This window comes from Lontra canadensis, unplaced genomic scaffold (assembly GCF_010015895.1).
Source record: "Lontra canadensis isolate GAN:19392208 unplaced genomic scaffold, GSC_riverotter_1.0 scaffold23, whole genome shotgun sequence".
Taxonomy (NCBI): Eukaryota; Metazoa; Chordata; class Mammalia; order Carnivora; family Mustelidae; genus Lontra; species Lontra canadensis.
The window spans coordinates 15,417,285-15,489,373 of record NW_022631017.1 but is presented as its reverse complement, the minus strand read 5'-3'; the positions used below and the strand labels follow the sequence as shown (position 1 = coordinate 15,489,373).

Here is a 72,089-nt window from a genome sequence, read left to right as displayed (position 1 = left end):
CAAGCTTTCATAATTTAAGAATATAAAATCTTTGATGGCAGTGATACTCATTTATTTTGTACACCCAGGACAGGCCTAGGTAAAGCTGGTGCAACACAGTGCCATTTGATAAGTTGAATGAGGGCAATAAGCTTTTAGCTTTGCTCCGTTATTCAAACATAAATAAAAGGTGCTTAACACTTAGGTGATATTTTAAGAAAAAAGTAAAAGAATACATACCTGAATTATCCTAAGAGAGAGAGAGAATTAATAAAACAGAAATAAAATTGCTTGCCACTGAAATGGTACAAACTGAATTTTTTCAGAAGGAATAATTAACTTAAAGAAAGCTTACAGACATTTTAAAAGAACATGCCACAAAACTGCTTGTCATAGGATTATAAAAATAATAACATTTTATAGACAAATGAACCTATAAGAAACTTTAGATATTGCTAGTCCTATTTCAAGCACCTGGAAGACTTTTGAACCGGCACATAAATTGAGCACTGCTGAGAGGTCAAATTACACTTGGGGGAAGATGGAAGGAGTGATGAATAATAATAATGATTGTACTTTACATTTATATAGCAATATATACCATTTCATCTACTTTTATATCCATAGCTTGAGAGCAGAACGCAAAGATTTCATAGTATCAAAATTATGATCTAGCTTACATCTATCTACACTTTACAGCTTATATGCTTTCCATACTTAAGTACCTCCTTTTCCTGGAAATGCCAGACATTTTCAATACTCAAATTATTGCATTACTCAAAAATCAGATCTATTGTTATAGAAAGTATCATCTTTATAACAAAATATCATTTCTCAATATAAGCAGTGATCTTCAGATTGAAGTAGAAATATTTTTAATGATTTTTGTAATGATGGAAAACCAAAACAAGTACCATTCAAAATCTCATATCAAATATATTCCCTAATGTAGTTGAGAAGTCTGTATGATAAATATATTATTTTAAGTTGTTTTTTTTTTCTGAAACTAGAAATACAATAGCAACTACTCTAATGTCTCTTTGTTTCTTTTTGCCCACTGTCAATATTCAAGCAGTGTCTGCATGGTCACTACTCTGGATGCTGTGGTAAAAATTCCAGAAAGGAAATGTTTGGGAGTTGGAAAGAATGATAATTAAACAGTACTCTTCAATTTTAAGAATTTATGATTCCAGTAATTTTATACTGCTACTAGGTATAAAATCATTCCATATTTTTCACCATGGATAATATTCATGATTACAAATAAAATACCTACTATTTTGTTTTCATAAGACTCTCATTCTGTTTAACGTGAAGCACTTGGATATAAGTTAACTAGACAAATTCTAAGGCTTCATGCAATTACTTTCAGTATTATCATTACTAATAACTACATTAAGTCTCTTTAATGCATATTTATTTAAAATATTTTCCTCACCAATTTCCAGGATAGTCAATGATCTGAAACAATGCCATTTAAGACAATTTTGATAGAAACAGAAAGAAATCAGAGAGTAAAAGGAGCATCTTCTATGACAGAAGATCAATGGCTATTACAAATGTTATTTAATTGGATGCCATGCTTCTTGGAAAATAGGTGACTAGGGCAATGTATCAAGTTGCATAATTCCCCCTGCCCCCTCTTTTTTTTTAGTCAAACTGGATCATGAAAACTTATTCAGTGGGGTGGGGATAATGAAGACAGAAGGGCCTTCCACGTTGCTGAAGACTAGATTGGTTGAGGATAATGATAGTTGCCAAATGAGTCTTCATATATCTACCAAAACAACACACAACTACCAGTACCATTTATTTCTTTTTTCTTTTTTTTTTTAGTTATTATATTCAGTTAGCCAAATACAGAACATCCTTAGTTTTTAATGTAGTGTTCAACAATTCATTAGTTGCATATGATACCCAGAGCACCAGCACCATTTAAAAGACACACAGGGGGGTGGGAGGTTGGGGGAACCAGGTGGTGGTTATTAGAGAGGGCACGGATTGCATGGAGCACTGGGTGTGGTACAAAAACAATGAATACTGTTATGCTGAAAATAAATTTAAAAAATGATTAAATAAAAAATAAAAATAAATAAAAAATTAAAAAATAAAAGACACACACACAAAAAAATCCTACAAAAAAAACAAATAAAAAACCCATATTCTTAGCATGACTAAAGGCCAAATTACACCAAAACTACAAATCAAATGTAACTGTTAAACATTAAAACCCTGTAAGATCCCTTTCATGATCTTGCCACATGATCTTTGCATTTAGTATATCAGACACTCTCCTTCCTGCCAAGACACACCAAAGAAATTTCGGTGTCACTGGTGGGAAGATCCTGCTACAGTAAAAATCCATTCAGGGAAGTGTTTTGTCCCCAGACCTGAGACTCTCTTCTCATAATGGAAGACACCAAGGTAGGCAGGTGGCATAGGCACTGGCAGCCTCTTCATTACTCTGGATCTGAGTCTCCATTTTCCCACCAAGAGACACTCTGTGGCTCTGCCTGGAAAACCCCTCCTGTCCTCTCAGGCAATGCTAGCAGAGACCAATGGAGTCACAATAGCACCATATAAATAAATAATATCAAAATAATATTGCAAATGTCTGAAAATTAAACTGGACCTAGAATTGCAATCTACAAAAGTAGTCCAGGACCAAAACCTGCTAAACCTAATCAAAACTGCTAAACCAAACTGCTAAACCTAACCAGGGTGACATTTCACCAAAGTAAAACATGAACTTAGGACCCAGAGCCTCTTAACATAAGATAAAATGTTCAAGATACAATTAAAAATCACTTATCATACCACAATCAAGAAAACCACAATTTTAACAAGAAAAGACTATCATGACACCAACACCAAGATGAATCAGATGTTGGAATTATCTGAAAAGGATTTTAAAGCTGCTGCCATACAATGTTTTGGCAATCAATTACAAATTCTCTTTAAATAAATAAAATATTAAAAATAACCTCAGCAAAGAAGTTATTTTTAAAAAAACCAAATGGGAATTATAGAACAGAGAAATATAATAAATGAAATTTATAAAAGACTTGCTGAATGCATTTAATAGTGGAGTGAAGATGACCGGACAGAATTAGTGAACTTGAGAACAGATCAGAAGAATATAACCAATCTGAACAACAAAGAGAAAATCAACTGGGGAAAAAAAAAAAAAAAAAAAAAACAGAACTTGGGGACTTGTAGAACAATAACAAAAATTCAGCATTCCTATTATTAAAGGAGAGAAAAAGAATGGGCTGAAAGAATATAGGTGAAAAAAATCCCCAAATTTGGAATATACCAAGTTTTCATATACTTATTGGCTACTTGTAAACCTTCTTTGGAAAAAAAAAAATCTATTTCAGATCCTTTGCTCATTTTTAATCGGTTATTCATTGATTTTTTTGCTAGTGAGTTGTATGTGTTCTTTGCATATTTTAGATATAAACCCCTTGTCAGATATGATTTTTGTAGATGTTTTCTCCCAATCACAATATACAGATTCAGCATGCTACCTTTCAAAATTACAATAGCATTTTTCACTGAAATAGAAAAAACAATTGTACAACTTACAAGGAACCACAAAAGACCCTGAATAGACAAAGCCAGTCAAAAAAGAACAAAGCTCAAGACAACATACTTCCTGATTTCAAATTATATTACAAATCTATAATAATCAAATCAGTATGGCATTGGTATAACAATGGACCTATAGACCAATAGAACAGAATAGAGAACCCAGAAATAAATCCAAACATAAACAGTCAATTAATTTTTTAAAAATTTTAAAAGATTTTATTTATTTGAAAGAGAGAGAGAGAGAGAGAACATGTGCATGCACATGAGAGGGGGGAGGGGCAGAGGGAAAGGGACAAGCAGACTCTCCACAGAGCAGGGAGTCCCATTCAGGGCTTCATACCAGGATCCTGAGGTCATGACCTGGAACCACTTTGCTTTTAATTTTTTCACTCTTAGTTTAGTACTAGTATGGTTTCTAACACTGCTCCTATTCTTTCACATCTGAGACCTATTGTTCTAGGTCATCCAGACCCTGAACAAGACAACTGTTTTCTTTGCAGCTGCTTTCCTCTAGATGCTGCTTTTCCACTCCTTTCTAAGTCTCTGTGAGAAAGACTGGGAATGTTAAGGTGGTAGATATTCTTGTCTCTTGTTGCTCTGTTTTCCCATAGAAAGAAAGCCCCATTTTTGGAGAGGAGTAAGCTGGACTGGTTTTTGGTAGTCTGCAAGTGATACTGTTCCTGCCAGGCCCGGAAGCCTATAGGATCCCCCATCCATCAAACTATATTTTTCCTGTACTCTCCCTGGGAAATCTTGGTATGATATGCAAAACTGGATTTTTCTAAAGTCATCCTTAAAAAAAAAGAGCAAATTCCTGCTCTATGGAAATGAGGCCGGATCCTTTCCAAACTAAGATTCTGGTAACATATCCATGTCTACAACATATCTCTTTTTAACATTAGTGCAAAACAAAACTATATAAAATTTTTGCCCCAAAAGACTTGAAGTAAAGGAATTGGTTGCTTAAACAAAGTGAAACACATTTCTTGGCTTATAAGACTGAAAGGATTCGTTTTTTAAATTGCCCTTCACTTTATACAAAGTAGGTACATTTAATGAGTTCATCAATATGAAGTTCACTTAACAGTTCACTGATATTAAAACAACTTGGTAATAGATCCTAAAATTAAGTTAATAGAGTACCAGTGTATGTTGGTAAAATGGGAATCCATTCATTTATGCCAGAAACACTTATGAAAATGTGTTTGAAAGATATTTCAGAGTTTGGGTGAAGGTAATTAGCATCTAAGCACCACTTAAGAAAATACTTTCTTACAAGAGGCTACTTATATATGACAGCTCAAGAAATTTATAATAAGGAAAGATGCAGATTGTGTCTGTCGTTTAGCTCATCAAGTCTAAAAGCAATGGCCTTCCCTTCCTTTAAAAAAAAAAGAGATAGTTTATTACCACTTAGAAAACACATTATTTTTTAAATTCCTCTGATGAAGTCTATTTTTTTGAGTATTTAAATAGAACATGCAAGTATAATAATTTATCTTGTAAAAAATAAACTGTGTAATATATAAAACCCTGGGGCGTGTGTGGGAGGGTTATTTCTTGCTTGTCATGTACTTATGTCTTTATGTGTTCATTGTATTGTTCTAAGTTATATAGATGTGTGTGTGTGTGTGTGTGTGTGTGTGAGTGTGTGTAAAGCCTTTATATGACCATGTTACTGTTTCTGACTAAAGGAAATGTGATTCTTGAGATGAAGAATTTTGTATCCCATCATACATAGCACAGCACCACACATAAGATACCTTTAATAAGACTTAGAGGGTAGATTTTGTTTTCTCAGCGAGGCCAGTTGAAGATAATACTTTACCTGTGCTCGGAATTCTGTGGAATAGAAAGTTCTTCCCGCAGGCATAGCTCAAAAAACACTATTACCCTAAAGCAATGCCTCATAATGTAAACTACTTTGGATACTTACCTTCCAGTCTCTTACTCTATTGTGCTAGCTCTGTGGCCTTAAAGGACACGTAACTCTTGAGTTGCCTACTCTGCCCTCAAGCCCTAGGCAACCATTAGTCTACTTTCTATATACAAATCTGCCATTCTGGACATTTCACATAAATAAAATCATGATATATGTGAGTTTTGTGACTCACTTCTTTAATTTAAGATGTTTTTGATGTTCACCCATATATCTACATCTATATCTATCTATAGCTATATCTATATCTAATCTAAATCTCTATCTATATCTACATCTATATCTAATCTCAGTATTTCATTTCTTTATATTGACAAATAATATTCCATTGTATGAATGCACCACATTTTGTTATTGGTGTATCAGTTAATGGACGTTTGACTTGTTTTTACTTTTTGGCTATTATGAATAATATTGATAAGTATATTCAGGTGCAAGTTTATTTGTGGACAGATAATTCATTTCTCTTTGACAAATATCAAAAAGTAGAATTGCTGACTCACTTGACCGTTATTTATTAAAATTTTGAAGGATTGCCAAACTGTTTTCCAAAGTATTTGCACCATTATACATCCCAACCAGCAATGTATGAGGGTTGCAGTTTCTACACATCTCTACTAACTCATTATTTCCTACCCTTTTTATTATAGTCATCCTAATGTTTTTACTATGGTCTTCCTGTTATTATTAATTATTTACTACTACTACTACTACTACTACTACTACTACTACTACTATTATGGATGTGGAATAATTTTGATTTTCCTTTCTTTAATGACTAAAGACTGTTGGCATCCTCTCATATGATTATTTCCAATTTAAATTTCTTTTTTGGAAAATCAAGTATTTGACTATACTGTTGACCTTGTTTTGATTTTTTTTATCTTTCTATTATTGGTTCTAAGAGCTCTTTATATATTCTAAATACAAGTTCTTTATCATATGTGATTAGCAAATACTGTTAGCAGTCTGTGAATTGTCTTTTCATCTTCCTGACTGTATCATTTGCATCACCAAAAATTTGAATATTAATAAAAACAATGTACTTTTCTTTACTCCAGTTTTCTTCTAAGAGTTTTGTAGCTTTAGCTCTTATATTACATCTATGATACATTTTGAGTGAATCTTCATATATCATGAGAAGACATACAACTTCATTTACACTTAAGTGTCCATTGTTTCAGCATCATTATTTGAAGAGATTTTTCTCTCTCTATGAAATGGGCTTGGTACCTTTGTACCATAAAAGTGAGAATTTATTTCTGAACTCTCAATTATATTTCATTGATCTATAATTTTATACTTATGTCAGTATCACATTGTCATGAGTACTGTAGCTTTGTAGTGAGTTTTAAAATTGGGAATGTTGACTCCTTCTACTTCTGAAAAATTGGTTTGGTTAATTTGTATCTCCATATTAATTTTAGGATCAGTTCTTCAATTTCTGGGGACAAAAAGACCATCTGTGACTTTGATAGGGGTTTCATTGAATCTGTAGGTCAATTTAATGAGTATTAACAGTATCATCTTCCATCCAAAAACATGGGATGACTTTTCATTTACTTAGGTCTTATAAATTTCTTTCAATAATATTTTTAGTTTTGTAGAGTATGAATTTTGCACTTCTTTTGTTAAATTTATTATTAATCTTTTTTCTTTTTACCACCATTCTAAATAGACTTATTTTCTTAATTTTATTTTTGGATTGTGCATTTGGATTGTGTGTATGGAAATGCAACTGACATTTGTATAACAATCTTATATTCTGCAAGGATACTCACTAATACTCATTTACTGAACTCATTAATTTACTTCTAATAGTTTTTTGTGAATCTCTTAAGATTTTCTAAATGTGGAGAGCATGTAAGCTTTAATAATTACAGTTTTACATAGTTTTTTCCAGTATGGATGTCTTTTGTTTCTTAATTTCCTCTTCCTATTTAAAAAATAATTGTGTTATACATAGCGATCATATTTAACAGTCTTTTTCTTCAGGTACTTTATTACATATGTACTCTCTTCTAGCTCTATTACTTCTCATGAAAAGTCAGCTGTGAATCCTTTTGAGGACTCCGTGTGTAATAATTATTTTTCTCTTGCCATTTTCAGGATTTATTTTTTGTCTTTGTATTTCAAAAGTTTGACTATGATGTATCTAAGTTGGATCTCCTTGATTGATCCTACTTGGTTTATGCTAACTTTCTGGAATATGTACATTAATGCTTGTTGTTGTTGGTTTTTTTTAATTTAGATTTTTTTATTTACTCATTTGACAGACAGGGATCACAAGTAGGCAGAGAGGCAGGCAGAGAGAGAGGAAGGGAAGCAGGCTCCCTGCTGAGCAGAGAGCCCAATGTGGGGCTCAATCCCAGGACGCTGGAATCATGACCCAAGCCGAAGGCAGAGGCTTTAACCCACTGAGCCACCCAGGCGCCCCAATGCTTTTTTTTTTAAATTAAATCCTGGCAGTTTTTGTTTTTTATCAAATTTTGATAATTTTCACCTGTTACTTCTCCAAAAATTCCTTCCTTTTTCTCTCTGTGAACACCATTATGCATATGTGGGTATGGTTGATGGTAACCTACAGATAAATGAAGCTCTGTTCATTTTTCTTTTTTCTCTTTCCTTTCTGGAAAGAGAAAATGATCCTTCTGGATCATTTCAATTTATCTATCATTGAGTTCACTACTTTTTTTTCCTACAATCTCAAATCTGCTACTGAGCATCTCAAGTGAATATTTCATTTCAGTTATTGTAATTTGCAAGCATAGAATTTCCATTTGGTTATCTTGAGAATAATTTCTGTCACTTTATTGATATTCCTTAAATGGTGAGACACATTATAATGTGTGTAGGCCTTATACAATCACTTGAGCACCTAAATACAAAAAGGACTAACTTTCCCTGAACAAGAGAGAATTCTGCCATTCTGCCAGTAGACAACTTTTGGACTTGAATTGCAACATTGATTTTAAAGATTTTGAACTTGTCAACCTCCATAATTGTGTGAGCCAATTTCATGAAGATTTATCTCATTACACATATACATATCCTGTTTGTTCTGTATCTTTGGAGAACCCTGACAATACAAAGGTAAATAGGGATTTCAGATTTTCAGGAATTTCAATACCTAATGAAAGTTACAGTTTTTTTCCTATGTTCTTCTCTAGCAAGGTAAGCAATGCCAATACCTTGCACACCTAGAGTTCCATAGGTCTGCCTCATTCAAGAGAGATAATATATATGAGATACCAGGATGCCGAACTGTTCCTAGTAATATACTGGGAAAGAAGATGACATTTTGATCCCTTAATATCCATACATCACGCAGATGATAGCTCAAAGCATTCTAACTTCAGAAACCCAGATTTACTCCCATGATTGTAGGCTAAGTCATTGAGAACCTCCCCAGTGTATCCACACCCCCTTTTAGCCCATGCCAAAGCTTGCTATCTGCACATGAATTGTGAAGGATACACACAAACTGAATTATTGGCAACATAAGAATTTTTGAGAGGATTACAAAAGGTGATTGGACCTACTGACTGTGATCTTTGTATATTTTCCACTATAAAACAGGGACTAAAACTTATACACAACTTAAAGACTTACCCAAAGAAACTGATGTAGAAAAGCTTGAAAAATTCAGAGAATACAGTTTTTATTATCTCTGCAAATATAAAGATGATAAAGCCTGGGAGGAAAATATAATAATTTACTCATTACTTCATTTGTAATAGAGAGGTGTCAAACATGTTGCAAGTTGAATTTCACACAAAGATGGGGCTTAGGATGCAAGATAGATGTTTTGTTTGCTTGCTTTTAGGGTCAATATGTATTAAAGAAATGGGGAGGAATACTAGTAGGCAGAAGGCCTGAAAATCCCCAGTCAGCTTGGTGAAGATATCTAGAACAAATATTGCCCATTAGAGCTGTCCTGCATCAGGACGATATGGCCTAAACCATATACCTCACCTTGTGCAGTAACGAGATGCAACCTTCCCTGGAAAGGGTCTGGCCTTAGGCAGTGCAATTTTCTGCAGCTGAGATATGCTCAAGAGCCTCTGGCTGTCTGAAAATTGCATTCTCTGCATCTGGTCTATATCTGCAACAAGTCTTATGACTACATGCCGTGTACACAAGGCCATATAAATCTGCTCTAGTAAAGCCAACACAGTTGGCACAGCAGCTATGATTGGAGGTACAATTTGACACTTTGGTGGTATAGCCATTCTTCAGGACCTATCTGATTTTCGCAGGAGCCAGAATGGTAAGTTAAACAGAACTATAATGGGTACCACCAACCTGGTATCTTTTATATATTTCATGGTGTCACTAATATCTGTCATCCCTACCCCACACCTGTACACCCCTCCCAGCACACATAGGATACACTATTGTTTCTCACTTACTATCATGGTGGGGTAAGGTGGGATGGTTTCAGAGCCTTTCTCAGTATGATAGCTCTTACCTCACTGACCTGGGAAGATGGAGGTTGCACCAAGTGTTAAGCATCTAAATCCAAACTGTGAATACAGAGATGAGGAAAATGATCTCCAGTGGTCCATGAATCCACTGGATCATTATATGGTCAACTTTGGACATTCATTATTTGCCCCCATATATTCATATTCTAATGGGGTAGCATGGTCTCCAGTATCAATGTCAACTCAGAATTTTTCTTCAACATCCTCAAAATGCCTGGATATTCATCTTACCCCTGGGCACTGTAAGCAAATAAATGGTCATAGGTCCCTTTGGGGAAGAACTGGAATAAACTTATACCATATGATTATGCCATATATAATCATCATGGTTATACAAACATATTTTCTGCTAAGTAGATTCAGGTCTAAAAAGTAGCCCATGTTTGGGGCACCTGGGTGGCTCAGTTGGTTGAGCAACTGCCTTTGGCTAAGGTCATGATCCCGGACTTCCAGGATCCAGTCACGCATCGGGCCCCCAGCTCCTTGGGGAGTCTGCTTCTCCCTCTAACCTTCTCCTCTCTCATGCTCTCTCTCAGTCATTAAAAAAGAAAAAAAAAAGTAGCCCATGTTCAAAAATTGATATGGAAGCTATAAATTTTTTGATACTTAGCTTCAGATTCCTTGTTATCTATCCTTCACGTATTCTTCTATATAAGGTTAGTGGTATTATTTTTATCTGTCCATCTTTCTCCTGGGGATACTATGTTCCAGGATCCTTCTACATAACTCTCTGCAGCTCAGACTTGCTTGACTGAGAGTATGACCTTTTAAGTTATTATACCAATTGTCACTCCTAGCTCCTGGCAGTTAGATTCTGACACTTTGTCCTCAACTGTTTTAAAGTCTTATGACCCCTATTGCAGTCAAAAAACTAAGTTCTATAATAGCCACTTCTACCATCACCTATGAGAGGCAGAGGAAAGCTATCACCGAATGTTTAGTGTTGTTGGGGCTCCCTCATCACCTATTCTTTATTACTTCAATAACTGGTGTGAATATTGGGTCCTATTGTAGCGCTTAGTCATCTGGAGAATTTTCCTGACTAAACTGCTCACTTCTCTGAGCGATTTAATTCATACCTCCACCATCTGCCTCAGTAATTCTAATATCTCAACTTCTCTCAACATGGACACTTTTCCTTATTTCTAGGATCCATTCTAGTAGTAAATTTGCATAAAAATACTTTGAGGATTATATTAATTTCTTTTACCATGTTAACACAACCACTTTTCTGACATTTCTATCCTTCTTTAAATAGAATAATGAATGGCAAACCTGGTAGATTTAAAGACCTTTCCATTTTTAATTTGTCTATTTTCTATAACAAAAGATTCTTAAATAATCTAACTTACCTTAAATTTTACTGACATATTTTTTATGTATTTCTCAGGACATTTTGTCATTGCTTTCCAAGGTCTTAGCACACTGCCTGTCAACTTCATTTGCTTAATCATAGCTTGTGATGACCTCTCTTTCATTAGTAAAAAAGCTGTTCATATTGTCTTATCTTTTTTTACCATTGTTTTTCTCAAACATACAACAGAGATTATGCACATAATGTAGTTCCTAAAAAATAAGCAAAGTTTAAAGACAATTCTTAAAAGAAATAATGATAATTTAGGTTGTCAACAGTCTTCCTTCATATTTATACTACTCTTTGCTTCTCTTGTTACTTAAAGGATAACATATATTTTATAAGATAAACTGCAAACTAGGTTCTACTAACTTTTTTCTCTTTTTTTTTTTTTTCCTTGACATAGAGAGAGAGAGAAAAAAGCACACACAAGCAGGGAGAACAGCAGAAGGAAAAGGAGAAGCAGGCTTTCTGTTGAGCAAGGACCCTCATGTGGGACCCAATAACAGGATCCTGGGATCACAACCTGAGCAGAAGGTAGATGCTTAGCCAACTGAGCCACCCAGATGCCCCTAGCTTCTAGTAACCTTTAAAATTAAGGGGGGCACATGATGTGATGAGCACTGGGTGTTATATACAACTTATAAATTATTGGACACTACATCTGAAACTAATGATGTACTCTAAGTTGGCTAACAGAATTCAAATTAAAAAAAAAAAATAGAGAAAGAACCACTTGAACAAACTCCAAATACATAAAGTTTGAAGAAGCATGGTTAGCCTTTTATTTTCTAGGCTAAAATATTTTCTGAAAATGCTTGGTACCTATTTGTTGTTATTTGTTTGTCCTCATTCATTATAGTATATTGTTCTAATTTGTATTCAGTAACTATTTGCTGAATTGAACTTAATTGACATCTTTTAAGAAGCAAAAACAATTTTCTTTTTATCCGTTATTTATATTTTTTAGAAACTTCTAGAATTTAACTACCAGTCAGATTTTTAAAATTCATTATAGCAGTTAAAGAAAAAAGTTAGGTTTCAAGTCCTTTTATATGAAAGTGATTATTTATCATGCTTGCTTTTCTCTATTTGGTATCTTGGGGATATAGATCAATAGAGTTTTGGAAAATTCTCATTACTCTTCCTGGCAATATTCTGGTGATTCTTTGTACTTGCTGACTTAATTTTCTGTCTCTTCATTGAGTTTATGGCTTTGGTTGCTGTGATGAGAGACAAAGGAGTAGGCAAGGACTCAACAGATTTTATAAAGGTTAAAGAAGTCCACCATTCCTTTCAACTTCCAGTAATACACTATACTCCATCAGGCAGGTTAATTCAGAAATACTTACCTTAGTGCCAGACAGTTAAAATGAATATATTATCATGAATATTCATGATTGTATTGAAAAATGGAAAACTATATAATGTTAACTTCTTCTAGTTGCTTTCCAAAAATTGTATTTGGATGGCCCTCCTTAGATGTCATTACTTAAAAGGCAAAATTTAGATGGTCTGTCATCATTTTTTAAAGTTTTATGCAGTGAGTTTAGTAGGCGTGCTAATGTAGGTGATTTGATGTTTTCACTGGTACTGCAACTTACAAAGGAGTTTCCTCTCATTTTAACCTTTCAGGATGAAGTCAAACATACTTTTATATAGATAGACAATAAGCACTTGACAACTTTGTAAGTGAAATAAATTACTCCATTTTCCTTCATTCCTAATATTTGCTTTAGGATAGAGTATGTAAGACAAACTTTTGTGGTATAGTAAAAATAAATCACTGTTCTTTGGCAACTTGAAGAAGGTAGTTGAGATCATATTCTTTTTCCACCTGGTTTAATATTATTTTACGTCAAAAATTGTCAGCTATGTAGATACAATATAATATCTTTGAATTATAGTAAGGCCAAAATGAAAGGATTTTTAATATTAACACCATTTATGTGCTTCTATTTGACTCACCCCCCCATTGTTTGAGGTTGACTGCTTATTCACTTTCTTTGTGGGATACAATTCATATACCTCATATGACAAGAAACAAGCATATCTAGATATCTGTATATATCTACATACATATCTTATGTCACATGAATGCCATTTAACTTATTTAACTAAAAAACAAACATTACTTCTTAATGTATGTGAAGTTATTTTTTCAAATAAATCTACAAAGAAGGACAAAAATCATCCTTTCATCATATTTCTCCATTAAATAGATGTTAGGTAGTGATAAGGCAAACTTTGATGGGGGTATTACTAAGGTTCTTTATGATATGTCCCAATTTTTTTCTATAATGAAAGATAGAAAAATAATCACCCTATCTGGGTATCTTACTGTTTTACTGTTAGGTCAAAATACTTTATTTGTGAGTAAATTATTAGTAGAATGGGCAAAGACAAACAAGTATATTCTTACCAACTAATATTTTTATAAGTAAATTTTAGATATTCAGAACTTAAAATGACAGAGAAAAATCATACCATATCTAGATAATTCATTTAAAATAAACTGAAGTAGCAGTTGATAATATATTCTATTATTATATATTATATTATATTATATCATATATATGATATAATATAATATATTATCTATAATCACTATTATTGATTATTGATTATTGATTATGCAGTTTAGAATTTCCAAAATGCAAATTAAAAGGACATAACTAAATTTGGATATTAAAAATGGATTTCTGCCTTAAAATTCATAAAATTTAATCAATACCTCTTCTATCTTCTGACCATATTTGACTATTCAAAATTTTAATTTTTTTAAAAAGTGGGTTTCATATAAATACTTAGCATATCATATCCTTTTAGATCTTCCTTAATCTTTTCTTCCCAATTCAAGATAAAGTGCTCTGTTTGAGTTAGTTTATCAAGTCCACTTCCATAGTCACTAATTAATTAAATATAAAGATTGCATTGTATGACTCAGAGACATTTCCTTTTCCATTGTCTAGGAAAAATATTTAGTATCTATTGTTTTGAGATTGATAGGGTGATAGGATGACATTTGGAAGTTAACAAGAAACTATTTCTTAACAGGACTTTTTTTTTTACATTAAGTATAAAATATTACATCAAAACTTGTGGGACTAGCAAAATGAAAGGAAGCTAATTTATGAGAAGACACTTTTGGTAAAAATTCTAAATCTAATTTACATTAACACCTTGTTTTCTACTGGCTGGGCACCAGCACATTTCCTTTAGAGGTCTAGCTATTGTTCTTCTTTATTGCTAGGTATGTTTATATAAAAGCAGGGAATCAGGTGACTTTTCCATTGTTTGTGTTAGTTTAATAAAGTACTTAAAAAGATTATTAGCTTAGCATTTTCCTGCTTTCTTTTTTTTTTTTTTTAAGATTTTATTTATTTATTTGACAGAGAGAGATCACAAGTTGGCAGAGAAGCAGGCAGAGAGAGACAGGAGGAAGCAGGCTCCCTGCTGAACAGAGAGCCTGATGCAGGGCTCTATCCCAGGACCTGGGTTCATGACCCAAGCCGAAGGCAGAGGCTTTAACACACTGAGCCACCCAGGCGCCCCTTTTCCTGCTTTCTTTAAACTCAGATATTTCAGCGTCTTTAGCAAAGAGAATTCCAAATACTAAATGAAACCTAGAGATTAGAACTATAGTGTTTTCTTATGTAAATAAATCCATTCCAGATTTTCCTATGTTAAACTCTATAGTTGGTAAATATTCAATAATGGAAAATCAGTATTAAGATCTAATGTAATAGCAAAATCTTTTGACGTTATTAGCCATATCTAGTTATGTAGGTTATATACAGCACTAATTTTTGATTCTGGAAACAGCAGCTTCAAAAATTAAAGCAATATTCATCACACAAAAGGAAAAAGAATCAATATAATGCTTTCCTCTGTGCTATTTCTTACATAAGGATTCTAACACACTGATTCCCCCTTTTTCTTTTATTCTCACTGGTGCCCTTATTTTTTCTATACCCTCTATATGTTTATTTTATTTCCCTGTTTCTCACCAATTCTTATCAGTGCCTTACCACAGGTATATCTTTATTCATATACTTTCAACCCTTTTAGCTTCCCTTTGGTTGCCAGCTGCTAATTACATCTCCCCAGAAAATGATTACATTCAGTAAGTCAATATTAGTAAAAATAACAGGATTACCTCTGTTTTGATCACCCATGTTTTGTTTGTTTGTTTCGTTGGTTTGCTTTTAATTTTCTCATCTATTCATTAGTCCACAATTATAAGACAAGGGCTCAGGATGGAAAGAAGTTTAAAATGGTTTTGATGGGCCTTGGTTTCTCATCTATTTTGAGATTTTACTACTTGTTTCTCTGATGTATTTGATTGTGCCAGCTTGCTTCAGCATGCTCATGAATGCTAAGTTCCTTGGGAGGTGTTCAGGGGCCTTCAGACCAACTCTTATCAAGGGACAGTCCATTGCAAAGAGTAATTTTTTTCCCCTCCAAGTTTTGTAGCTCTTCCCAGTGTAGAGGTATATGGGTGTGCTGGAGCAGAAGGAAGATGTAGGAGACAGGAAATGAAAGATGTATTTGTGTGAAGTATAGAATGGCAATGAATAAGGGAAAGAATGAAAACATAGTACTTATATTCTCTGCCTTTACATTTTATCAAGGTTAGTTTAGTAAGAAAGAATGCCAAATAAACATTAAGTGAATATGTGATTTTTTTTCTCAATTCGCTTCTTATTTGTCAATATTTTGACTATGAAAGCCACTGTATTAGACATATCTTTACCATATCTCTTCTAAATGTAACTAATGTTTAAATTAAACACTTTACATATGTATTGCATATGCTCACAATGCAATTGGGCTGTCCATGATCTGTTTTATGATGCTTCTTTGAATAACATCACCTTTTCTATCACCAGCACTCAAACCAGTACCAGCACATGAGCAGATAAAAACATCTTGTCTGATGAGTGAGTGACTTTTTCTTGATAACTAAGTGAAATATAAATACAACTTGTGATTTTGTTTCTCCTTTCCTTTGATTATTTTGTATTATATAGTTATAACTTACAGCTATATGATGCCAGGTTTTTAAAAACCTTACCAATATGCTTGATACAGTTGAAAAATGGGTCTTTGCTTTAACCCTGTTTTAAGTTAGGATAAGTTAAAGTGTTGACCTTTGGCATTTTTGTCACACAAAGTTCATAACTGCTAATACTCAAAATGGGTAATAAAAATGTACTTTAGTAAATTTAATCTTAAAGGCAATACTCTAACAATAATAATACATGTAGTATAAAAACAGGTTCTTTTTTCCCAGTTTATTTAGAAATAATTGACATACATCATTGTATGAGTTTAAAATTTTAGTATCTTAATTGCTAACAAATGGTTTAATATTATCTTAGAGGTTAGCAAAAACAAACAAACAAACAACAAAAAAAAAACCTCTTCATTTAAACAACACTGTCCACAAGAATGTCATGTGCTTCAATATGTAAGAGATTCAAGCTTGCCGATGTCTCTGGCATGAAAGGGATTTAAAAATGTTTTTTATTGATGCTCAAACAGCACAATAGGCAAACTCAGTTTTAATCAGATTTGCTGTAACTAAATATTACATTCAGTGTTGTGTTGAAAAATGTGTTGAAAACTTATTTCGGAATAAATAAAATACTATCTTTATTCTGATGTAGAAATAATCTGTATTAGGTTAAGAAAAATACTCATCCAATCAGTATAGTAGGCAAAGCAGGGAGAATAAATTGCTAGTAAAATAATGTAGATGTGCGGGGCACCTGGGTGGCTCAATGGGTTAAGCCTCTGCTTTCAGCTCAGGTCATGATCTCAGGGTTCTGGGATCGAGACCCGCACTGGGATCTCTGCTCAGCAGGGAGCCTGCTTCCCTTTCTCTCTCTGCCTGCCTCTCTGCCTACTTGCAATCTCGGTCTCTCAAATAAATAAATAAATAAAATCTTTAAAACAAAAATAATGTAGATGTGATTTTTAAATACGTTGTTTCAAGTATATGCAATCCAGTAAATAAAGAAGTGAAGAATCTTTCTATTATAATATCTCTTAAATTTTATCTCAACAAAATAAAGCGTAAAACCTAATTATCTATTAAAGTTCATGCTAAGCTTTGAGTACAGTAGCCTAGTACAAAATGAACCTACCAATGTTTTCCGTCAATACAGATCATCTACAAATTGGAAAAGAATTTTATTTTTCCCTTACAAAATAATGATCTTTTTAATTATTAAAATTTGTGGTGCATCTACAGAAAATATCTATATCCTAACCCACCAGGCTGCAGTATTATAGAACTTATTTATTTATTTTAAGAACTTTAGAATTATAATCATGTCTTGCAAATTTTAAATCTGCTAGTATATCTATAGTTAGATTTCTTCCACCTCTATGATAATCCTATAGTTCTTAACTTTAGAGGACATTCTTAGTTGAAGTCAGTGCTAACCACATTTATCACCTTATCAAGATGCCTCTGTGTAAAAATCAATTATATGGTTTAAGAGGAATCTAGCTGCCTTTCCTAAGAATTCATTTCACATGAATGATTTCATTTAAAATGACTTCATTAAAAATTACATTGCAGTGATTCCATCTCCAAATTTTTCTCAAATTCTTGGTCATTAAAATATATTTAGTACCCAGTAAAAAAAAAAAATCAGTAATTTATTTCTTCTTATGAATATTAATTGCAGTTGTTCAGTTGTAAGCGTAAATAAAAGTGAGCCTACTTTATTATGATAGATAAACTATACATGGTTAATATGTTTTGATTCAAACAGTTAAAATGCTACCTATCAATATTGCAGAAACATAAAGAAGTTTATATAAACAGATAAATTCAGCTTTTTAAAGCTGGTGAAGAAAGAGAAGTTTAAATTGTTTACAATTTAGGTTTTTGAGTGACTATAGAATATTAAGTTTGAATAACTAAGTATGAGTCATTAAACATTTCCCCTAAATACAGTAGGGGTTGACATGTTTAGATATTGTATTTTAACAATTAATGGTTCAAATCATAGAACATTTTTCTAGAACATGAGAATTAGGAAAATTCTACAGTGTGTCTTTCCATTTCTAACTTATATTGATGCCATCTTTTTGTTTAGTATGATGCGTGATCGGGTGACTATGTAATTTTTCATTCTTTACTGTTTAAATTGTTTATTTTAAAAATTTATTTCCTAATTAACCTAAAATGGACCATTTTTATGGATATAAGCATGATAAAAGTGCAAAATATCTTGAGATTGTGTAGTCTTAAATAAAATTGCTCTGATATACATATATATCAGATACATATAAATCTAATATTAAATTCAGTAATAGTTATCTAAAATTCAAATGTAATAAAATATCCTAACAGATTTCTGAAATGATGTTCTAACTCTGAATACTGCTAGTCACATGATAGATCCCTGGGCTTTTGAATCACTTAATAAATGCCTCTGGGATGCTTACCACTAACCATAATGCCACCCCATGTAAAGTTTTTCTGGGTAACTAGACACATAACCACAGAGGAAACTAAAAAAGAGCAAATAATAATTAAGTTGCTTTATCACTTATAAATGTACAAATATTCATATATTGTTGATAAGAATACACTATACAACCATTATAATGAAGTATTAATGGTAGCATTGTGTTGACTGAAATGGCGGACACAGACACCTCTGTGGTAAATCACATAGCTTTTATGCATTTAAAAAATTCAGAATAAAGTCAGTACTGCCTGACTGTCAACAACATTATCTCATATGAGGTAAGCTGTATAACTCTACAGCTCACTTTGTAAGACCTAGGACCATGGACTGTGGGGACAATGAAAAAGGAAATTCTTCTCAAAAAGCAGACTTAATTGACTAATCATGGCATATACCCAATGTAATGGAATGAAGTCTTCCCAGTTCTTATCTAGTAGGATTTGGTGTGCTATGAACTAAGTTTTGCTGAGTTTTTCACATCCCCCCTTGTTTCTGAGTGAGAGTTTTTACTCCATATGTCCTGTTTCTGCTCAACCTTGTATTTGGGGTATTGTGCAGAAGATAAATCCTATACTAGTTTATGTGTCACTTTAGACGGCCAAACTCTAGACATATAGACAGGATTGAGAACTACATAGAGATCCTAGACTTGAGTTGGGTGTAATATTTTGGAGATAACTTTAAGCAAATTGTCATCTGGCAGTTTCTTGAAATATTTCTTAGGCGGCAACTAGCACATGCCTCATGCCCTGTCTTTTGCCATGTCTTGATCCTTACCTTCGGACTGTAAATATTAGTCTTGGAGCCCATCTTTCATGAAGATAAAGGGTATAATAAGAGATTGTGGTATAGAAAAATTCAAGTGGTTTGGCTCTCTGGGGAATAGGTGGAACAGATTTTTCATATCAGCCTATTTCCAAGTTGTTACATAAAAGAAAAAACTTCTATGAGGCTAAGCCAATGTTATTTTTATTCCCACTGCTCATATCTAAATCTAATCCTAACTGATAACATCAATCATGCAAAAAGAAACAGAGAATATCACAACTACAATAAAATCAATAATATATAAGCAATATTCACTTAGCACATGCATTAAATTATAAATCAAAAATAAAAAGTTAATTTAAAAATCTCCAATATATCAACTTTAATATATACTCCCTTAAAATTTGTAAGTAAAAGAAGATATGTCAATAGCAAATAAAAAAAATTAAATGGTAATGAGAGTTCTATGATGACAAATCTGGGATTTTTCACTTATTAAAAAATAAGAAAGATGAAGAGTACATTAATGAAAGAATGACCAAATAAATTCAAATTAAATTGAAGTAAAACATTTATAAAAATACAGAAAGAGAAAAAGGTAAAACATAGAAGAGTGATAAATGATCAAGAAAACACAAAACTATTTCCCTGAAACATACAATATATTTAAAAAAATTCCTCACTAGTACAACCCTGAAACATTAAAGGATGAATAAATAAGTGACTTAAGGATTGAATAATAAGCCATAATTAAAAATAAGATTTTTAAATATAGGAAATTATGAGATATTATCTTAAGGAAATAATGAGGTACCAAACTGGCCCATATTTATAAGAAAACCTGCAAAAACAATAACAAAGGACAATAATAAAAGTACATTCAAATTTCTGTCTCTCAAAAGACAACAGGAAAAATGTCTTAAAGGCAATTTCTGCTATATTAATACAGATAGACTTTGGTACATAATTAATGCCTTTCACACTTCTACATGTATGCAAAAATATTACAGTGTAGAAATAATCCAAGAAGATCAGTAAATACAAGTTTTTTATGGTGATGGAATGCATCTTATGGTATCTTTTTAAAAATTATGAGAACAAAGATATTTTCTTTTCATCTATACTACACATTACACTGAAAACCATAAAGTATAACTTAATGAAGAAATAGATCATAATGTTGTCATTCATTTAAGAGAAAAACTTTTTTAAAAAGAATGAAGAATAAACTAATTTAATATCTAAAACCTCTAGGATTTTATAGATATTTATAAATAATTTTGTATAAGAGCAGACATTTTGCCACATGTTGAAAAATTAGTCAGCTTTCAAAATGAGTCTTTCTGCTTACTTGATGCTATAAAACCCAAGTTTCACGATGACATTTATAATCACGATTTTTAGGAGGACACACTTTTTCTTAAACTACGCTCCACTGATTTGCTCTCATGATTAACTGCCATGTTATATCTCTGGGTTAGATTGCTCAAAGATAAGATTGGTAGGATGTCAGAGGAAGAGTGCAAACATTCTGATTTTTTTTTTATTGCTCTTAGAATAATTTAGAGTTGAGGAAACCAAACTTTGTTTCAGGAAAATCCAGTAGAGAATTCTGAGTATTATTTTGACCACTCTTGATATATTCACTTAGGAAGAACACATATATATGTTACCTTTCATCATTCTTTTTTGTTTATTTCTTTATGATCAAAATTATATTCTTCCACTAAACATCTTCTCTAATGAGTTAGATAGTGGTCCAGAGAAAAGAGACATGGTGCTGGTGGGCAGACAGCTCTTTTGAAGACAATGTTGTCTGAAAGATGGTAATTGTTATATAGCTCAGTATGGAGTCCTCGGTTTTTACTTGAAGTCAACAGATATATGAGCATTTGCTATTGTGCCCAGCAAGATAAACACTTGCAAAAAATAAATTGGTGCTATAGGAAAATTTTAAAATCACAAAAACATTAAAAGCACCTTTTTGAATTAATTTAATAGAGCCTGTCATGTGGAAATACTTCACATATTTCGCATGAACTTTATATGACTGCAAAACTGTCAGAATTTATTTGAAGAAAATGTGTATTAGCAAATAACAGGTTTAGAATAATTACAGCCAAGTGATAATTATATACAATATTAAAGGTTTTTAAAAATGTTTTTTAAAGCAGTGTTACATAAATTCAGCTCTCTATAGTCATCAAGTATATCTCTATATGGGAGAATAAAATGTGCTTAGTTTTATAGAAGATAAATTGTAATATACAAGAAATATTTGGAAAATTATATTTATCTTTTAACTTTTTAGCTTTAAGTATTATTCCAAATCTATTCTTATTACAATCTGTATGGCTCAGTTGATAAGTTAGATGCTTTCCTTGGATATCAAGTTGGATAATTTGCTAGTGACAAGCCAGTGTATAGTAGTGAGTGTCTATGTGCCTCCCACAAGATGTCATTCGAACGTCAAACTCAAACACACTGTGTTAGAATAGTTTTTCACATCACTCTTTTTTATGTATTTAATTTTCACATATTAATTTGCAAATCACTTATCCTAAGATTTGAGTTACATGCATAATATGTTATTATCATTGATCCTGTGGTGATGATGATGATGATGATGATGATGATGATGTTGTTGTTGAGAGTTTCAAATGTAGATTCTATTGAAGATGCAGGTATAAAGTCTTTCCAAGATATTCACTGAAATGAATGAAAGGAAAAAACTAGAGATATGTAAACCTTATCCATTTTAAAACTAGCAAATAAAACATCATTTTGCAAACAAATGAGGAGTAACACCAATATCTAGTGAAATTAAAATCAGCTGGGAAAAAGAAATTATGAATTAACAATTTCTCTACTTATAGGAGGATGTGCTATAATATAATCATATGTATTTCTAAAAAATCCATTAGTATCCTTTTGTTACAAGCATAAGTCAAAGGACTTGTCAAAATAAGAGACTATGACAATCACCCCATTACCAAATTATGAATCAGCTCTGGCATCAAGAATAAAAAGAGAAAGTATACAATTATATTTAACCATATATTCTTGCCCCTGCCCAATTGTAAAACTGAAGTGTGAAGATGAGGGAAGATAAGAGAAGAGTCAAAGAATAAAATTTGACCAAGCTTTATAGTTGCTCTGCCATAAATGGATATGCACAGAAAAATATATCTACAAAATAAGATCCACAAAATAAAAGCACACGGTATGGTACTTCACGCTAATTCAATTTCTCGCTTAAGTAACTAGTTCACTCAAAACCAGAGACAAAAACAAAAAGAAAGAAAAGAAGAACTCAAATGGGGTAGGAGTTATAGGGACAGAGTAGAACACGGTGGGGAGAGAAAGGGGAAGTGATTTCAGTATATAAAGGAATCATATAGAAACAAAATATACTGAATGCAATGGACTTTATATAACAATGTTTCTTCTTACTCATAGAATACTGAATGACAAAAATCACTTAAATCTCTAATACCAAAAGAATAGTGTTAATTCTAAAGAACAAGCTGATGAGGCTAATAGGATCCAGATATATTTTTCTTCATTCAAGTATCATGAAAAATATGCAGGGAATAAAGTATGCAAGAACAAATAAGTGAACATATATTATGTAGAAATTGATAGTGACCAGAGTTTTTTGTTTGTTTGTTTTTAAGATTAACTTATTTATTTCAGAGAGACAGTATGTGGGGTGGGGGGTAGAGAGAGAGGGAGAGAGAGAATCCTCAAGTAGACTCCACACTGAGCACAGAACCTAACTCAGGGCTCCATCCAAGGACCCTGAGATCATGACCTGAGCCAAAATCAAGAATAGGCACTTAATGGACTGAGGCACCCAGGTGCCCCATGACCAGTCTTTTTAAATTGCATATCTGAAGCAAATATTTCTACATTTCAAGTTCTTATTCACTCATTAATTTCATTTGGTTATTCCATGCATATTTTTAACATATTCTGACATAGTGATAGGGTCTGGTCATCATACAAGGAGCAAAATCAGACAGGCCTTTCCTACATGTAACTTTACTTCTAACGAACATATAAATGTAAAGAACACAGAAATAAGTCTAAAAAGGAGAAATACTATTCTAAGTGCACAAAAGGTGCATTTAGGCTTTTTTAGGTTGAGGAAGCAGAGATGGGACTTAGTTATACAACTGGGAGAAGGAAAGAAAATTCCAGATAAATGATTAATTCTTTATTCTAACAACTGTGAATAAGAATGAAACAAATCTTAGAATTCCTCAAAGTATATGATTCTTCATATATTTCTTCATATATTGAGGAGACCCACCCCTCCAATGAAAACCAAGACATAATTTTCAATAGTGTTCAATTCCAGCAACAGCTAAGGTAAGTGCTGGGAATCTGCCCCTCCCCCTCCTCACAATCACACACACACACTACTCTCTCTCTCTAAAATAAATTAATAAAATCTTTAAAAAGAAAAAGAAAGAAACTTGAAGCTGGGAGACATCAGCAAGACAATGAAACAAGAAGCCCAGCCCTCCTTTTCCTCATAGACACAATTATTCAACACCAATATATGGACGACCAGTCCTCTCTGGGAAAATTCCAGAGATCAGATGAGAGCTTCCTACACCCCCAAGCAAGCATGAAAACAGGCACATTTAAGCTGATAGGAAAATTTATGGAGCATTCTCTCCATAATCTGTCTCCCAGGCACAGCACCACATAATCAGGAGGAAATTCTGAGCTCTAGCTTCTCCCAAAGGAGAGAGAGGACTGGATAACACACCCCAAACATTCTGACTGTTCAAGGACTGTCCAAGTAACTGGTTTCTGTCATGCCTGAATCTGAGCACTGACAAGAAAGGGCCCCTTGCTAGGAGCTGCTGAGAACATAGGAGACAATCTGGACTATACACACACTTACTGGCTACATTACCTCCCCCAATTTATTGCATAAAACAGCCAGCAAATATTCCCAATATGTGTTCCCTCTGAGAAAAGAAAGCATTGGAATACTTATGTGACATTCCAGCTTTCTAGGAGCCGCCAAAAGGATAAGGTTCTGAATCACCTACCTTACAGCATTCACAGGACTTGGCATGCTCTACCTGGCTCACAGCCACTGAGAACAAAGGTGGCAGTTTGGTGTAGTATGTGGTTACCACCAGATCCCCTGTCCCTGGCTCAGTGTAACATGATCAGGAAAATTCAGTCTCTAGCATATCTAGGCAGGAAAGAGAACACTGAAACATGCATCCAACATTCAGATTTCACAGGGGGCTGCCCAAGGGACTGGTTTCTTTCTGATCTGTCTCAGAATGCTGATGGGAAATAAAGAAATCTAGATGCCTGGAGGCTGCTGAGAACTCAAAAAATTAAAAAAAAAAAAAAGAGTTGAACAGTGTGCTGCTGCTTCAGAGGATCCTCAGCACAGCAGACAGACATGGGAACAAAGATTATGTACTCCTTAAAAAGAAACCAGAAAATCCCTTTAATCAGGAATTTATATGTGTAAATCTAGACAAGTCATGGTCACAGAAAATATATGAGAGACTGTAAGAATCTCAAACAAGGCTGTTTGGCAAAAGGCTTTCCTCGTATGAAGCTAATCCACAGAGACTGGGGAAAATGGCTGTTTTTTCAAATGTGCAAACACCAATACAAAGTGTCAAGGAAAATGAAGATACAGGGAAAAGTAGTCGAAAGGAAAAAAAAGAAAAAGAAAAAGAAATCTACAAAAGCTGACCCTAAAGAAATGAAGATATATTAATTGCTTGACAAAGAACTCAATATAACTCCCAAAATGCTCACTGAAATCAGAAAAATGATGTATGAAAAAAATTAGTATTTCAACAAAGAATTAGAAAAATACTTTTTTTTAAAAAGACAAAGAAATTGTGGAACTGAGGAATAAAACTGCTCTTGGGGAAAAAAATCACTAGAGGAATAAAGAACAAATAAGAGTAAGCAAAAGAATCAGTGATTTCAAATATAGGTCATTTGAAATGATCGAGTCATAGAGGAGCAAAAAGAAAAAGAATGAGAAATAGTTAAGAACACCTACAAAACTAATAAGACACCATCAAGTGGGCCAATACATACATTACAGGAACCCAAAAAGAAGAGAGAGAAGGGAAAAGAAAGTTTATTTAAAGAAATAATGACTAAAACTTCCTATTACCTGGGGAAGAGAATGGACACTAAAATTCAAGAAGGCTAAAACTCTCTAAAGAGGAACCTAAAGAAGTCCATGTAGAGATACATTTTTCTCAGTGTCAAAATTCAAAGAAAAAGAGAATTTTGGAAGCCTCAAGGGTAAAGTGACTTAAAAAAAATTAAAAATACAACTACCATATGATGTAGCAACTCCATTTGTATTTATCCAAATTTAAATTATGATCTTGAGATATTTGCATTCCCATGTTTATTGTAGCATTATTCAAACATCCAAGATGTAGAAACAATCTTAATGCCCTTAATGTATGAATAAAGAAAATGTGAAATATACATATAATTTAACATAAATCAGCCTTAAAAAAAAAAAAGAAAAAGAAGGAAAATGGTTAAACCAATTTGTTAAGGTTTGTTTTATATCCCGGAATATGGTCTATCATGGTGAATGTTCCTAGTGAGCTTGAGAAGAATGAGTACACTACTGCTGTTGGATGAAGTAGTCTATATCTATAGTCTATATCTATAAATGTCAATTCTATCCAGTTGACTGATAGTATTATTGATTTCAGCTCTGTCTTTATTGATTTTTCTGTCCATTAGAGCTGATAAAGGGATGTTGAAATCTCCAAATGTCGTAGTTCATTTAGGCTGCTATAGCAAAATACCATTCTGGGTAGCTTAGAAACAATAGAAATATATGTCTTATAGTTCTGGTGGCTGGATGTCCAAGATCAAGGAGCCAGCATGGTCATGTTCTCCAGTGAGGGTCATCTTTTTGGTTCATAGCCATTGTCTTCTTGCTGTGTCCTCACAAGGTAGAAGGAGCTAGCAATCTCTCTGGAGGTCATTTTATAAGCACTAATTGCATTCATGAGACCTCCAACCCCAATGACTTAAACACCTACCAGTGTCCTCACCTACTAACACCATCATGCAGCTGTTAGGAGTTGAAAATGTGAATTTGGCAGAGGGTGGGGGGATGAAGGAGTGGGGGGAGATGGTGGACATAAAAAATTCAGACCACAGCACCAAGTATGATAGTGGCTTCATCTATTCCTCTTTGCGGTTCTGTTAGTTTTTGCCTTACAGAAGTTAGTTTTGATTTGTTAATCAAATTTTTTGTTTTGATTTGTTAAGTGCACAAATATGAAAGATTATTATGTCTTCTTAGAAAATTGAACTTCTTTATCAATATGTAGTGTCCATGTGTACCCCTTATAACTTCTCCTGCTTTGACATTTGTTCTGTGTGAAATTAATATAGCTATGCCTGTTTTCTCTGATTAGTGTTAGTAGGTATATATTCCTCCATTTATTTACTTTTAATCTATATGTGTCCTTATATTTAAAGTGGATATCTTATAGACCACTATAGTTGGGTCTTGTTTTTTGATCGGCCATGACAATCTCTGCCTTTTAGTTGGTGCATTTAGACCATTAACACTCTAAGTGATCATTGATAGAGTTGGCTTAATATCTATCATATTCACATACTGTTTTCTATGTATGTCCTTGTTCTTTATTAATATTTAGTCTTCTACTCTTTTTTTACCTTCTGTGGTTTCAGTTGAGCATTTTATGACTTCAGTTTTTCTTAATTCTTAGCATATTGTTTATGCTAATTTTTAACATTTTTTTAGTGTTTGCCAGTGTGTATCTATTTGTAATTATTATATCTTTCCATTGAATTGACTTTTATCATTACGTAAAGGTTTTCTCTGACTCATAGACAATTCTTAATAATTTTTTATATATATATAAATGTATATAGCCATGCTTTTGATTACCATTTATATGGAATATCTTCATCCATCCCTTCACTTTTAGCTTTGACATTTGTTTTGCCAAACACATTTGGCATGTGTTTTTAAATCTAAAATGGTTATCTTGTAAACAGCATATAGTTGGATTTTTCAAAACCCATTCTACCAGTCTATATTTTCATTGGTGAGTTTTATCTATTTGTATTTAAAGTAATTATTGGCTTACATTTATTGATTTATGGTTAAAGTGATTACCTAAAGATTTATCATTGTTTTGTTGTTTTCTATAAGATTTGTAGCTCTTTTGTTTCTTTCTCTCTTATTTTCTTCCTTTATGATTTGAGATTTTTTACATGTGTGAGAAATAATTATTTTTTCTTTATCTTTTTTGTATCTGCTAGGTTTTTTTCTTTGTGGTTACTATTAGGAGTATGTAAAACTCTCAATTGTAGCAGTCATTTTGAACTAATAACAGTTTAAGCTCAACCACATAAAAGAAGTCTAGACTTTTATTCCCCCAACACACTTTACTTAAATAATGTCAGAATTTACTTCATTTTAGATACTCTATCTATACTATAACTATAACCATTTTTTGGTTATAGTTATTCTTAAAACTTTTGTCTCTTATCTTTTATACTAGGATTGAAAGTGATTTATGAGCCACCCTTACATTATTAAATTATTTCTGTATTTATCAATGTATTTCCTCTTACCAGTGAGATTTAAATTTTCATATACTTTCATGTTGCTGCTTAGCATACTTTCATTTCAACTTAAAGAACTCCCTTAAGTCCTTTTAGTAAGGTAAAACCTGTGGTAGTTTACTCCCTCAGTTTTTGTTTGGTAAAGTCTATTTCTCCTTTATTTTTTAAAGGACAATTTTGCTAGGTATAATATTCTTTTTGGTAGCTTTTTTTTTTTTTTTTTTTTTTTTTGCTTTCAGTACTTTTAATATATCATTACATTTGTTTCTAGCCTATAGTACATTTGCTGTGAAATCAATGGATAGTTTTTTTTTAGGGGTACATTTGTATTTAATGAATCACTCTTCTCTTTCTGCTTTCAAAATTCTCCTTGTCTTTGACTTTTGACAATTTAAGTATAATCTACCTTACTATAGACCTCTTTAGCTTTAATCTATTTGGGGAGTCTTGGGCCTTATGAATTTGGAGGTCCATCTACCTCTCAAAGATTTTATTTTGGGCCATTATTTCTTTGAATATCCTTTTGCTCCTTTCTTTTTTGTCTTTTATAATTTCTATATTAGTTTATTTGTTGTGATTCTATAAGTCCCATATACTTTCTTCACTTTTTCATTCTTTTTTTTTTCTTTTTGTTCCTCTGACTAGGTAATTTCAAATAACCTGTGTTTAGCTTATTAATTCTTATGCTTGATTGAGTCTAATGTTGAAGTTGTCTAATTGAATTTTTTCAGTTCAGTCATTGTAGGTTTTTTTTTTTGTATTTTATTTTATTTTAATTTTATTTTTATTTTTTCATAAACATAGAATGTATTATTAGCCCCAGGGGTACAGGTTTGTGAATCGCCAGGTTTACACACTTCACAGCACTCACCATAGCACATACCCTCCCCAGTGTCCATAACCCCACCCCCCTCTTCCTACCCCCCACCGCAACCCTCAGTTTGTTTTGTGACATTAAGAGTCTCTTATGGTTTGTCTCCCTCATGATCCCATCTTGTTTCATTTATCCTATTCCTACCCCCCAACCCCCCCCCATTGCATCTCCACTTCCTCACATCAGGGAGATTATATGATAGTTACCTTTCTCTGATTGACTTATTTTGCTAAGCATAATACCCTCTAGTTCCATCCACGTCATCACAAATGGCAAGATTTCATTTCTTTTGATGGCTGCATTGTATTCCAGTGTGTGTGTGTGTGTGTGTGTGTGTGTGTGTGTGTATGCCACATCTTCTTTATCCATTCATCTGTTGATGCACATCTAGGTTCTTTCCATAGTTTGGCTATTGTGGACATTGCTGCTATAAACACGTGGGTGCATGTGCCCCTTTGGATCACTACATTTGTATCTTTAGGGTAAATACCCAGTAGTGCGATTGCTGGGTTGCAGGGTAGCTCTATTTTCAACTTTTTGAGGAACTTCCATGCTGTCTTCCAGAGTGGTTTCACCAGCTTGCATTCCCACCAACAGTGTAGGAGGGTTCCCCTCTCTCCGCATCCTTGCCAGCATCTGTCATTTCCTGACTTGTTAATTTTAGCCATTCTGACTGGTGTGAGGTGGTATCTCATTGCGGTTTTGATTTGTATTTCCTTAATGCCGAGTGATGTGGATAGTTATTGTGTTCTTTAGCTCCAAAATTTCTATTGGTTCTTTCTTAATGGTTTCTATCACTTTGAACTTCTAATTTTGTTCATGTATTGTTTTCCTGATTTAATTTAGGTGTGTACATGTCTTGCAGATCCAAGCTATTTTGAGATGATTATTTTGAATTTTTTGTCAAGCAGTTCATAGATTTCTATTTCCTTCAAGTTAGTTACTACAGCTTTATTTTGTTCTTTGGTGTTGTTATGTTTGCCCAGTGCTTTTTGATATTTATAGTATTTTGATGGTGTCTGTACATTTGAAGAACTAACCACTTCTTCAAGTCTTTATAGACTGGCTTCAGCAGGCAAAACTCTTCACCAGTCAGCATAGTCAGAGATTCTGAGTGGATCAGCTGGGAGAATGTAGGTTTGTTTGTTTGTAAGGTCCACAGGCAATTAGGATTGATGCCTAAATCTATAGCTGGGAAGATCTGGTATCTGGGTCTACTGGGCCAACCTAGAGCCAGAATCCACAAAGGTCTTGGGATTGAGGTCCATGGCAAAGTCATACAGTCATCTGGCTCTTTTTCTCCCATAGATGAACCTTTGGGGGAGGGGATCTCTCTTAGTATTACACTATATGATTTCTAAAGTGAAATTGTCCTTCTTATTCAATGCGTCTTCTCTCATTTCTGTTTTCTACCTGGTTGCTGTATCATTCACCTTGTTTCTTGGGCTTTTATGAAGGTATTCTTTTCCACTGAGGCTTTTCAAATTGGTGTTTCTGTGGGGTGAATGAGGGCTGGAATTTTCTTTCTGACAATATCCTGAAGTCATTCCTTACTGCTTTCTTTATCTTTGTCAAAGTAATGGAGATGTGAGAATAAAAAATCAGTACACTTAGAAAAATTAGTAAAAATTACCTAATCTTAGGGTGCCTGGGTGACTCAGTTAAGCATCTGCCTTTGGCTTAGATCATGATCCCAGGGTTCTGGGATTAAGCCCCAAATGTGGATCCTTGCTCAGCAGGGAGCCTGCTTCTCCTTCTCCCTCTACCTGCTGCTCCTTCTGCTTGTACTCTCTCTCTGTCAAATAAATACATTAAAAAAAATCTTTTTTAAAAAAATTAACAAATCCTTCCATAAAAGAAAGGCAAATAATGAACAAGGCCTCAGAAGTTTGTTAGACAATATCAAATGATACAATATTTGTGTGACTGAAAACTCAGGAGTAATATAAAATGAACAGAATATAAGTTAATGAAATAATGACTATAAACTTTTAATGAAAACACTATTTGAAGAATCAAAAATTTTTATTTTTATAATTCCATTTATTTAAATAATTGGGTTTTTTTTGAAAGTTCTGCTTTTTTTTAATTTTTTATAAACATACAAGTTGGTATTTAAATAATTGTTTTAAATAAATTTAATTAAATAAATAAACAAACAAATAAATTAATTAAATATGCTAATGAATCAACAATATCAAAAAGCAGAATGAAAGTTTACTTCATAAAGAAATGGCAAAGTGGCATGAGGATTCTTTAAGGAGAGTAACAGAATTGTTCTAGATTACACTGGTGGTTTCGCAGGTATGTGTTTCTGTCAAAATTCATTGAATTATATATCTTAAATGTGCACAACTTATTGTATACAAATTATACTTCAATAAATTATAGAAAATAAAAGTGAATAATTATCAAGAGTATGAGTTATTCACTGGGTTTTTTGTAGTAGAAAAAGAAAAACCTAAATGCAGACTAATAAAACACTGATTAAATACATTATAGCTTATAAAGTGAGAAAACAGTGAAAGCATGGGTAAGGAGTTTACATTGCATGCCTTTGTTCTTCTGCTAGGATGTGTATAGTGTACGCAAATTATGTAAACTTTCTATTTCAGCTTTTATAAAATGGGAATGACAGTACCTACTTTTAGAATAGCTACACAGGGACACGTGGGTGGCTCAGTCGGTTAAGCCACTGCCTTCGGCTCAGGTCATGATCCCTGGGTCCCAGGGATCCTGAGATATAGTCCCGCATCAGGCTCCTTGCTTGGCGGGGAGCCTGCTTCTCTTTCTGCCTCTGCCTGCTTGTGTGCTTGTGCTCGCTCACTCTCTCTCTCTCTGACAAATAAATAAATAAAAATCTTTAGAAAGCTACACAGGTGCTCAATGTTGATCCTATTCTTCTTCTTCCTCTTCCTCTTCTTCTTCTTATCATGATCATCGTCATCACCACTATTATTATTTGCATGGTATGGCTTGCAGTCAGTGTGTTCAAAATATATTAGGACACATAAATAATGTGTCAAACAATTACGGTATCAAAAAGAAGTGTGAAAATAAAGAGATGTGTTGATGTAAAAAAGACATAGAAGTTATCTCCAATAGGAATATCAAGTAATATCCCAATAATTGTTGGGATAAATAATTTGCAGTTTTACTAAAGTTCCTCTGTGAGCATACTATATAATGTATTATGTGTAATATATTTTATATAATTACATAATTTTACATAATTTTTCAAAAAGAAAAAATCTAGATGTGTTCAAAACTAGAAGCAATGATTGCCATTGAGAATTCTATTCTAAGAAATACTTAAGATTTTGCTTTTTTATAATTTCTAATGTTGTCTAAATGAAGATATATTAATATTTGTAATAAGAAAAATATTCTAAACATTATATGAATCAGTGCCTGCATAACTGGTTGGAGTTTGGAGAGAAAGGAGAAAATATTTTAAAGCAATCTTAGTTCCAAGGCAGTCATTTTAATCTGCAGTAATTTGATGTTTCCCAATTTAGGCTGTTCTATAATTTGCACATTGTTTAAGACAAATGATGAACACTCACTAGGTAAGCAGATAATCTAGGAAAGTGATGAAATTGAGTCTGAACCCACAGAAATTAAGACAGTTGATAAAACCAATCATAGTTGGGACAATTTCATTTACTTGTCCTCTTGTTAAGACAGGGGCTGCCCAGTTCAGAATACTGATTCAGAATACTCTCTTCACAGAAAATTTTCATCCGTCTAAAAGTGTTCGTATATCTCTAAAATTCCCCATCTCACAATTTTCAGCTAGCATTCATTAGCAGAGTTGCCCTGTTATAGGAGGGCGTGTCTCCAGTGGCATCTGTAACATTTACTGAGTTGCTATCCCTTTGTACCAGACATCAATGCTGCAATGGAGAAAAGACTCAATATGTGTCCTAAAAGAATTTATCATCTATTCAGAGTATTAACATTTGAAAAAACAATGTAGGTAAAATAAGTTAAAGGTAAAATAACTGCGTACACATTACTACCAGAACACTCGGGGAGCAAATAGATCTATGCCAATAATGATGGAAGGGAGGGATTTAAAATATTTTACAAAAAAAAGTCTTTTGAGTTGTCTCTTGAAAAAATGATAAAGCTGAATATGAAATTTCTCAGTGAGAGAAAAAAGAGCTTATAAAAATGTAGATACAAGAGAGATGATAATATCTTTGGGACTTGAAAAGTATTAATGCATGCAAATAATTTCGGAGTTGTATAAGTAGTATCAGCAGCAGATTGTTTGCTAAGAGATCTTTGGTAACGTATTTGTACAAATAATGATTCTGTAAACAATTTGTTTTAAGTTTCTTTTCTCAGTGATAGTTGGAGTTAAGACATAATGGAGAATGTTTAAATAGCCATTTGAAGCCTTACAGATGGAAAAAATTAGACCCAAAATACAAATATATCTAGTTTCTTTGTCTGACTTAATCTTGATTTCCAGGTGCCACCGTGACTTCTTTGGCTTCTGAAGTGACAAATAATCTTGATTAGTGCACTAATCATTTAACTAGATTTTCTTTTTTATAGTTTCTATTCAATTGCTTTTTAAATGATAGATCATTAAGTTTTGTTTCTGTTTTTGTTTGGTACTATTTATAAGGAATTGAATATAGAAGAATAGCAAAGCTTTCCATTAAAATTCTGTTGTACATGTATGGATTTGAGGTTCAGAACATTGCTAAATAACCTTTTGGAGACTGAATATCATGAGGAGATATTTTGCCTTATCAAGAATATTAAGTTCAGTTATCAATGAAGTAAGATAAAGTTCAAGTATTGCTCCAATATAGAACTCCTTATCAATAAAGTAATTCATCAGTAAGTACATGACAGCTCTTGCCTGTCTCCTTGATTCCTGACATGCATTCTGCCAGCATTTAGAATAACAAAGGAAACGATATGCTATACATGACTATGTTACTAAACCAGAAAGAAGGAGTTATTTAAATAAGACACCTTAAATATGGAAACTATTCACAACCATGAGTGAAGAGATTTAAAGAACCCCAGAGGTTATCAAGTTAAATCTTATTTTACAGATCAGAAAAGTAAATTTCACAACTTCAAGGGATTTCAACTGGGTGAATTGCAGTGGGCTTCCCTCCCAGGGCTGCTTTAATTAGTTATATCAATCTTCTTTTATATTTGTTTATAAAATATTGGCCATGGGATGCCTGGATGGCTCAGGCGTTAAGTGTCTGCCTTCAGCTCACGTCATGATCCCAGGGTCCTGGGATCGAGCCCTGCATCAGGCACTCTGGTCGGCAGGAAGCCTGCTTCTCCCTCTCCCACTCCTCCTGCTTGTGTTCCATTTCTCTCTGTGTCTTTCTCTGTCAAATAAATAAATAAAATCTTTTAAAAAGTATTGGCCATAATTTAAAAGAGCATCATATGACAACACACATTCCATTTGGAAGTATAATGGAAACACAAAAGTACCCAACAGTATCCTAGGAGTCCATGATATTAAAGCACCTAATAAGAATAAACCAATTTTTACCCATTAGCAATCATTATCTTTGGATGAAATCAAAAGCAGTTCTATTTTACAGTAAAACAAAAATTCTTAATTTTATCTTAGCATACATTATTATCTAACATTTCCTTGAGTTAGACAGATAGTTACTCTCTGTACTATCTATATGATTCTTATTTTTAGATAACAGAAGCAAAACAGAGAGGTTAGGCAACTTGTCCAACATTGCATAAACTGGAAATGGAAATCAAGGATTAGAACCAAGGTAGTGCTCATAAAAAAATTAAACTAGAAATTAACCATGACAAAGAAAATTTTAAAGGTCTCTAAACACATGGCAATCAGACAAGATACTTCTAAATAAGTCATGGACTAATAACGAAAGCCCAGTACATAGGTACAATATATATATGAAAGTGAATGAAACTAAAGGTCTAACAATAAAAAATTATGTCATGCAGATAAGGCAGCATTGAAAGGGAAATATGTTGCATTAAATGCTATAAATTCTTCATTTAAAATGAGGCAACATTCTAATCAACAATCTATGTTCTTATCTCAAGAGACTGGAAAAAAGGAAAACAAAGACAAGTAGAAGGAAGAAAATCATGAAGAGCAGAAATCAACAAAATTGAAAATAAAAAAATAGATGATGAGTGAAACAATATGTTGTTTTTATAAAACAACAAAATTGGTAAATATCTACCAAAACTGACAAAAATAAAAAGAAGATACAAATTAGTATTATCTGGCATGAGACAAAGGATCTATAGATCCTGCAGATGTTTAAAAAATATAATGCAGAATATTGTGAAATGTATATTTATAATCTTAGAATTAATGGAATAATACTTGAAAAATTATAAAGTACAAAATGTATCCAAGATGAAATAAATAACATGAGTAGCTTTATAAATGTGAGAGAATTAATTTATAATTTAAAAGTTTCAGAAATAAATATAGTGAGATTCAGATAATTTCACTGGAGAATTGAACCAAACATATAAAGAAAAATTAAGAAGAGTTTTACAGATTTTGTTCAAAAGAGGAAGAAACACTTTTTATTTGATGAGTGTAACTCTGACACCAAGGTAGAACAAAAACAAACAAACAAACAAACAAAAAAAACCACTACAGATATATCTCTTATGAGTTTAGATGCAAAGATTCTCAATACCACATTAACAAGTCAACCCAACAACATATAAAAACAGTATACATTACGACAAAGTAGAATAAATTCCAGGTATGGAAAGCTGCTCCAACAATTTAAAGATCAATCAATTTAATCTACCATAACAACACACTAATCTGGAAAACAAAAACAAAAACAAACCAAACACATAAATTGATTGATTAACACAGAAAAAGCATTTAACAAAATCCAAGCTCTAGTCACTTACCAAGTTAGAAATAAAGGAAAGCAAAGAGTAGGAATAAAGTACGATTGGCTCAATTTGGTAAACAGCATCTATTAAAACCTACATCTAATATCATACTTAATCGATCATTCAGTGATCTCCCCTAAGATTTACAATAAAGCAAGAATGTCTGCTCTCACCTCTCTTATTCATAGTACTGGAAAATCTAGACACTATAATAAGTCAAGAAAAAGAAATTGAGGCAATATGGCATTGGTGGAGACACATAGACTAATGGAACAGAACACAGAAGCCAGAAAAACACTAGCACAAATGTATCCAATTGATTTTTGACATGGGTGCAAAAGCAATGAAATAGAGGGAAAAAAGTACTTTCAAGAAATGATGCTGAGGGCTCCTGCATGGCTCAGTTGGTTAAGTGACTGCCTTCAGCTCAGGCCATATCCCAGAGTCCTGGGATAGAGTCCTGCATCAGGCTCCCAGCTCCATGGAGAGTCTGCTTCTCCCTCTGACCTTCTCCCCTCTCACGCTCTCTCTCACTCTCTCTTTTCCTCAAATATATAAATAAAATCTTAAAAACAAAAACAAAAACAAAAACAAAAACAAAAAACAAGAAATGATGCTGGAACAGCTAGACATCCAAAGGAGGAGAAAAATAACTTTCATATAAACCTCACAGTTTTTGTATAAAATAACTCAAGGTGGATTGCAGAGCTAAATGTAAAAGCTAAAACTATAAATCTTAAAGAAAGGATAGGAGGGGAGAATTTCTGGGATTGACTGATTGATTGATTTTGAATTCCTGGAAATAATGGGTAAGCAAAGAGTTCTTAGATTTGACACTGAAAGGACAATATGTAAAAGGAAAAAAAATATTAATTAGCTATCATCAAAATTAATGATTTGTAGGCTCCAAATGAAATGGATGAATAGACAAGCTACAAACTGGGAGAAAGTATTTGCAAACCACATATCCAACAAAAGACTATTATTTAGAATATATAAAATTCCCTAACACTGAATAATAAAATACATAAAATCTAATTAGAAAATTGAGAAAAGGCATTAGCACCCATATCACCATGAAGATAAACAGATGGCAAAAAGCACATAAAAAGATGTTCAATATAACTAGTTATGAAAGAAATGTGAATAAAAATTATAATCAGATACCACTATACACCTATCTGGCTAAAATTGAAAAATAGTGATAGCATCAAATTCTGACAAGAATGTGGAGAAACTGAATCATACATATATTGAAGGTGGGAATGCAAAATGATACAACCACACTGGGAAAACTGTTTAATAATAATTTCTATTAAAATTAATCATGCAACAATGATATGACCCAGCAATTGTACCCTTGGACATTTTCCAGAGTAATGAAATTTTATGTTCACACACAAATTTTTTTTCTATCCAAAATGTCTATGCAAATATTCATAAAAGCTTTATTCATAATAGCCAAAACTGAAGGAACCCAGATGTCCTCCAACAGGTGAATAGTTAAACAAAATGTCTTACATATCATGGAATACTATTCTATAATCAAAACTAATGAACTATTGATGCATTCAACGAATCTCTGGGGAATGCTGAGGTAAAAGAGACTATCCTAAAGGTTACATAATGTACCCTTTCATTCATATCACATTTTTAAAAATTTAATTAAGTGATCTCTACACCAGCATGGGCCTCAAACTCACTATCCCAAGATCGAGAGTCGCATACTCTTTATGGTAATGGAACTACTGAGATTCTTGACTGTGTTGGTGGTTACAAAAACCTATACACATAATGAAATTGTATAGTATTAAACAAAAATACACATAATGGAGTACAAATGGAAGTGGGAAAATATAAATAAAATCAGTGCATTGGATCAATGCTGATATCCTAGTTGTGGTGGTATTATACTACAGTTTTGCAAAATAATGTCTAGGAAGAAAAAATATAAAGTGTACAGTAAACTGTATCATTTCTTACAGCTATGTACCAATCTACAATTATTTCAATAAACGTTTCAGTTTTAAAAAGGAATGAAATACTGTTACAACATGGATGAACCCTGAAAACTTTATGCTAAGTGGAAAAAGTTACTAATAAAAGAGATAGTAGATATATATTTGTTTAATGCTAGGGGAGGGGAAGAAGGGAAAGTGATTGCTAATAGTAGTGGTTTTTTTTTCTGGGATGATTAAAATGTTCTCAAGTTAGACTGTGAGAAAATACTAAAAACCACTGAATTGTACACTTTAGGAGAATTTTGTGATAATTATATATCTTAACAAACCTATTTAGAAAAATAAAAAGAATCGGAGAAAATTATCACATTTAAATTGTATCAATATTTTTTTCTTCTCCCAAATTTGTATAGGTTTCTCAAATCCAGCTGAGATTTTTGCCTCCATTTTAACTGACTTTTCACATTTAAGCAAGTGTCTGAACAAACTTTAACTCTACTGAGTGAGCAAACTGAATAGAATAAATCTCTTGGAGTGTATTATGAAGCCAGAGGCTCAATGTATGAGAAACAGAAAAGGTTTACATAGTAACACACTTCAGTTCACAACTCTATGACAGGCCCATGTTTTTACCAGTCTCTGGTAGAAGGAAAGTTGAGGTTGTATTGTTTACTCCTGTCAACTTTCTTTTCGAGGAGATTCTTATTGATCTGCTCTTTTGTCAGTCTGACCCTGTTTCATAATTCCAGAAATTTCTAGACATTTTTCTTCTGTTATAATCCTCTCCCATTTCCCAAAATAAAACTGTTTTCTTATTTATTAGACATCCAGAAGGAAATACTGAGCAGGAAGGTCGATATATGAAGTCTAATCTTGATTTGAGAGTTCTCATGGTATCAGTCGTTTTTAGTTGTCCAGACTTTTCTCTGGTATACTCCATCTATTAAAGGTATGGGAGAATGGTGGAAACATTGAAAGAAGATTGAGAAGTCACCAATGAATTAAAGAAAAAACAAACATACTTGTCTTTGAATCAAATTGAAGTTTTTTTCTTCAGAAGGAAGATGATAATTGAGTCAAATGATGATGACAGTAGTATAAAATGAAATTAGTATACAACTGATCTTCATGTGTGAATTGTGCTTTAGAATGTGATCACTACTAAGTATGGGTTAGTGCTATTGCCTTACTTCCTGGTAAGGCACCTGTAATTTTACTATCAGGTTTTTTGCACCAGCAAGTACAAGTGTTAACACAGTAAAAATGGTAAATATGAAATACTGCCTGGTACTCTTTTGAAAACAATTTTGACCTCACAACCACTTGAAAGGGTACAGACAACTCTGAAGAGTCTATAAATCACAATTTAGAAACCACTCCCTTAATAATGTGGGATTCTATTTACATAGTTAGATAAATATAACATAAATATTTTCAAAAAGCAAATAACTGCTGACTCTTAAGCAGTGAGATTGCTTTTTATACCAGTAAAAATAAACTATAATGCATTCTTATTCCTAAACTAAATTATAAGGACAAGTTTATTTTTTCAATGTAAAATGTATAATTCTTTTTCAGGATGTCATGTTAGTATGGGAAGCAATATTTTAACATTCACTTCTTTGTATGCTTTTTTATCCATAGCAACTGAATATTTTTATATCATTCTTCTTATTTTATTGAAAATTAATGAGGGTTTATTCTATTATAAATAAAATAATGTGTAGTAATAATTTACTATTTAAAATTTACCTACTAAATTTTTTAAAACCACATTATAAAATATGCCTGAAGATTTTGAGCAATGACAATTTGGTATAATTTAAATTTAAGATCAATGTTACAGATTTTCAGAATTTAGTGTTATCAATAAGAAATATAAAATTAAAAATAATTTCAGTTATTTAGCTTAACTTTAATTTTGCTTTATGTTGAATAATGGACATTTAATTAACATTTACATAATAATTAATATCTTAAAGCCTTAATCATCTTAAACTCTAGTTACAGATAATCAATCCATCGATAAATCTAATTGGTTTATGTGCATTTAAAAGAATTCTAATAAACTAAATAATAATAATATGTTTGAAATCATGGTAAGAATAATTTGTTTGGTTGCTGGGCTCCAAAACTGATTATTTCAGGCAGAGGTAGGTTCTCTTTAGAAGCACAATGAAGCAATCTCCAGCTGGAAAAAGAGTTGTCGCTTACTGGGTTCATGAAGTAGATAGAGAGCCAAAGGATGCTTTCAGGTGGATATGAAAGTCATAAAGTGTATGAATTAAAAAGAAAAGATTAATTTATCTTTGTCTTTTATACCTGGACATATTGCTTAGAGCCATCTGTCAAAATTGCATTCAATGAAATAAAGGACATTTTATCTGTGAATACATTAAATGGACCTGGATGGGATTTTAATGGAAATACGTATGGTTGAGATTTCCAAACAATCAGGCTTGACATTTCCTACAAGCTTTTGATGGGCCTCTTTAGAGGGCAATTCTCATGGATAATTCTTCTTTCCTCTTTTTCTTCTAGCAATATAGTAATTAATTTTTTTTCTTTTTAATATTGATACATTTTTGATCAGTAGAAAATTAGAAAAAGAGTTCCAAACTCTCTACCAGGAAACTTTGGCTTTGAATGGATAAACACATGAAGTGAAAAAATGATTTTATTTAGAATGCTAAGTAGGTTTTCACCAAAATCAATGAAAATGTTGTATCCTTTTACTTAATAACTCATTCACAGAAGAATATTTCTATACAAATTTTTTTATACTTTTTATTTTTCTTTCCAAATAATAAGGTAACACATTGGGAATGGGAAGTATCACATTTTTCAATCTTTTTGGTCTCTTTCTCTTTGTTTTTTAAAAATTTTTTATTAACAACAAAATAGATGTATAAAGGATGGCAAACATTAAAATAAATAACATAAAAGAGTCTATGGAAAACTGAAATACAATTTGTAAATTTTTTTGTCTTTGGAAATAGCAATATAATATCTTAAAAATTAAAGTTCACAAAAATCAAAACTGATGTTAAAATGTCCAGTTTTCATGTGAGTAGCTGAGACAATCTTCTTGGCAAAGTTGAAGGTATTTCACACAAATAATACATTTTGGGTAAATATTTCTTTAAAATACATCAATTTTTGTAATTTATATATATTTGGACTCTTCGAAAGAGCAGCTCCCATAAATATAATTTGTACCAAAGAAAACCACACTGAGCAGAGAAGCTCAATGTTCAGAATAGCACTGTACTCTGAGGTGACCTTTTTTAAAAAAATGGATAGAAATAGAATTAACACCTCTTATCTCCCTATGATATCTTCAAACATTAAAAACACATATGGAGGGGTGGGATCTCCTGAATGGTACAGTAAAGACCTCAATTTTAAAGCGTCAAAATTAAAATCATGCCTCATCACACACAGGGAACCCCTTTGGCAAATAGATATTTTGGTTCAAAGCATTTAAGGAAACCTTTGCCCAGTCATTAAGTGCTTACTAAACTAATCAAGCAGAGACCTTAGTGGCTAGTCAGACAGAGATCACAAACAGGCAGAGAGGCAGGCAGAGAGAGAGAGGAGGAAGCAGGCTTCCCACCAAACAGAGAACCCAGTGATGCAGGGATGTGGGGCTCAATCCCAGGACCCTGGGATCATGACCTGAGCAGAAGGCAGAGGCTTTAACCCACTGAGCCACTCAGGCACCCCAACACAATATATCTTTAAATTAAAAAAATAGAACCTGTAAAGAAACAGAGAAACATGGCCCATGCATGGGGGGAAAATGCAGTTAATAGAAACTGTCCTTTAGGAGCCTGATTTTAGACCTAGTAGACAAAGACTTAGAACCAGCAATTAAAGGTACAGTTAGTTAAAGGGATGCCTGGCTGGCTGAGTTGGTTAAGCAACTGCCTTCAGCTCAGATCATGATCTCAGGGTCCTGGCATTAAGTCCCATGTCAGACTCTCTGCTCAGCCTGTTTCCCCCATTCCCTCTCCTGCTCCCTCTGCTTGTTCTCTCTCTCTGAAAAATAAATAAAATCTTTTTTTTAAAATACAGTTTTAAAAAAGGCTAAAGAAAGTCATGTTTAAAATATTAACAAAGATATGAGAATGATGTCTCATTCTCTCAATGATGTCTCTCTCATATCAAATAAAGAAGATGAATTAATAGATAATGATGATAAAAGTAATAATAAATGCATGGAAATTCTGTGGATAATAGGTAAAATTATTAGAATCAGAATTTCTCTAGAGGGACTCAACAGATATGAATTGGCAGAAGAAAGAATCAATCAGCTTGAAGATAGTTGAATTGAATATATCCAGTCTGAGGAACAAGAAAAAAAATAATGAAGAAAAATAAAGTTTCAGTGACCTGTGGGACACCATCATTATGCCAACATATGCATAACAGTAATCTCATAAGGAGGAGAGAAGAAAAATGTAAACAAAACAAAACAAAACAAAAAACTCTTTGCATAAAAAAGTAGCCAAAAATCTCCAGATTTTAATAAAACAAGAAAACAAGTAACAATCTACACATGCCTACAACTCAACATAAACCAAATAGGACCAAATCAAGGAGTAACAGACCAAGATACATTATAATCAAACTGTTTAAAGACAAAGAGAAAATATTAACAACAGCAAGAGCGAAGTGTCATAGCTATCAGAGAATCTCAATAAAATAAAGATCTGACTTGTTATCACAAGCCATGGAAGCCAGGAGTTGTTGGCATAACATACCCATAGGGCTGAAAGAAAAATATTGCCAACCAAGAATTCTATGTTCAGCAAAACTCTCCTACAAAGAAAGAAAAATTAAGACACTCCCAGAAAAATAAAAGCTGAAAGAATTTATTACTAACTGTTCTTCCCTTTAGGCAGCACTAGAGGGGATCTTTTGGTTTAAATAAAAGGATATTACCCAATAATTTGAATCCACACAAGGAAATAAAGAACACTGATAAAGGTAATTGACAGATAAATAGAAAAGACACAATATATGTATTTTGTTTCTGATCTTTTTTCCCTCTTATCTGATTTAAAAGACAACTGCATAAACAATTATTATAAAATAGTATTGGTGTGCTTATAATTTATAAAGATGTAATTTGACAACAATAACACAAAGGTGAAAGAAGGAAATGAAACACTATTGGACAGAAGTTTTTGTATACTATTAAATCTAAGCTGATATTAATCTGAATTTGACTATTTTTAGTTAAGAAGCTAACTGTAGTACCTAGGGCAACCACTATAAAAATAACTAAAATGTGAAACAAGAAACCATCAAAATTTTAGAGTAGAACACAGGCAGCAACATCTTTGACATCAGCCATAGCAACTTCTTACTAGATGTCTCCAGAGGTAAGGGAGAAAAAAATGAACTATTGGGACTGCATCAAGATAAAAATCTTCCATACAGTTAAGAAAACAATCAATAAACCTCAAAGGCAGCCTATGGAATGGGAGAAGATATTTGCAAATGACATATCTGATAAAGGGTTAGTATACAAAATCTATAAAGAATTTATCAAGCTCAACACCCAAAAAACAAATAATCCAATTAAGAAATGAGCAGAAGACATTATTCCAAAGAAGACATCAGATGGCCCACAGATACATGAAAAGATGCTCAACACCAGTGATTATTAGGGAAATACAACTGAGAACTAGAGATGAGATATCACCTTACACCTGTCAGAATGGCTAAAATTAACAACACAGGAAACAACAGATGTTGTTGGTGAGGATGTGAAGAAAGGGGAATGCTCTTGTACTGTTGGTGGGAATCCAAACTGGAGCAGCCACTCTGGAAAACAGTATGGAGTTTCCTTAAAAGTTCAAAATATAACTACCCTATAATCCAGCAACTGTACTACTAAGTATTTACTGAAAAGATGCAAAAATATTGATTTGAAGGATCACATGCACCCCAATGTTTAGAGCAACAAAATTCAAGAAATGAAGCAGATGAACATAGGAGAAAGAAAAAAGAGAGAAAGTGAGGGAGGCAAACCATAAGAGACTCTCCACTACAGAGACCAAACTGAAGGTTGCTAGAGGGGAGGTGGCTAGGGGGATGGGCTTAATGGGTGATGGATATTAAGGAGGGCACTTGTATGGATGTTGTATGTAAGTGATTAATCACTAGATCTTACTCCTGAAACTAATATTACACTAGATGTTAACTAACTAGAATTTAAATAAAAACTTAAAACATAAAAAATAAATCAAAGAAAAAAATGATAAAGAAACAAGAGAATTAAAATTCTATATAAGAAAATATCTATTTAACAAAAAAGACAATAGTAATAAAAAAAGAGAGGAAATGATATAGATAGAAAACAAAAGCAAAGGGGCAGAAGTAAATCTGATCTTTTTGGTAATTACACTAAATATAAATTGATAAGATACTGCAATCAAAGTCAGAGATTAAAAGAATAAATAAGGGGGAAACCCATGGTTCAAATATATGCTGATTCAGTAACACGTATATTTAGAGTCAAAGGATGGAAACTGATATATTACAAAACAATAACCAAAAAAGAGTTAGAATGACTATACTAACATCAGATAAAAAAAGTATTAAGACAAAAATTCTTACCAAATGCAAAATGGATATTTATAATGCTAAAAGCATCAATTTATTATAAAAATTACAGTAAACACCATATGTTCCAAAGAACAAAACCTCAAAATAAATGAATCCAACACTGGCAGAATTGAAGAAAGAAACAGACAAGGCAGCAATAATATTTGGAAAATTTGATACCTCACTTTCAATAAAGAATGAAACAACTAATCAGAAGAACAACAAGGAAATAGAAGACATCAACTCTATAAATTCACTAGATTAAACAGACATCTCTAGAATAAACCACCAATAGCAGAATATATCTTTTTTCAAGTGCACATGGAACATTCTACATTATAGAACATTAATATGCCCTAAAATAAAACTGAAGTCATGCAAAGTGTTTTCTTATAGTCACTGAATCAAATCAATTTAAAACCAGTTAAAAATGCCATCTTTTTTTAAGAATTGCTCTTAGACATTTCATGATATAAAATTTTAATCAATTTTTTCAATTTTGAACTTAATATAGAACTTGGAATGTTTTTAAGAAAACATGAATTCCATTTTTAAAAATGTCCATGTTTATATGATTCTTGACATTTTTAACCCAATCTTATCTATATATTTTACTAGCAATTTACTAGTGTAAATGGCTGAGAATAAGAATGTAGAGAAACTATATAAGAGTTGAATATTGGATGGTATAGATAATAAAATGGAAAAAAATCCTATGAAAAATGAGATAAATATGAGCAGTGAAGACAGAGAAAAATAATTGTGATGAAATTAACTAACAGCGAAAAGTTTTGGGACTAATTAATTAGATATGCTCAAGAACAAAGACAAATGCAGAAAAGCAAAATATATAAAATAGGTATTAACAACTCTCTACACAGCAAATCACGAGGTATTTTCCTCAGGAGCTTCATCTGTCTCATTCCATCTTATATAAAATGCTTCTCAGAATTATAGAGAGACAATTTTCTGAGAAGCAAAAATGCTAACACTTATTGACCATTGTTTTATGCTAGGGTCCATTCTAAATATTCCCTACATATCAACTGATTTCATCCTCATTCTTTTTTTTTTTTAAGATTTTATTTATTTGACAGACAGAGATCACAAGTAGGCAGAGAGGCAGGCAGGGAAAGGGGGGTGGGAAACAGGCTCCCTGCTGAGCAGAGAGTCCAATGTGGGGCTCAATCCCAGGACCCTGAGATCATGACCTGAGCCGAAGGCAGAGGCTTAGCCCACTGAGTCACCTAGGCGCCCCATTAAGCCTCATTCTAATATGTGAAAATAACTTTATAGATGTGGATCCTGTAGTTCAGAGAAATTAACAAACTTGCCCAACATCATACAGCTAGCAATCTATAAAATCAGGATGTCAACAAAGTCAGTCTGGTTTTGGACTATGCTTATAGCTTTTGAAGCTGTACTCAGGCATGGGCAACTCTCAAGATTTGATCACTGGTCTCACTGTTTTACCTTGGAAAAATGAACTGCTAACTCTATGAACTTTGAAAAGGTAAAAAGTACAACTAAAATGGATTACTATTTTATAAATAATGTATTTTGAAATGCCTTAATTAAAGACAATGATTCCAATAATAGTCTGAAAAACACTAGTTTAATTACCATGCAGCTTACTATATTTTCTCCTACTGTATTTTTCTGCTCATTTTATCTTTTTGAATTGATAATTTTTTGTCTCTCATCTGAGTTTTGTGATAAAAGAATGAAATTGTTAAAGTGCTTTTAAACTCAGCCTATAAATTAGATTTTTTTCAACTCTTGAACAGTAGGAAGGATATTGTTTACTAAATTGCTACATTTACTGCTGCAACCCTGTATTTCATTGTCTATTAATGTGACCAGTCTTCATTTTCAGTCCTTTGGATAAATCAACTTCTTCAAAACTCAACCCATAAATTGCTTACTAGGGAAAATCAATTTTAGACATAAAACACAGTTTTGGGATGTCTGAGCCTGGGTGGTTCAGTCAGTCAGGCATCTGCCTTTGGCTCAGGTCATGATCCCAGGGTCCAGGGTTCAAGTCCCACATTGGTCTCCTTGCTCAGGGGGAAGCCTGCTTCTCCTTCTGTCTGCTGCTCCTGCTGCTTATGCATGCATACTCTCTCTCTCTCTGACAAATAAATAAATAAAAATTTTAAAACAAACAAACAAAAAACCATATAGTTCTACATAGAGAAAAAATATCTAAGCTCAGGTGAACTAGAATGTAATAATTAGACAAAAAACATATTGAGAGCTATGATAATTTAGAAATAAATTTTAAATTTTATTTAAATAAAATTTAAATAAAATAAATTTAAAAATTTAAATAATCATATCAACCATCCCAAATATTTTTAAAGTTTTTATTTAAATTTGTTAGTTAGGGGCACCTGGGTGGCTCAGTGGCCTCTGCCTTCGGCTCTGATCATGAACCCAGGGTCCTGGGATTGAGTCCCGCATGGGGTGCTCTGCTCAGCAGCGAGCCTGCTTCCTCCTCTCTCTGCCTACTTGTGATCTCTGTCTGTCAAATAAATAAATAAAATCTTTTAAATAAATAAATTTGTTCATTAATATACAGTGTAATATTAGTTTCAGGTGCACAGTAGTGACTCAATACTTCCATACAACTCTCAGTGCTCATTGTAAGAAGTGCACTTCTTCACATCCACCACCCATTTAACCCATTCCCCCTCCGTCACCTCCTTTCTGACAACCATCAATTTTTTTCTCTATAGTTAAGAGTCTGTTTTTTGTTTTGCCTCTTTTCTCCCCATGCTCATTTATTTTATTTCTTAAATTCTACTTATGAATGAGATCATATAGTATTTGTCTTTCACTGACTGACTTATTTTGCTTAATGTAATATACTCTAGTTTCATCCATGTCATTGCAAATGGCAAGATTTCATTCTTCACTACAGCTGAGTAATATTCCATTGTGTATATATACACCACCTGTTCTTTATCTATTCATCAGTCAGTGGGCAATTGAGCTATTTCCATAATTTGGCTATTATAGATAATGTTGCTATAAACATCGAGGTACATGTATCTCTTTGATTTTGAATTAGTATTTGAATTAGTCTTATGAATGTATAGTTGTCTTAAAGAACTAAGAACTCTGCTAATAAATTTTCTTGGGGAGCCAAGTTTAAGTAAAAATGTATTTCCATTCTAAGATTTTTCTTTGTTTTCTTGCAATGGGGATATTTTTGTTTGTCCAAGATATGTCCAGATCACCATCACAATATTGGTGCAAACATTAATAAGTTATCATTTTATTTCAGATTCTATACTCAGAAGGGCCTGTACTATCAATGTAAAGGTATTTCTACTGAAAAAGAAACAATGTAGCTAACTCTATTTTTATCCAGTTAACATTAAATTTCTTCTACGGAAATAATTACTTTTTAGTCATACAGCTTTAACATTATAGTAAATTAAGAGTCTTGAAATTAGAATTGGAAAAACACTATTTAAAAAAAAAGTACTATTAAAATACTTTTAAGGAAGGTACTTGTGATGATCACTGGATGTTACATGTGAGTGATGAATCACTAAATTCTACTCCTAAAATCAATATTACCTTATATGTTAACTAACTAGAATTTAAATAAAAACATGAAACAAAAAATAAAATAAAATACTTTTAGAGCTATGATCAATTTACATGTTACAAGAATCCTAAATTCTGTATAGAAAATGTTTAAATGCTTCTCTCATTGCTGATCTATTCAGTAGAGTGATGTACTTTCTGTTATTGAACAAAAATTCTTTCTGTTATTCTTATTTTTCCTTAGAGAATGTAAGCTAGTCTTAATCACTAAATATCCCTTTGTCTCCCTGGTGGGTCTTTTGAATGTGGCTTTGATAGTGGGCTATGGTCTTTCTGCCTCTGATACAATTTGGGTGTTTGCAGGTCATTAAAAGGAACAACCAGCTATGACTTCACCAACCTTATATCTATAAATATTACAGAGGATCAGAATTTTACCCCAAAATTTTATAATTGTTTAATTACAATGTGCTAGAGAGGATGTGGGAGGAAAGCTGTTTCTTCTCTTTGCCTACTGGAGACTTGGTGAGACCTATGAAAGAAGACCTAATTCTAACAATCTAAGAATTTTGCATGACCACATAGGTCTAAGCAATTCAGCTACACAAAGCTACGGGAATAGAAACGCAAGATGCTGCATAGATTTTGCCTTGAATTGCTTTTCCTTATTGACAGAGAACTAGAAAATGAGTGGAAGTGGAAGTTCAAAGCAGTTGTACCTTTTGAGAGTTAGACATATCAGATGAGAATACAAAAATTCTGAATATATTGGGGGTTGAGGAAAAGAAGTATATATATATATATATTTATATACATATATAAATATATATTTATTTATTTATTTAAAAAAAGATTTATTTACTTATTTGAGAGAGAGGCAAAAAATCTTAAGCAGACTCTGTGCTAAGCATGGAGCCTGACACAGGGCTGGATCTCACGACCTTAATATCATCACCTGAGCAGAAACCAAGAGTCAGATTTTAACCAACTGTGCCACCCAGGCACCCCAGAAAAAAAAAAAAATATATATATATATGTTTATATTTATATGTATACATATTTTTTAAAGATTCATTCGTGTATTTTTGGGGGTGTAGGGCAGAGGGAGAAGGAGGAAGCAGACTACGCTCTGAGTGCAGAGCCCTCAATGTGGGGCTCAATCTCAGGACCCAAGATCATGACCTGAGCTGAAATGAAGAGTAAGGTGCTTAACCAATGGAATCACTCAGGCACCCCAATATATTTTTAATCTTTAGAAAAAGAGACTATAAGAAATTCTTCATGATCTCCCCAACAGCCAGTTATTTCTCCTTATGAGAAAAATGCTAACACTTCAGAATGATAATTACAAATATACTTAAAATAACATTTCCTGAAATGTTTAAGCTAAATGAGAAGAAATTAGCAAAAGTTTTTTATAAAATTTCTTTCTTTGAAATTTGTTAACAAAAGACCTATCCCCTGGTAAAGGGGGTGTGTGTGAGTCTAGGTGAAGGCAAGAGCATGAACTAAATTACTCATCCTATCACTGTAGAAAATAATAATAATAATAATAATAAAGTAAGACTGTCTAAGCAGAACTATGAGGTTTATTTTCATTTCATTTTATTTTATTTTTAAGAGAGAGGGAGAAAAAGAGAGAGAGGTGGGAGGAAGGAGAGAGAGAGGAGAGAAAATCTCAAGCAGGCTCCAGGATCAGTGTAGAGGCTGACTTGAGGCTTGATCTCATGACTCTGAGATCATGACCTGAGCCAAAATCAAGAGTCTGACACTTAACCAACTAAGCCACTCAGGAGCCCCAGAATTGTTAAGAAGTTTAGAGTAGGGGTTTCAAATTTCTAAATTTGAAATATGCTGGGCATAATTACCATTCCTATGCTCAAAGCCTTTATTACAAAGCTCACTTGAAAAAAAAAAATGAATGGCTACAGGTGTTATTGAGCAAGTTGAGGTATAATTACACATATTTTGTTTCTATTAATTCATCAAATGTCAAAAAATTGGATTATAGAATGTGAAAATAAGAAGAAATGGATATTCTTGTTGTGCCTGCTTTCACCTGATGACAAGCTGATGAGAAACAAGCAGGATGTACTCATAACTTGTTCACTTTCTAATTTATTTTCAAGTTTACTGTATCATAAATTAATCTGTTTTATATATTTTGGGCAGTAGGACTGGAAATCCTTTTCTATTGTGTTACACTCCTATTTTCACACCCTAAAAAGAGGATCATTTCACTTCATCTTTTGGATTTACAAAGATTAGAGGGCCCCTACCTACACCCAGGAGTATGGGATTTTTCCAAGGAATTAAACATGTATACTTCCAGGGGTGCCTGTGTGGCTCAGTTGGTTAAGTGTCTGACTCCTGATTGCAGCTCAGGTCATGATCTCAGGACTGTGAGATTAATCGGCAAGTCTGACTCTGTGCTCAGTGGGGAGTTTCTCCTTGAGATTTTCTCTCTCCCTTGCCCTCTGCCCTTATCCCCTGCACACTCTTTCTCTCTTTCTAAAGTAATGAAATAAATAAATAAATAAATAAATAAGCAAACAAACAACTCTTTTAAAAAATAAAATAAAAAAATAAATATGTGTAGTTCCAGCATCTTCTCTCTTACCTTGTAGTTGTAAAATAGAAGAGAAAAGTTGAAGCATAATTTCTTTCTTTATATTATACAGCAGGAAAAATTCTTTCTCTATCCTTTAAGGTCTTCCAGCTGCACCAAGAAATTTACATGAGACAGACAAATAGGAGAAAAAAAATTATTAATATGCGAATGGAATCTCAATAATGAAAATGAGATCTAAAGAAATGACAAAGGCAGAATGTTTTTATACGTTTTAGACAAAAAGACAATAAATTTGTAAGAAATTGACAGGATAAAGAAAACAGATGTTTAGGAGATTTAATGGAATTTGGGCAGAGGTAGCAATTAGAAAAACGTATCAAGGTTTGTTTCTGTAGCTTTCTCAGCTTTAAAGTTTCTATCTCTGGTGATACGGATGCCTTTTTACTTCTCAGTACAGGGAGCGTACATTTCAAATGAGGTATTTATTTCCTCAGAAAGGGGTCTGAGCTTCCTTGAATTGGCTATTTCTTAAGTAGTTTCTATTTTAAATAAGCAACATGCCAAAGTGGCACATTTGAGGGTAGCCTGCCGTTGGCTCCCATAGTACACTTTCTCTTCTAAAGAATAACTAACTTCTGGACTATGTAGTTGTCCTAGAAGGCATGGACTGATCAGTTTAGGCCAATTTCACTCTAAACAAAGGGCCAGTGCTTTCCCTCTTGTCTTGTTTCTTGACCTTTATTTCCATTTGTACTAATGTTCCAGTGTGGGGTTTTTCCCTATTTGTATTATTTTTATTATTTTAAATATTTTATTTATTTTTTTTAAGACAGAGAAAAGAGAGAGAGAGGATGCGCATGAGTAGGGAGGAGGGACAGAAGCCAGCTTCCCGTTGGGCAGGGAGCCAGATGCAGGGCTCCATCCCAGGACCCTGGGATCAGGACCTGAGCCAAAGGCAGCCCCTTAACCAACTGAGTCACCAGTCACTGGGGTGCCTCCTTTTTTTTTTTCTTTTCAATTTGTAATTTTATTGTTCTTCCTTTCGCTATAAGAATAAGAGTCAAGTTAACAAATAATCATTTTCATATAGGTTAAGTAGTTAGAATGCGCATTATACTTACAGATCATTTCTCAGATTTGGCTTAAGTTGAATACTTTGCAATGTTTATCCCAGCTCACTTCAGTTCTTGAGTTACTAAGATTCGAAATTAAACCCACCTATAAGTGAAATATGATTTTGCCTGTCATTATGCTCTGCATTTAGTTTTCTTAGGAACCTTATGCCGAGAGTTGTTGTTTATTTGAGGCTACAATTATAGTGTATGTAGCATGGGCACCAAATCTGATCAGGAGAGGACCTGTGGAGTGTGGGGGGAAATAAAACAGCTTGTCCTTTTCATTTCATAACTAAGTCCAATTTGAGAATATAAATAGTCATTTTAGATAATGCTCAATCTTTTGGAAGATAATTGCTCAACTTCGTTCATATTTTATTCTCTTTCTAGCTCCAGTCAGGGAGAGGTGTGATCACCTGACCTCATACTGGAAAAATAAATGAATCATCATTACCTTGAGGTGTTCTCTGAATCCTCCGACCAAGTTGCAAAATGGCCGGTCTGGTAAGTTTTGGGGGTGGCTGGCCTGGTCCCATCTGGGGCGTCCTCACCGGGTTTGCTGCTGGCTTTTGTGGGCAGAATTACTGTCTTTCTCAGAGGCATCAGGAAACTAAAACCTGCTCATTTAGCTTCCTTGGCCTTAGCCAACATGCAACTCCACAATTATGTCGTGTCCTTAGTACCTATTATAAGGTCATCTCACTCCGCCTGGACAGACTTTATGGCAAGCCTACTAGCTCTTAAATTAATATCAGTGTTGTACAGGGAAGTGACTAGAGGGCAACATCTTCCTGCCTGACTACATTTCTCTGCTTTTTTTTTTTTTTGCTTTTTTTTAAGATTTTTTTATTTATTTGACAGATAGAGACCACAAGCTGGCAGAGAGGCAGGCAGAGAGAGAGAGAGAGAGAAGCAGGCTCCCTGCAGAGCAGAGAGCCCGATGTGGGGCTCTATCCCAGGACCCTGGGATCATGACCTGAGCTGAAGGCAGAGGCTTTAACCACTGAGCCACCCAGGCGCCCTGCTTTTTTTTTTTTTTTTTAATTAAAAAAATTGTATTTACTTAGAAGCATTCAAAATATCAACAAAACATCTGCAACTTTTTTTTTTTCCTTTGCAATTACAGAGTGGTATTCAGTTAACAGAACAATTACTTCGTGCAAGCTGCATCAGAGACAACTGAAGATGAAAACACTGCCATCCCCATATATAACTAATCCGTACTGGGCACCAACAAGAACCTGCTGTAACTTTCCATACTGATTTACCATCCCCACACCGTCCCAGGCACCAGGACAGGCCTATCTAAAGATACATTCTGTAGTGTGTTAACATACAAAAAAAAAAAAAAAAAAAAAAAGACACTGTAAGGTTTAAAAACAAATCTTACACAGACTTACATTTCTTTTTCTTTTTCTTTTTTTTCTTTTTTTTTTTTTTCTTTAAAAGGAGTTGGGTACAGGGGGCAGGGTGGGGTTGTAAAATGATTTAGAGACCAGGAAAAAAAACAAAAACAAAAAAACTGTGCTAGATCCAACTTTACCATCATCAACTTCTTCTTCACCTTCCTCCTCATCATCTTCTTTATCTTCCTCCTCTTCTTCCTCTACCTTCTTTTTCATACTTTTTTCAGCCTTGACGACTACCTTTTCTGTCGCACGCATCAGGCTTTCCTTTAGCTCGGTATGCAGCAATATCCTCTCGATATTTTGCCTTCAGCCTAGCAGCCTTCCTCGTCAGAGGCTGCCGGCGGTTTGTGGCCGTGTTCCCACTGCACGTCTCTCCCTGTTTCTTCGCAGCACATCTGCAGAGAAGCCGGGATGCTCTCCTTTGATCTGGGAGCGATGCTTAGAATAAACTGAGAAAATGGCGAAAGGAGGCCACTTGGGTGCACTGCGACCCTTGAATTCTCTTCTGTTTCCCTTAAGGGGACTGTGTTTTCATTTCTCTTTAGCAGACGTGGTCTTGCATCTCTCTGATCACTTCTGGGCAGACTCCGAGAAGCTGACTGAAGACTCTGGGTGCTTAGTCTTGTGCTCCTCCGAGAAGTTTGGGCAAAGAATGCATATAATGACATTTTGTCTCTGGGCTTCTTAGGCTGTCCTTTGCCCTGGCTTACTTTCCCCAGCAAGGCCCAAGAGTCGCTTAAGGCTGGCCCCCGTGCTCTCTGGAGCTCAACGTGCTGCAAAGCTCTCTGCCTTCTTAACTCTTCTACCAAGGCATCACGTGAGTCTCTCTCCCCATAAACATGAAACACAACCTCAGAGAGGAGCAAATGTTGAGGCAACAATAACAGCAACGCTGAACAATTAGCTCAAAGAAAAATCATTATGTAAACGGACTGTGGGAATCCGCATCTGGGACTAATTTTTTTTTTTTTTCCTTCCTCCCAGCGGGTAGGTTCTGTTGCCGAAGATACGTAGATTATACGAAGAAATTATGTTTTTTCTCCACATATGACTTGCTGAGAGAGTAAATTTGTGACTCCCAATACATTTATAATTGTTGTTTACTTCTCTAAAACTTCAAAATGGCCCTGTTTGTGTTTGCATCTATGAGAGCTATTTTTGGGGGGGCTGTTTTAGACTCCAGAAAGGATTAAGAACATTAGTTTTTTGCTTCTAGACAAGCACAGACCATACTCACCATTAACTATTGGTTAATTCTATTACAACAGTTGTAAAAAAGTGATACCAAATTAGACCTGCTACAAAAAGGAAGATATGATAGCATCAGAATGAGTTTTATGTTAAATGACATTTAACATGGAAAATTATCCCCTGGAGTGAACCAGCTGTTTACTCTCACTGATATAGATTGAAAAAAAAAAATTCAACTTGTCGATATATGCCACCACGGGCAAGAATTGGTTCATAGCTCTCCCAATGCTCATAGCAACAATTTACAAGGTAAATTTCCTTCCAGCTGTAATTTAAAACCATATTTATTGAAACAAATAAGTTTCCAATTATGAACATTTGAATAAGATACACAGATTAACTTGTTTAAAAATATAATTTCCGGGATGCGTGGGTGGCTCAGTCATTTAAGCATCTGCCTTCAGCTCAGGTCATGATCCTGGGGTCTTGGGATCAAGTCTGGCATCCTGCTCCCTGCTGAGTGGGAGCCTGCTTCTCCCTCTATCTGCCACTCCCCTTTGCTTGTGCTGTCTCTCTCTCTCTCTGACAAATAAATAAAATCTTAAAAATAAATAAAAAATAAATAAAAATGGAATTTCCCTTAGAAAAACAAATCTAAGCATAATTCCACATGATGTAATGCATTAGTAGATTAATCTTGTCCTCTAATAGATGAACACGCAGTTACAGAATATAGAAGCCTATCTCAGTACAGAATCTCTGTAGAGATTCTTGAAGTACCAAGTGCCCAATTACTCAATAAATGCTAATTGGCAAAGATGATAATATGTTAACTCATTTCCCAAAGGGTCTTCTTATTCTCTGTTGTTTTTCACATCCATCTACTTCAAACTTTGAAAGGGAAGAAAAAAGTCACTAATCATGAGAAGTATAACATTTTCTACAATTTGTGAAATTAAGAAATCTCTCACATTTTAATTGCACAAACACATATACAAATGCACACACACCATTCAGTGCCGTTAATTAGTTTCTAATTCTTAACTTTGAAAACCTCTCCTCTCTTTAAATTATAACAGACACTTCAGAACTTACTTGGCTGAAAAGAAAAATGAGGAAGAAGACTGATCTTCTGTTCATTAGCTTTGTCATGATTATTCCTTCTCTTGCACAATATAGTCATTTAGAGCTGGTCTTACCTGGTCCATGGGATACTATTGCTTTGGTTGGCAACCGTAATATGAAGGAAGTTACATGAATCTTATTGATACTACTAGAGACTGATGCTTCATTTTCAGCTGCATTCACTTTATTTTCAGTTATTGCCTCTCTGGTTTATGTTTGCAGAATATTTTCCTTGTCTCCTGCTTGTCCCTTCAAAGAATCACAGCATAGCAAAGTGTCCCTATGTTAGGTAACAATATGAGGAGGAAGGCAAGGGTGTTTATGCCATCTCCATGCTTTATAGCCATTACCCTGTGGGCATCTTCTCTCCTTTTAATCTGATCTCTTTTGTGTTTTGGCTACCTGAGGTAAAAAGAGAAGCAGGTATTGTCTTCAGTTATTTACATAATCCTGTTTTCTCATTTCCCTCAGGTCTCTCCCCCCTGTATATATATAAACTTGAAAGCAAGTTAAAAGCCTTTTTTGGCTGTTAGAATACTGGTTTCCTTTCACCTAGATAGGTGATTTTTGTGCTTTGGAAGAGTTTTCACACATGGTTCCTGAAAACAACTACATGGCAAATGGTTTCTCACAAGTTAACACATATTCATATAAGTGTTTTGTGTGTTTTGCGTAAATACCTAGTAGCGCAGTTGCTGGGTCATAGGGTAGCTCTATTTTTAACATTTTGAGGAGCATCCATACTGTTTTCCAGAGTGGCTGTACCTGTCTGCATTCCCACCAACAGTGTAAGAGGGTTCCTCTTTCTCTGTGTCCTCACCAACATCTGTTGTTTCCTGTTGAGTTAATTTTTGTGTAAGGTAAAACAGCCAACAACTCTTGTGGAAAAGGCGACATTGAATTGTTTTTGCATTTTTGCCAAAATCAGGCAGGTTTGAATGGATCCATTACCAAGCTCTGTATTCTGTTCCAGCGATCTATATATGTCTAACTCTCCGCAATTTGCACAGTCTTGAATACTGAAGCTATATAAAAAAACTTGAAATCAGACCGATTCCTCCCACATTATTCTTTTTTCTGTCAATGTTGTTTTAGCTATTCTGAGATCTATACATTGTCATATGAATTTTGGAATAATCTTTTATATATTTACAAAAAATCTTGCTGAGAGTGTGACAGGAATTGATTAAATCTGTGCATCAGTTTGTTGAGACTTGACATTTTTACTCTGTGAAGTCTTCCCATTCATAATCAGAAAATATTTCCCCATTTACATAGATTTTTAAAAACTTCCTTTATCATCATTCCGTAGATTTTAGTAAGCAGATATTTCACATGTTTGGTTAGACTTATACCTATGTATTCCATTATTTTTGAGCCAGTATATGTGGCATTGTATTTTTAATTTTGTGATCATGTGTTCATTGTTAATATAGAAATGCAATTTATTTTTGTATGTTTATCTTATATTTTACAAGCTTTGTGAACTCATTTGTTAGTTCTGTACATTTTCATTTTTATTTTTGTAAATTTGTTGGGATTTTTAGATAGACAATCACATCATCTACAAATAGGGAGAGTTTTGTTTCTTCCTTTCTAATATATGTGTATTTTACTTCCTTTACTTGTGTCATTGTAATGGCTAGAAAGTCAGGCACTGTGTTTTATGAGTTGTGACTAGACTAGTAAATTGAAAGTCAAATGTTATACAGCATCTTCTTACTCAATTTGTGATTAGTTTCCCATACATTTTACAAATTAATAGAATTTTGATAAAGATTTTTTTTCTGAAGACCATGCATAAACATATTTGCAAACAGAACTCTTTAATAATGTGAATTATCCAAAGATTGTTTCAATTTTCTTGCCAGGCTCTCTATTAAGCATATCATGTATGTCAATATTAAGTAGTAACATTCTTTTCTCTATGAAAACCTCTCATTTATGGCCCTGGCTTACTGATCATCTAAATTGATCATTATTCAGTTTTCCCTCTAAATTAAAAATTCTGTGATATTGTGTGATGAAACTGTGTGGTAATTTTCTCATACCTTTGCTGCATCAAGAAATATATATGAGGAGGGGAGGAGTCAAGATGGCGGACAAGTAGCAGGCTGAGATGACATCGGGTAGCAGGAGATCAGCTGGATAGCTTATCGAACCATTGCGAACACCTACAAATCCAAAGGGAAATTGAAGAGAAGAAGAGCAACAATCCTAGAAAGAGAAAATCAATCACTTTCTGAAAGATAGGACCTGCGGAGAAGTGAATCCAAAGTGATGGGAAGATAGACCGCTGGGGGGAGGGGCCGGCTCCCTGCAAGTGGCGGAGCAACGGAGCACAAAACCAGGACTTTTAAAAGTCTGCTCCATGGAGGGACATCGCTCCAGAGGCTAAACCAGGGTGAAGCCCATGTGGGGTCAGCGTGGCCCCAGGTCCCGCAGGGTCACAGAAGGACCAGGGCTGTCTGAGTGTCACAGAGTTCATAGGTATTACAGCGGGGAAGCCGGTTACAGCGACAAAGCCAGGAGTGAGCTCTCAGCTCGGGGTTACCTTGAACTGGTCGCATGCTGGGTGAGCTCGGAGCGTGGCCAGAGGCCACAGAGACGGAAGCGACTGGGTGCTTTTCTCCAAGTGCGACCGACGAGCACTTTTGTCCAAGGGTGACCAGAGGCCAGGGAGATGGGGGCGGTTGCGCACTTTTCTCTGAGGGTGCACTGAGGAGCAGGACCCTGAGCTTTCGGCTCCTCTGGACCAGAGATTGGGAGGCCGCCATCTTCATTCCCATCCTCCAGAACTCTATGGAAAGTGCTCAGGGAACAAAAGCTCCTGAAAGCAAACCCAAGCGGATTACTTAGCCTGGCCCCTGGTAAGGATGGTGCAATTCCTCCTGGGGCAAAGACAGTTGTGAATCACTACAACAGGCCCCTCCCCTAGAAGATCAACAAGAAACCCAGCCAAAACCAACTTCACTCACCAAGGAGAACAGCAGAATACCAGAGGAGGAGAAAGCAAATCTTATCTGGACAAAACGACAAAGTGGAAAAACTCACCACAAAAAACAAAAACAAAAAAAAAAAAAACACAAGAGGCAGTACTGAAGGATGAGGACCTAATCAATACAGACATTGGTAATATGTCAGATATAGAGTTCAGAATGATGATTCTCAAGGTTCTAGCCAGGCTCGAAAAAGGCATAGCAAATATTAGAGAAACCCTCTCCTGAGAGATAAAAGCACTTTCTGGAGAAATAAAAGAACTAAAATCTAACCAAGTTGAAATAAAAAAAGCTATTAATGAGGTGCAATCAAAAATGGAAGCTCTTACTGCTAGGATAAATGAGGCAGAAGAAAGAATTAGTGACATAGAAGACCAAATGACAGAGAATAAAGAAGCTGAGCAAAAGAGAGACAAACAAATACTGGACAATGAGGAGAGAATTTGAGAGATAAGTGACACCATAAGACAACACAACATTAGAATAATAGGGATTCCAGAAGAAGAAGAGAGAGGGGAGCAGAAGGTATATTGGAGAGAATTATTGTAGAGAATTTCCCTAATATGGTAAAGGGAAGAAACATCAAAATCCAGGAGATGCTAAGAACGCCCCTCAAAATCAATAAAAATAGGTCCACACCTCTTCACCTGATAGTAAAACTTACAAGTCTTAGCCACAAAGAGAAAATCCTGAAAGCAGCCCGAGAAAAGAAGTCTGTGACATACAAGGGTAAAAACATTAGATTGGCAGTGGACCTATCCACAGAGACCTGGCAGGCCAGAAAGAGTTGGCATGATATATTCAGAGCACTAAACAAGAAAAACATGCAGCCAAGAATACTATATCTAGCTAGGCTATCATTGAAAATAGAAGGAGAGATAAAAAGCTTCCAGGACAAATAAAAACTGAAAGAATTTGCAAACACCAAACCAGCTCTACAAGAAATATTGAAAGGGGTCCTCTAAGCAAAGAGAGAACCTAAAAGTAGTAGATCAGAAAGGAACAGAGACAATATACAGTAACAGTCACCTTACAGGCAATACAATGGCACTAAATTCATATCTCTCAATAGTTACCCTGAATGTTAATGGGCTAAATGCTCCAATCAAAAGACACAGGGTATCAGAATGGATAAAAATACAAAACCCGTCAACATGCTGTCTACAAGAAACTCATTTTCGACCCGAAGACACCTCCAGATTTAAAGTGAAGGGGTGGAAAACAATGTACCATGCTAATGGACATCAGAATAAAGCTGGGGTGGCAATCCTTATATCAGATCAATTAGATTTTAAGCCAAAGACTATAATAAGAGATGAGGAAGGACACTATATCATACTCAAAGGGTCTGCCCAACAAGAAGACCTAACAATTTTAAATATCTATGCCCCTAACATGGGAGCAGCCAACTATATAAACCAATTAATAACAAAATCAAAGAAATACATCAACAATAATACAATAATAGTAGGGGACTTTAACACTCCCCTCACTGTAATGGATAGATCATCTAAGCAAAAGATCAACAAGGAAATAAAGGCCTTAAATGACACACTGGACCAGATGGACATCACAGATATATTCAGAACATTCCATCCCAAAGCAACAGATTATACATTCTTCTCTAGTGCACATGGAACATTCTCCAGAATAGATCACATCCTGGGTCATAAATCAGGTTTCAACCAGTGTCAAAAGATTGGGATCATTCCCTGCATATTTTCAGACCACAATGCTCTGAAGCTAGAACTCAATCACAAGAGGAAATTTGGAAAGAACCCAAATACATGGAGACTAAACAGCATCCTTCTAAAGAATGAATGGGCCAACTAGGAAATTAAAGAAGAATTGAAAAAATTCATGGAAACAAATGATAATGAAAACACAACGGTTCAAAATCTGTGGGACACAACAAAGGCAGTCCTGAGAGGAAAATATATAGCAGTACAAGCCTTTCTCAGGAAACAAGAAAGGTCTCAGGTACACAACCTAACCCTACACCTAAAGGAGCTGGAGAAAGAACAAGAAAGAAACCCTAAACCCAGCAGGAGAAGAGAAATCATAAAGATCAGAGCAGAAATCAATGAAATAGAAACCAAAAAAAAACAATAGAACAAATCAACGAAACTAGGAGCTTGTTCTTTGAAAGAATTGATAAGATTGATAAACCCCTGAACAGACTTATCAAAAAGAAAAGAGAAAGGACCCAAATAAATAAAATCATGAATGAAAGAGGAGATCACAACTAACACCAAAGAAATACAGACAATTATAAGAACATACTATGAGCAACACTACACCAACAAATTTGACAATCTGGAAGAAATGGATGCATTCCTAGAGACATATAAACTACCACAACTGAACCAGGAAGAAATAGAAAGCCTGAACAGACCCATAACCAGTAAGGAGATTGAAACAGTCATCAAAAATCTCCAAACAAACAAAAGCCCAGGGCCAGACGGCTTCCCGGGGGAATTCTACCAAACATTTAAAGAAGAACTAATTCCTATTCTCCTGAAACTGTTCCAAAAAATAGAAATGGAAGGAAAACTTCCAAACTCATTTTATGAGGCCAGCCTCACCTTGATCCCCAAACCAGACAAGGATCCCATCAAAAAAGAGAATTACAGACCAATATCCTTGATGAACACAGATGCGAAAATTCTCACCAAAATACTGGCCAATAGGATCCAACAGTACATTAAAAGGATTATTCACCACGACCAAGTGGGATTTATTCCAGGGCTGCAAGGTTGGTTCAACATCTGCAAATCAATCATTGTGATACAATACATTAATAAAAGAAAGAATAAGAACCATATGATACTCTCCATAGATGCTGAAAAAGCATTTGACAAAGTGCAGCATCCCTTCCTGATTAAAACTCTTCAAAGTGTAGGGATAGAGGGCACATGCCTCAACATTATCAAAGCCATCTATGAAAAATCCACTCCCAATATCATTTTCAATGGAGAAAAACTGAAAGCTTTTCTGCTAAGGTCAGGAACACAGCAAGGATGTCCATTATCACCATTGCTGTTCAACATAGTACTAGAAGTCCTAGCCTCAGCAATCAGACAACAAAAAGAAATTAAAGGCATCCAAATCAGCAAAGAAGAAGTCAAACTATCACTCTTTGCAGATGATATGATACTATATGTGGAAAACCCAAAAGACTCTACTCCAAAACTGCTAGAACTTGTACAGGAATTCAGTAAAGTGTTAGGATATAAAGTCAATGCACAGAAATCAGTTGCATTTCTTTACACTAACAACATGACAGAAGAAAGAGAAATTAAGGAGTCAGTCCCATTTACAATTGCACCCAAAACCATAAGATACCTAGGAATAAACCTACCCAAAGAGGCAAAGAAACTATAGTCAGAAAACTATAAAGTACTCATGAAAGAAATTGAGAAAGACACAAAAAATGGAAAAATGTTCCACGCTCATGGATTGGAAGAACAAATATTGTGAAAATGTCTATTCTACCTAAAGCAATCTACACATTTAATGCAATTCCTATCAAAATCCCATCCATTTTTTTCAAAGAAATAGAACAAATAATCCTAAAATTTATATGGAACCAGAAAAGACCTTGAATAGCCATAGGAATATTGAAAAAGAACACCAAAGTTGGTGGCATCCCAATTCCAGACTTCAAGCTCTATTACAAAGCTGTCATCATCAAGACAGCATGGTACTGGCACAAAAAACAGACACATAGATCAATGGAACAGAATAGAGAGCCCAGATATAGACCCTCAACTCTATGGTCAACTAATCTTCGACAAAGCAGGAAAGAATGTCCAATGGAAAAAAGACAACCTCTTCAACAAATGTTGCTGGGAAAATTGGACAGCCACATGCAGAAAAATGAAATTGGACTATTTCCTTACACCACACATGAAAATAGACTCAAAATGGATGAAGGACCTCAATGTGAGAAAGGAATCCATCAAAATCCTTGAGGAGAACACAGGCAGCAACCTCTTTGACCTCAACCGCAGCAACCTCTTTGTCCTCAACTGCAGCAACTTCTTCCTAGGAACATCACCAAAGACAACAGAAGTAAGGGCAAAAATGAACTATTGGGATTTCATCAAGATCAAAAGCTTTTGCACAGCAAAGGAAACAGTTCACAAAACCAAAAGACAACTGACAGAATGGGAGAAGATATTTGCAAATGACATATCAGATAAAGTGCTAGTATCCAAATACTATAAAGAGCTTATCAAACTCAACACCCAAAGAACAAGTAATCCAATCAAGAAATGGGCAGAAGACATGAACAGACATTTCTGCAAAGAAGACATCCAGATGGCTAACAGACACATGAAAAAATGCTCCACATCACTCAGCATCAGGGAAAAACAAATCAAAACCACAATGAGATACCACCTCACACCAGTCAGAATGGCTAAAATTAACAAGTCAAGAAATGACAGATGCTGGTGAAGATGCGGAGAGAGGGGAACCCTCCTACACTGTTGGTGGGAATGCAAGCTGGTGCAACCACTCTGGAAAACTGTGGAGGTTCCTCAAAAATTTGAAAATAGAGCTCCCTATGACCCAGCAATTGCACTACTGGGTATATATCCTAAAGATACAAACGTGGTGCTCCAAAGGGGCATGTGCACCCGAATGTTTATAGCAGTAATGTCCACAATAGCCAAACTGTGGAAAGAACCTAGATGTCCATCAACAGATGAATGGATAAAGAAGAGGTGGTATATATACATAATGGAATACTATGCAGCCTTCAAAAGAAATGAAATCTTGCCATTTGTGACGATGTGGATGGAACTAGAGGTTATTATGCTTAGCGAAATAAGTCAATTGGAGAAAGACAACTATCATATGATCTCCCTGATATGAGGAAGTGGAGATGCAATGTGGGGGGCTTGGGGGGTAGGAAAAGAAAAAATGAAAGAAGGTGGGTTGGGAGGGAGACAAACCATAAAAGACCTAATCTCAAAAAACAGACTGAGGGTTGCTTGGGGGAGCGGGGACAGGAGAGGGTAGTGGGGATATGGACATTGGAGAAGGTATGTGCTATGGTGAGTGCTGTGAAATATGTAAGCCTGGTGATTCACAGACCTGTACCCCTGGGGATAAAAATACATTATATGTTTAATTTAAAAAATAAAAATAATTAAAAAAAGGAAATATATATGAATCCTCTACACATTTCTTTCACCATGGCCTTCATCAGCCTCTTTCATGAAGCTCCAAAATGTCCATTTACCCATCTTGCCCCAAATTCTAAAGCTTTATTTCTAATTTGATGCATAATTTGGATTGCAAAAATTGTCTTATGGGCAAGGATGTGCCACAAAAACGTGCTGTGAGAGGAATATATATATTCGTGTATTTACTCCTTAGCAGCAGAGTCTGTTCTCTCGAGCTGATTCTGGGACACTTAGAGAAAGCAGATGCATTTCCTCAGACAACAGCTTCCTTTTTCTTCAGTTGTCCAGTCTGAGGTAACAGTGCTGGCACGTTGTACTCGTACACATGCTCTAAGAGGTGAATACTTCACAGCCTGTACCTTAGTGCTGGTTGCATACACTTACATAATTATTTCAAGGCCATAACTTATTAATTTCACACCTCTAATAATGTAGTTGTCTAAAACTAATGCTATATCAGTTTGCCTGTGCAGTAACTGAAGCTAAAGCAGAAAAAAAAAATCCTTTATAAAATAGCTATTTTTAAAAGTTACAAATTACATCATTTCAAAATCTTCCAGGTGCATTAATTTTATTTTACAGGTACAGAAGAAGGAAACATGGATGAAACGTACTTTCCAAGAACATAAATTCATGATTTCTAAACAGCAACTAGAATGTAGTTACTTTTTGAGGACTTTGAAATATCTCTAAGGCAAAGAAAAACAATGTAACTTTTGGGCAGATTTTAAAGCTGTGAGTTTAGTGAAGGCCCTTGTGAACTAAACACTCATTGTGTTCTGTTTAAAATCACTTCCACATTCCCACTTAAATCTTGAGTAATAATAAATTGATTGTGAAGAAATTTGCCTTTAGCCAAGTAAAAATTAGAAAGCAGAAAAAGAGTATAAATGATTTTTTATACTCTTTTATACTCTAAAACAAAGGATGAGCTATTGCAGAATCAACAACTCAAAACCCTCAAAAATTTGCAAAAATGTCAGCAGGCAGATAAATGCCAAAGAGAAAAGGCAATGTTCTGCCATTCTCAAAAGTAGAGTTGTTGGGGCACCTGGGTGGCTCAGTGGGTTAAAGCCTCTGCCTTCAGCTCAGGTGATGATCTCAGGGTCCTGGGATCGAGCCCCGCATTGGGCTCTCTGCTCGGCAGCGAGCCTGCTTCCCCCCTTTTCTCTCTGCCTGCTTGTGATCTCTCCCTGTCAAATAAATAAATAAAATCTTAAGAAGAAGAAGAAGAAGAAGGAGGAGGAGGAGGAGGAGGAGGAGGAGGAGGAGGAGGAGGAGGAGAAGAAGAAGAAGAAGGAGACTTGTTAGTCAATGAAACCAAACGATGTTGATGTGTGGTAGTTCAGTAAAGTACATGTAATGGATTACACATATGCATAATAATCATCATAACAAAAAGAGAAAGGTAAATAATCCCATTAGCTGAACTCAGAGAAAACAAAATAGTTTTTAAAAAGCTCTAATTAATATACTTAGAGAAACTTAATCATCCATATAAAACACAGACTGCATGATATAAATAAAAACCATTCAGGGAGGGATGTGTGGGTGGCCCAATTGATAAAGCATCTGTCTTAGGCTCGGGCCATGATTCCAGGGTTCTGGGATCAAGTCCTGCATCAGGCTCCTTGCACAACAGGGAGCCTGCTTTCCTTCTGCCTCTGCCTTCCACTCCACATGCTTGTGCTCTCTCTCTCTCTGGCAAATAAATAAATAAAATCTAAAAAAAAAAAAAAAATCATTCAGGGAGGAAAAAGTAGCCATTGAAAAATATTGAAAATAAAGCTAATGTTGATAATTCCTTTATGTGTGAAATGTAAAAATAAGAAACAGATAACACAGAGCAACTTCTCTTAATTTTTGTTTCTTCAAAATGCTGATACAGACCAAAAGCCCTAAGAGACAATTGACTAAAGGAAAAATTAAGTCACTCTAGACACCAAAACTGTGTTTCTCAAAACGTGATCAGGGTGCTATTTGTATCAGAAACAATGGAGGTGTTTAGTAACTGAATAGAATTTCCCAGGCCCAGAAAACACCTACTAAATCAGAATTTCTATAAGTAATGTTGAGACAGATGCATTTAATAAGGCTTCCTAGGCAATCTTAAAGTTGCTATAGTGACTACTATCTAAAAACCATCTAAAAGGCTCAAAAATCTTAAATAACTTTCAAGTATTTTTAAAAAATTTTTAAAGAGATTTATTTATTTATTTATTTATTTGAGAAAAAGAGAATGAGTTGGGGGAGGGCAGGCAGAGTGAGAGAATCTTCCAGTGGACTTCTTGGTGAGTGCAGAGTTTAATACAAGAAGGGGCTTGATCCTAGGACGTGTGAGATCATGACCTGAGCCAAAACCAAGAGTCAGATGCTTAACCCCCTGAGCTATCCAGGCATCCCACAAATATTTTTAACCCCCCCCTTTTTTTTTTTTTTTAAGATTTTATTTATTTATTTGACAGAGAGTGAGAGATCACAAGTAGGCAGAGAGGCAATCAGAGAGAGAGGAGGAAGCAGGCTCCCCACCAAGCGGAGAGCCTGATGCGGGCCTCGATCCCAGGACCCTGGGACCATGACCTGAGCCGAAGGCAGAGGCTTTAACCCACTGAGCCACCCAGGCGCCCTTAACCCCTCTTTTTAACCTTTTTCTGTATTTGAGAAATACTTTCAAAATTTAGATCTATGTATCTTGCCACTGTAAAAGAAAGCTTCTTTATGCTCTGTATCTCCACAGTACACTTAATCTCTATGAAAATGTTTGTCCTAATTTAGAAACCTTCCTTCATCACCAGATTATAAAATTCAAAAAGGTTATTTAATTAGGAGTTAGTGTAGCATATTGCTCATAGTGTGCTCTTTTTTTAAAGATTTTATTTATTTGACAGACAGAGAAATCACAAGTAGGCAGAATAGCAGGCATGGGGGGAAGCATGCTCCCTGCAGAAATCTTTTTTTTTTTTTTAAGATTTTATTTATTTATTTGTCAGAGAGAGAGAGAGCGGGAGAACACAAGCAGGCAGAGGGGCAGGCAGAGGCAGAGAGAGAAGCAGGCTCCCCACCGAGCAAGGAGCCCAATGCGGGACTCGATCCCAGGACCCTGGGATCAACCCAGGCATCCCTCCCTGCAGAAATCTTGATGTGGGGCTCTATCCCAGGACCCTGAGATCATGACCCGAGCCAAAGGCAGAGGCCTAACCCACTGAGCCATCCAGGTGCCCCTCATTAAATGTTTTTGAATGGAGACCAGAGGTTCACTGTCCAACCTGGCATTGACTAGCCGTGTGTGGTTACGGATACTTGAAAGGTTCCTAGTCAGAATTTCTATGACTTACAAAAATGTAAAATGTCTCACTAATATTTTTTATAATAATAACATATTGAAATGAGTTACTTAAGAATGCAAACAATAGAAACACCAAAAATCATTTTTAGGTGCTAATTCTTCTAAGTATTAGTGAATTTATCCCTTTCTTTCTAGACTATTAAAGTCTATTCCAAAAGTCATAGATTATATGCTTTTGTTTCCTAATCAGAAAAACATTCTCATTAAGCATTAAGACCCTTGAATTTTAAGTAACAGATTGCCAAGAGCACATGTGAAATGATTAGGGAATGGGGAGCATCTTAAAGTTTACCTTTGCATTCACCCTTTCTTGTCTGAAAAGTATAAATAACAAATGAGGAATCTATTAAGGTTTTAATTAATTACTTTTTCTAACCAAGAAAACTGCGACATATTTCCTTGCCTAATTGCTTTGTGTTTGTTTATTTTTGAAAGTTTCAAGACAGGAAATATAGGACCAGCATTCTCATATGAAATCATTTTAAAAATTATTTCAAGTAAAAGAGGAAGGGAGATATGATTTGCTCAAGGGAAGAACATACTAGAAAAAATATGTATGGTATTGATTTGTTTTTTCACTATACATTTATTTGTACTTCATACAAACATAGATATTAATTTTTGCCTTTTCGATGAAATATCGAGTTTCATAAATTGTAGATGGAAAACATGGAAATAATTTTTCAGTTATAATGATGCAACCACAACTAATTACTGTTCTTTATTTCTTGAAGTTTGCCAATTCATTTTACTCATTCTACTATCATATAATTGTGACAAGCAAGCATTTCAAATACATGTCAAGTTTTACCATGTTTTATTATTTTATTTTATTATTTTATTTTATTTTTTAAAGTCATTTCACATCCTTTGTTCTTTTTTTTTTTTAAGATTTTATTTATTTATTAGTCAGAGACAGAGAGAATGAACACATAAGCAGGAGTAGCTGAAGGCAGAGGAAGAATTAGTCTTCCTCCCAAGCAAGGAGAACCCATGCAGGACTGGATCATGACCCAAGTCAAATGCAGATGCTTAAGGGACTGAGCCACCCAGCTGTCCTTAAGTCTCACCATGTTTTAAAATCATGTATGTGAAAAAATAAAATAAAATCACGTATGTGGAGCATATGGGTGGCTCAGTCTGTTAAGTGTCTGCCTTCAGCATGATCTGCTCTCTGCTCAGCAGGGAGTCTCCTTCACCGTCTCCCTCTTTCCCTCCCCACACTCATGCACTCTCTCTCTCAAATAAAGAAAAAAAATCATTTTTAAAAAATAAAATAAATCAGGTATCTATAAATAAACATGTTTCTCGAATGTCCAAGATTCAGATTGGTATTGACAGATTTCCACTGTGGCATTAACTGTCATCATGTATCAGAATAGGAAAAGAGAGTCTAAAGAAAGTCTTAATCTATTAATTTTCAGACACCAATATTGAATCTCATTCATAGTCATATCTTTAATGGAAAACAATATGTCACTAGAAATTGAATGAAATTTACTTTTTCTGCATAACCATTACACCATTTTTCAACTCAGTATTTGAAAATAATTGTATTATACATTCTCCCATCTCTGTCTCTCTGGCTGTTTCCTTATTGTTAAGCAATAAGTGTGATGGACAATTAATTTCTTCTTTATTTGTATTCTGCATGATATTTAATCACTGCCCTTTTCCCTGCTTCCATATTTTTGGGGGAAAAAAAGGTTATTTTAATCATAAACAAAAGACTTATAGGAAAAAAGTTAAAAGTGTCAGTTATAACTAAACCACAATTTCAAGAAAATATGGTTGAAGAAAGAGATGATATATGTAGTCTATATATAACCACAGTATTTTTGGGAATCTGTATGTAGAATGGAAATATAAATCAAAGTATAATAATGCCATAGTGTTTGAAAAATTTGTTCAAAATAATAATTACAGCATTATCATTGCACATTTGCAAGAGTACAACTGGGTCTTATTTCTATGGGGAACATCTTGCATGATTTATAATTTTTACTTTGTTTTGGTTTACTTACTTATTATTTTTAGAAAGATTTTATTTATTTATTTGACACAGAGAGAGAGAGAGCACAAGTAGGCAGAACAGAAGGCAGAGGGAGAGGGAGAAGCAGGCTCTCCACTGGGCAGGGAGCCTGCAGGACCTGGGCTCATGACCTGAGCCAAAGGCAGACACTTAACCAACTGAGCCACCCAGGCACCCCTATTTTGTTTTGGTTTAATGTTTAAGGGAAACCTTTAAAGTCTTCCTAACTTTCTAGATTTTATTTTTTTAAACTAATATATGTTTGATGTGATTCACTTTACATTAAATACCAATAATTATCATAAAGCAAAAAGTGGATGCCCAATAGTTTTTTGATGAAAGGAAATTTGTTTAAAATGGAAGGAATTTGAAGAACACCTTAATACTTCATTATCCAGGTAATATTCAAAATAAACCAATTTGTATTTTAAAACTAATGTCTGACCTGTGTTTATGTTTTCAGTAAACATAAAAATAAAAACAAAACTTGATTTTGCTTCTTAATAGGACATGGTCTCATGATTTTTTTCCCAATTTTTAAAGATTTTATTTATTTATTTGAGAGAGAGAGATGTAGAGAGCACCATCAGGGGAGAGGGAGAAGCAGGCTCTGTGCAGACCAGGGAGCCCAACATGGGGTAGGGGGTGTGCTCCATCCCAGGACCCTGGGATCATGACCTAAGGAGAAGTCTAAGAGTAGACTCTTAACTGACTGAGCCACCTAGGCACCCCCTTTCATTCCCAGGTTTAACTACAAAAACAAACTAGACTAAAATATTATATTATTCCCTCATTAGAGAGCTGAATATTACAATAAACTTGAATTAATTAAAATATAGAGAATGCCAAGGACATTCCTAGGGAAAGAAGATAACTAAAGCTGCTTTCATTCCTGAAAAAGAGGCATGAGGAAGAGGGATCAGTAGTCAATATTGATAAGAAAAAATGTCACATTAATAATAAACTTTAACATCCATGTGTGAGCTAGTGTAACAGGTGAAAATTACCAAGAGCTCCAGTAATGGAGAGTTTTCCTACCATCTACTTTTTCCCAAAGATTACCTCTGACTGCTTGGGAAGAGTATACCAAAGTCTGGGTTCAAAAGAGAACTAAGATTGGAGCACGGTGATAGAGTTGAAAAAAATTTCTCCCACATATTTCTATACTTTACTAAGGGCAAGCCAGTGATTGCTGGCTGCTGGCTTTTGAAGGCTGGGTGCACAAGAGGATACCTGAAGGAAATCACTTAGAAATTCTCTGAATAGTCACTGAGTGTACTTCAGAAGTCCTTCAAATGTTGGAGACGTGGCAGCAGGGCAGAGACACTCAAAACCAGGACTGAAATCACAGTGTGCAAAAACCCCATAAGAGCACTTGTTTTATGAGACTGCCATAGGCCTAATACTAAAATTGATGAAACATTATGAGAAAAAAATGACAGATTAATATCTGTCATAAACATAAATGAAAAAATATTTTACAAAATATTAACAAATTTAGTCTTATCTATAATAAGTAAAAAGGATAACATTTTTATACCAAATTGAATTTAAAGTCCATTGACTTTTCAAGAATCACTCTGTATAACTCAACATGTTAACTGAACAATGGAGAAAATTATATGATTATCTAGATAGTTGCAGATTAAAAAGATTTGGGGAGAGCTCTTATAATTTCAGTAAATAATGAGTAGAAAGGAAATCGCACAATCTGAAAATTGGCACCTATAAAAAACTTACAGATAACATCTCATTTAATAATGAAACATTGACTATTTTAACCTAAGATTGAAAATGAGGCAGAGATATGCTTTTCCCAAATGTCAACTAATTCATTTGTAATTTATTAAGATTATTTACATTTAGATATTTAATTTCTGGTAACTAAATAGATTCTCTGCTAATATTTGAGTAATGTAAGAAGATAAACTTTTTCTTCATATCAAAAGTATAGCGAGCATAATTTTCTTAATTTTTCATAATTTTCATAAAATTTTTCTGGTTAAATGCACACTTTTATTTTCTTTTCTATATAAGAGAACTGAATTTTTTTCCACATTCTAAAGTATAGGCAAACAATATCAGTTTATCACTTGTTGAAATAGAAGTCATAAATTTAATTTGAAACAAATTGGAGACTAATAAAAAATACTGACATATTTATTCTAAAGCCAGAATTCTTATTGCACAGGCTACTTGTATTTTCCTAAACAATTATGTAAGTGCAGCTTATGTTCAGCATGCCAGATCAACCTAACCCCCAGTCAAATCCTTGTAACTGGTCAGTGTAACACATATACATTACATGTGTCTGAATAATTAATTAGAGATTTTTTTGATCCCTATGGTATGTTATTAATGTACATGTTCCCACTGTATGCCTGGGAGAATTATTCAGCACTAAATAAATTATTTTTACTTTCAACAGTAGGGCACACTAAAAAGAGCACCCCAAATTAGAGGTTTATGGGGTATTAAAAAATGAAGGAGAGAATACATAGATTTTCTACCACCCAGACTTAGCATGACAACATGTAGCAGAAAAGAGAATCAGGCAATAAAGAATAAAATGCAAAAAAGAGAAGTTTTGGGGTTGCCTGGTGGCTCAGTGGGTTAAAGCCTTTGCCTTCGGCTCAAGTCATGATCCCAGAGTCCTGGGATCGAGCCCCGCATCAGCTCTCTGCTCAACAGGAAGTCTGCTTCCCCCTCTCTCTCTGCCTGCCTCTCTGCCTACTTGTGATCTCTGTCTGTCAAATAAAAAAAAGAAAGAAAAAAAAAAGAGTATTGGTAGGATGGTTCAGGTCAGACCACATCAAATAGATTTTCAAAGTCATCTAGCAAATTTGGTATAAAATAACAGAAAGAAATTGAATATTCATTTATATAAGTAGTAAATAACACTATAAGGATTTATAAAAGTGAAAATCTATTTGAAGCTGG

At 34.2% G+C, this 72,089-nt stretch overlaps 1 pseudogene; it reads right to left on the bottom strand.

Moving 5' to 3' along the window:
* Positions 1-51,751: 51,751 nt before the first annotated feature.
* LOC116870360 lies at positions 51,752-58,354 on the bottom strand (annotated as a pseudogene).
* Between the last annotated feature and the right edge of the window lie 13,735 nt (positions 58,355-72,089).